The sequence below is a fragment of the Hetaerina americana genome, unplaced genomic scaffold, assembly GCF_022747635.1.
Source record: "Hetaerina americana unplaced genomic scaffold, ioHetAmer1.1.p SCAF_11, whole genome shotgun sequence".
NCBI classification, from domain to species: Eukaryota; Metazoa; Arthropoda; class Insecta; order Odonata; family Calopterygidae; genus Hetaerina; species Hetaerina americana.
The window spans coordinates 7,581,783-7,643,555 of NW_027286181.1; the positions used below are offsets into that span (position 1 = coordinate 7,581,783).

The following is a 61,773-nucleotide window of genomic DNA, read 5'->3' on the forward strand; positions in this document are numbered from 1 at the left end:
GGAGTTGCGTAGGAATGGAGGTTAGATTAAACTTATGAAAATTCAATGTCATACCATTGGAAATTAGAGGAAAGAAAAAAAGTCTGGAAAAAAAGAAGAAAAAAATGTGAGCCAGTTTCCAGTCGCGAGGTATCTATGGCAATGATTTAGTGGAAACTGTTTATAAATGGGATATGGTATCTTCAACAAGTTCCTTTAGTATTCCAGCGTAGATTTCTTCCGGAACTGGGACTTCATTTGTTTTTATATTAAAAAACACAGTAATTAGCCCGAAGGTTAGTTTGATAGGCGAGGATGGAGCTCACCATATACCAAGCGTTACACGGCATGTGAAATTCACACAGCGCGGTGGGGGGGGGGTAGTTTCAATTGTTTTAGTCCACCGCCTAATTTTTTAAATATCACGGAGACGTTTTTTCTATCTATTCCTGGGGCATTATAACAAATAACGACTTCTATAATATTAATATATAATTAATGTGTCACTCGTGTGCTCTTTAGTAAGGGTACTGCTAGTTTTGGGCTTGCTCATGCATCCTAATATTTTGCGTAAGTTCCCATAAAAAATGATTAGGATTTTGTCATTGTTTACGCAGTTCAACTTTTAACATGCTGCCTTTAAACAATGTACAGTTGGGTGTTTCCCTTGTAGTACCCTGAAGTAAGACCAAAATGTTTTAGGAACAGCGTGATTAATTCTCATAGTTTCCCAGGAGTGGAGGCGGATTCAGATGATACTTAAGCAATAACGAAGTGTAATGTCAGATTCAAAATGATAAGAGATGGAAGACGGTTCCAGGAATGGAATGTTGAAGCATGACCAGAATGGAGTAATAGTAGGCTCTGGAGATAATCATGAGTGAGGTAAGGGAGCTGGGCAATAGAGAGGAAAAACGGGAACATATGTATAGCTAAAGTAAACTTTAGGTTAAGTACAGAAAAGGAAAATGGAGGAATATAAACATAGAGTTAGGTAGAATTAAAGAATTACGAATTATTTTTACACTCTGAAATTGTTGCATTGAAATGAATATTAGCGGATGACTTCGTTAAAAGATACTGTTGCGGAATCTCTCGCAGTTTCTTGGAGTTAGGTAGAATGAAGTATAAAGAAGTGAATCATAAACTGAGGCGGGGAACAAATAGAGCGAAAGAAGTATGGTGGAAGCCGCAGTGCGAGGATATGAAAATTGTACAGAGGGAGGATGGAACAGATGCGCTTTACAGGGAGGTGACAGCAATGTCAGGAAGGAGAAAAAAATATATGCAAACAATTTAAGATAAGGCATGAAAGTTATTAATTGAATCATAGAAGATTTGAGAGAGATGGAAGAAATATATAGAGGGACTACTATATAAGGCAAAACGCTAGGAGCCTTAACAAAGTAGAAGAAAAATAAGCAGACTTTGTGGAATGTTCCGAATTCAGAAGGGAGAGAAAGCATGGGCAGATCTAAGGAAAGGGCCGGGAAATCCAAATGTTATAGGGAGATATGGCCACAAATTCAAGGTAAAATTCCGGGCACAAAAAACGAATTGAAAAATTTCATATCTTAATAAAACAAATTTTTATTGGAACACTTTACCTGCAAAACTATTCGCGCCCTTTCCAAACACGGTAAATACTTTTGAGAAAAGTTGAATTGTAATAATTTGATTGAATTGTCGAGTAAAGCTATATAAAACAGCTTAGTTTTGATTTTTTCTTGTTGATTGGGAAACTGATGTTAATGAAATGGAGATTTTCTTTTTTTTGTGCTAGAGATTATTGCATGGAAGTTTCCTTTGAGTGTATTTTTTTACTGAATAATTTTATTTCTTATATTTTGTGATATTGATTGGATTTGAGATGTCATGTTATTTTTCCAAGGCAAGTTTGATTGTAATACTTGGGACTTGTGTGCCTCCTGACATTGTCTATCTGCGCATATGAGTTTTAATAATAATAATAATAAAGACATTAGGCCGGCAAGCTCAGACATAGAAAGAGAATATAACGTAGATGAAGTTAGCCTAAGTCTAGACACTTGATGGCAAGATGGAAGGGCGTTAAAGGAATGGAAATCAAATACGGCCATATAGGTAGGTAATATTTTCACGGGAATAAGTAAGGGTTTAGGAAAATGCGGGGGGGAAGAGTTTCCATGGACTGATTCATAGCATTTGGTGGGAAGGCTTCGTCGGAATAGTGTTAGTTCCTATTCCAAAAAAGGGGAAGACAGTAGTATGTTAGGACTATAGATCAATATCGTACGCTGTTAAAGTAGTTCCCTTGATTATTAATAAGATGATGGAGATCAGAGAAAATGATTACGTTCAGTTTGAGTTCAGGGAGGGGAGAGGTATGCAAGATGACAGAATAGGAATGAGGTCAATAATAAAGAGGAACATGGAATGCAATCAGGATTTTTGAATCATAGATTTCGAAATGGTGTACGATAGAGTGAATTGAGTTGAGTTAGTGAATGTGTTCCAGAAAACTGGAGCGAATTGGAGTGATAGGAGACTTATCCGCGACCTATATGTATACGTCTCGGAATTTTCAGGTGAGAGTTAAGACAAGGGATTGCTGTGCTGGACCATGAGTTATCATGGAGAGTTCATATGGTCGGTGTTAGACAGAGGGGTAAGTCAGTGGTGCCCGGCAACACTCGTGCTTTTCATCATACAGGGTTCGTCCGGAAAATAAGTGTACTGATTTTTTCCCGCCGCTCCAGGCGCGCCCAGCACCGCTCTGACGGGCTGCGATTGGAGGGGGGTATGTTGGCAAGCGACGCTGAAAAAGACAGTCGGCTCTGAGCTGTGGTGAGGAGCTCTGTTAACGCGAACCTCCACGCTCGACCCACGTCACGGAACGCGATGCCGAAGTTTTTGGAGCAGCGTTATTCCATCAAATTTGCGGTAAAGCTTGGGAAATCGTCTACCGAAACTGTCGGTATGATTAACCAGGCTTACGGGGAGTCAGCCATGTCCAGAAACATGATCTTTCGGTGGCACAAGATGTTCGTGGAGGGCAGAGAAGAGGTCGACGACGAACCACGGCCTGGACGCCCATCAACGACACTCAACGACGAAAATGTGCGAAAAGTTCGCGATGTACTGAACTCTGATCGTCGTCTTAGTGTTCGGATGATAGCAGAGCAGTGTAATGTGCCAAAACAATAGTGCACGAGATTATTAGGGAGCAATTACAGATGCGAAAAATTTGTGCAAAGTTGGTGCCGAAAGTGCTCAGTGATGATCAAAGACTCAATCGTTTGGAAATCGCGACACAACTTGCGGATCACTGCAAAAATGATCCACATTTTTTAGAGAACGTTGTTTCGGGTGACGAGACGTGGATCTTTGAGTACGACCCGGAGTCGAAGAGACAAAGTGCGGAGTGGCACACCCCATCATCACCCCGTCAAAAGAAAGCTCGCATGAGCAAATCTCGGATCAAGGCGATGCTCATTGTCTTTTTTGACAAAAGGGGAGTCGTCCACTACGAATTTGTACCTGAACGACAAACTGTAAATGCTGCATTTTACGTCCAAGTGCTCGACAGGCTTCGAAAACGAGTCGCCCGCGTCCGGCCAGCGATCAAAAACATCTGGCGGCTGCATCACGACAATGCGCCGTCTCACACCGCGCTTGTCGTGTCGGACTGCTTGGCCAAGCACGGCGTGGCAACGCTGCCGCACCCGCCCTACAGCCCGGACTTGGCACCACCGGACTTCTTTCTGTTCCCGAAGATAAAGAGGAGTTTGAAAGGAACGCGATACGGGACTTTGGACGCCGTCAAAGAGGCCGTGACGACGTGTCTTCGAGAGGTTCCCGATGATGCCTTCGCGGGAGCGTTCCATGAATGGGAACGCCGCTGGAACAAGTGTATCGACTCACAAGGGTCCTATTTTGAGGAATATTAGCTTAAGATATGTAAAAGTGTAATACATTTTTTTTCCTGAGCTCAGTACACTTATTTTCCGGACGAACCCTGTATATGTGAAGGAAATGGTTTGAAGGGGCATAAAAAAAACTGGAAACGAGTAAATGTTGGAGGGCAATGCATTGAAGTAGTTAAGTTTGCTGATAATTAAGCTTTGGTTTGCCAGTCAGCACAAAGAGTTCCATTCATTGCTGAGCTCATTGGAAAGTCGGAGCGATAGGTATGGGATGAGAATAAATTTATGGGAAACAACGGTTAAATGGTTTTCTGAAGGAGTATACCTAAGTTGAATATTAAAATGGGAACTCATACACTTGAGTGGGTGGAACAGTACTTAGACCTATCTCGGAAGTGTCCTGGACTGAAATAGTCCCAGAGGTAGGGATATAAGAAGAAGGATTAAGTTAGGCAAAGAAGTCTTTAAAAGGAGGAAGGAATTAATGACTGGGGCGTTGAGAAAGGATATTCTGAAAAATATTAATGAAAACTGGAATATGAGGCGTGGTTTTTTTTGCTGCACAGAAACATGTACTTAGTCGTCGAGGCCAAATGATAGGCGTGGGTAGGCTTTTGATACATGGGTGTGAAGAAGGATGGACAAGGCGAAATGAAAGGAAAGAGAAACAAACGCGGATGTGCTAGGTATGGTGGGGAGAGAGAGGGGATTGTTGGGAGGAATCCAAAAGTGACAGGGAATGTAAATGGGGAGTCTTTTGATTATCAATGGAATGTTGAAGAAAATGCGGCAGAGGGGAAAACTTTAGTCGAACATGGAAGTAGGAAGAATAAGCATATTGGATGGAATGAAGGAAGGAAGGAAGTATGCGAAATTGAAATGGGACGTAATTTAGCGTCGGATGTCGGGTTGCGTGCTGTTAGGAGAGGCGATGAGAAGTATTGCTCTAGCGTTGTATACAGGAAAGTGTGCACCCTGTAGAAAGTGTGCACCCAAAACCTCCCTTAACCGATTTGAGTGGAACTATTGGCCACTAGGAGAAAATGCTACCCGAGAGTATAGAACAAAATATTGAATGGAGTCTGCTGTTTAAAAGTGCCTCCTTGGGGGACTCCACGTAACAGTTATTCCTTCTTCCATCAGCCAGTGATGTCATCGTCTTTAGGATCCGACGTCGCATGGCACAAGTCCGACAGCACGATACAATGAGCACTGGGCACGAATATTTGTAGTCTTGGCCGCGTATGCATCGTCTGGAAATTATGATTTAATAGCAAGTGTATCACAGTACAAGTAACATTCAACTTAACCTTATCTTGCTCCATGCTTGAATTGTCACATGACTTCACGCAACAGGTTCTCGTATTTCTGCTTATCCTTGTCAGTCTTGAGAATATCCTTAATCCAAAATCCCCAGTCGTACCCTTAATTGACGATATTAGGTGGATTGGTCAGTTAAAAAATTGGTTTATGAAATGTCCCTTTCAATACTCACAAAACTCTAATTCTTGTTAATTTCAAATGCGTTACATCAATGCGTAAGTCCATCCACCATTAATTAATTTATACCCTCAAACACTTTTTTATCTTTGCTTCTTGCGGTACTTAGACTTTAATAATTGTTAAAACTAAAAAATGGTGTCTCCGTGTAGTTTTCTGAACGATGATTATCCAAATCAAAGCCTAATAGCAATATGTGATAAATTACTTAAGTTTATTTTTCAATTCGCGTGAACTTCGACGTATCCATGAACAGATGATGACAATAATTCGACGCTACTATTAGTGTAAGTTAAAAAATTAAATTATCTCCTAAACTTAAAGTAAATGCATATTCTAACGCCTAGTATTTCATCTTAATTGCGGTCCGCCTGAATCTGTAGTCCATGTGGGTTTGCTTTTAATAATTACCCTAACCTCCCCTTACTTACTTGGCCGTAAAATAGGGGAAACTACGAACATTAGATAACAATTACTATTCTTTCTACTGATATCTCTAATAAACAGATGGATTTCAAAATAAAAATTTTAAAACCAGATATTTGTTGAAACACACCGGACGATAGTCATGCTTTATTAAATCTGAGGTAGCAATAAAAATATATTAGCGAAAACAGGTGATAAGTCAGTTTTATTCAATATACCCCTCTTTTTTGTCTCTTCAATAATATCACTTTATTACTACGAAATTAATTATTCAAGTCCACAAGTACTACTCGAAAATTCGTCTATTAGTCCTATTTTCTGAATTCAAATGTGTGTACATCAATCGTAATTATAATTTTTTCCTTCTACTTTCGACAGATTTGATAGTTCTGTGAAAAGCTCTCGGAAATTTGCTATCAGTAAAGTCAATTGGTGAGTGAGAAGAGGGAATTGTTTTTGGAGAGGGGAAGCTTGGAGAGGAAGGCAAACGTTCGTCCCAACTCGAGGAGGAGGGGGGGAAGGCAAGGGACTGGAAGGAAAAGGGTCATTCGAGTGTTCAACCTTCGCCCTCACTCTCTTTCCCCTGCAGTTATTCAAAATGGAATCACCTAGGCCCAGAAATCGAGTTGCTGCGCGCATACCAGGAACTTTCACCAAGACTATACACTTTCATATATCGTACCTTCCTAATAATGATTTTCTTTACGCGTTATCTTTAATCCTACCCGAATATCATCGGAGCTCGTTAATGCAGTTCTCGACTTTTGGTAATGATACAACATTACCCATTTACATCATTTTCGCCTTTTTAGGAGAGGATGAAGTGGAGCAGGAAGAGTGCATGTATTTGACAGTATTTTAGAAGAAAAAGGGCGTAGTTACGGATGCATTAGGAGAAGAATCGGGAATATAAATGAAGCGCGCACAAGAGGAAGGATTGGTGGCAGGTTCAATAAGTAAACATGCAAACAAAAGATTAGTGCAGCCTTTAGTATGTAACGGAGTGATTTTTAAATTAAAATCTGGCCTCAGGAGCCAGAGGATAAGCTCAGATTAGGTTATTTTTTAGATTTAGAAGAACTATTGATCGATATTAGCGTTCACTCATCTCGGAAGTGTTTCGGACGTAGATGGTGGAAGTAGTTAGAAGATTGAAAGAGCTGTGTTCGGCAAGCAAGCTTTTAAAGAGAGGACGGATCTGATGAAAACTATCATGGGTTACTTAAAGAATGGTGAAAACTTTGAATTCTGTCACGTCGTCATTCATTCACGAAAATTATCTTTCAATTAACCGATTGGTATTATCAAAATCTACTAAATTGAGGTAATCACATTTAGTGAAATTAAAAGTAGAAGTATTGGATAGATATATAAACAATATTTCGAAGTTAATTTGTAAAATTACCGCCACTTTGGTTACTTAAGATAACTATGGAACTCTACGCCTGGATTAACGATGAAAACTTTGAGGGTCTATGAATTAATCCATTGATATGCACGTAGATTACAAGCGGAGCAGAATCAAAACTTTAATATCCGCGCCTATGTAAATAGTAAATGTTATGTAAATTTACCATTTAATAAACATATAATCTAAATAATTCTGTAAACAAATACGAAATTACATACACTGACAATCTGTGTCTCATGGTCACTTTATATAGCGCCCAGAGAACCTTTCCCGGGAACCGAACCCGGGTACGCCTCGAGACATCTCCAACACTCAACCCGTGGACTATCATGTCCTCGCTGTCTAAAATTGAATGTGATTGGTAATCTACCGTTTAAGGTAGATTTTGGATGGAGAAAGGCTTTACATCTACATTTCTGAACCTCGCCTAGCAGGACAAAACTATACAATAACAACCCGACCAACTTCTGCCTATTTTTTATTGCCCAGCATTCCTTTCAAAATCTCGACTCTTTCCCTGCCCCTACCTTGCCCCCTTGACGTCCTCCCCTCTACAACAGTCTTCAACATTCCATCACTTATAAAATTTCTCTGAATCCAACTTTCCTGCATCCTTCATCCAGCATCCTGAGTTTCTTCCAACATTACTTTCTCCTCCCCCTACCAAGCGTAGTACTACTTCGTTCGATTGCCTTTCAACCGATAATATTTTTAAACCATTCTTCATAAAAATCATATCTTAGAAGTGACCAATATACGATTATCATCAGGCCTTAAGTATCAAGCTGCTACGCCGTACTAAACGGCGCTTTTTTGTCAATTTTATAATTAGTCTTATTTACATCTTTACTCAACAAACCTGTCGTAACTTCCTCTTCAAAACACACACACACAGGGTGTGGCGCTTAAATCCGGACAAATTTTAAGATGAATTTCCCACCATATCGTAGTTTCACTTGAGGTCCCGATTGGCGTTCTTGAAAGCTATAGGCATCTATTAAACAGTCATTAACTCAAAATTGCCGATATATTACGTACAAAGGCGGAGTACTATAGAAAGCCGCTATTGCCAAAAGTGTTCGCACTGGTCGTTATATTTCGAAGGAGTTCGATTCTTCTGGTACCCCAGATCAACTGTTTACGATATTGTGGCTTAGTATAATGCATCGGAGAAGTCTGTGGAAGGTTTCGCTAACTTGATGAGGAAACCTCATTCAATGAAACGCCTGCTTCTCCGGATTTAAGCGCCGCATCCTGTATATACGAGGGTGCTCTGAATGGTTTCCGATCTCATAAATTTCATACAAAACGTCTAGTATCTTTGTTAGGTCGGAAAATTTTCAGACCTCCCATGTGTATATATATATTTATTTATATGTATATATATATATTTATATGTATATATATATATTTATATGTATATATATATATATATTTATATGTATATATATATATATATATATATATATATATATATATATATATATATATATATATATATATGTATATTTATTTATTTATTTATATTTATATTTGCATCAATGTTTATTTCCCGTATGCTACTCACGAATTCGTTGTCTCACGTTGTTTTTCCACGTGATCACTTCTTCCTGCACGATCTTTCGCATTTCTTTTCTCTCTTCTGGACTCAACAAGCAGACGTCACATCTCACCTCTCTTTTCCAATTGGTATTCAGTCGTCTTCTAAGGCCCTGCGCCCAAGAAGCCTCCTCGCTTCTTTAGTCAGCACTTCCTACTTCTCGTCCAAATAGTACCGCACACAATGACTTCCATGTTTGTGACCGTGTACAATGCTACTAATAAGTATCAGATAGCGAGTGTAGAGAAAGAAACTTTGCACTTCCACATAAAGATTTATTACTTCACATGACCATGGTTTCGATGCTCGGTCACCATCAGGAGACATATATGAAAAATATTTCAACTTATATAGCCTAGCTCCATGAGCCAGGGCATGTAAGTTCAGATAACAATATGAAATTGAAAAATAGGAAGGAGGAGTAAGGGAGAGGGGGTAAGTCGAGTACTGATGCAGCAACCTATTAGTGGGCTAGGGTAGGGGGGATGTTTGTCCGCAATGGTTTGACCCCCATTAAGGGACGGTTGATGGTCATCACTGCCTTGATGGGGGTGGGGAATGATTTAGGAGTCTCATGAATTTTAGGAGGGGGGAACGGGAGAGGTATATTGTTTCGATGACCACCTCAAATCTCTCAGACTGAAGGGATTGCCAAATTTCATCTACTTAATACCCCGCAAGCCGCCGCAAGGGCGTGTGGCGGGGTATTAAGTTCCTACTCCTCCAAAGAAATCAAACCTGCGTGCTTTCTTTTCTGTGTGAAGAAAGTCCGGTGTGAAGTTACTGCTATGATTCTTTTCCAAGAGGTGTATGGCGTATTGAGATCTGTTGTCTTTCTTTCTGAAGTATCAACGGTGTTCTTTAATCCCAATATCAAATGAACTCCCTGTCTGTCCAATGTAGATAGCAGTCAGTGCAATTGAGTTAATTAACCCCGCTTTGTTGCATCATGCCAATTTTGTCTTTAGGCGAACCCATTGTGTTTTTTATAGTGTGCGTGTTGTAAAACGCTGCCTTGATTTTGTTATTGGAGAGTATTCGTTGTATCCTGAGTGAAATGTGGCCAAGAAATTGAATCCTTCGCCATCGCTGCTTTTCAAGTTTAGACGTGTGGTATAGACGAGTACCTTTTTGGGCTATATCTGTGTTTGTTTTCAGTTGTACATGTCGTCAATCATTTTTCCCTGTACCCATTGTTGACTGCAATTTGTTTTATAATACGGAGTTACCCTTGTTTGTTGTGTGGTGACATTAGGACATTGCATACCCAATGTAACATGGCATTAAAGGCTGCACGTTTTTGTGAATTGTGATGCTCGGATGTGGAGTGGATAATTTGGCTAGAGTAAAACTTTTTCTGTGTATGGAAAGGACGAACGTTTGATTAATCATTCCAAGGCACTGTCTGATTTCAACTCACTTATCAATTGTATTTATTCATCTAAAGAATTTAACAAAGTTAAAACATTGTCCAATTGTCTTATGGATCCAGTCCAAGCACAGAAGATGTCGTCAATGTATCGGAAATAAGATAACACATTTTTATTGTATGGGATAGTTTAAAGCAAATTACTATATTTCCTAATTGTCCATATAAATGTCCGCTAGGAAGGGAGAGAGGGGCGAGCCTATGGCAAGACCTAATTGTCTTTAATGTTTACCGTTGAAAACAAAACTACTTTGATTCACACATAATGCTAATAAGTCACCACCTCCTGTGATGAGTGAACACAGGAGGTGGTGTTTTAGCCTTTACGAGGGATAACTCAGCTAGTTTCAGGACTTCCTTCCTTGGGATGCTTGTGAACATGTTGGCAATATCGTAGGACAACATACATTTTGGCGGTATTACTATATCTGACAACCTACTCGCGAGCTCGTATGAGTTCTTGATACCGTATTTTGGGGGAAAATTAGCATGTTGTCTGAGTAGGTTCTTTAACTTATGAGCAAGTGGGTGGGCTGGTGTGGAGACAAGATATCACTGGTCGGATAGGGATATCACTTCAGTGTATTTTTGGGAGACCAAAGAATCTGGTTGATTTGGGAGTATCAAGAGGAGAAGTAGCAAATTCTATAGCATGATTAAGAAGTAATAAGGATTTAAACTATATTTCTGAAGAAGGCCCTTAAACTCTTGCTGAAATAAGGTAAATTACTACCAAGTTATGACTTATGGATACTAAAAATGTATGCAATATGAACTTAATAATATAAAGGAGACAGAGTCTTTCTGTCTTTTTGAAATGACTATAAATTGCGTTATCTACATGTTCAATGGTTTTTATCTACCAATACTTTGCAGTTATTTTTTATTTAATTAAGGGCTGTATAATCGTAAATGTACGTGATATGGTTAGCTTTAACCATATAAATTCTGGGGACCAATATCTAAAGGAATATCAAAGGACTTTATTGAATCGAATAATTTTCTTCGATTTACTTGTTTATAGAATTATTTATTTTCGTTGCCATATTCATTCATCTACTAAACTAGACGACCTTTAGTGTTCCATCTGTTAAGTGTCGTTTTTCCTTCATTTTGAAACTTTTTTATGCAATGCCATCTTGCCTGCTAAATGTTTGTCGTTTCAAAATCTCAAGTACTGATGTATGTGCTAGAATGAAAATGATAATAACTTAAAATTTTCAAGAATACTTAATAAATTCTCATCAATATTTGTGCAGAAAATATGGATCATGGCGGATATTATTTAAAATTCAAATCATCAATTTGGAGTAGGATCCATTTGTTTGCTTAATCAGTCTTTAAGCCTATTGATAAATCCACTAAAGAATTTCTCTAGGACCTGAACTCAGTAATGTTGACCAGAAAGATTTTGCGGGTACAACAGTAGTCACTAATGAGATACGTTTATTTTCAGAGGATGGTTTACCGTGATATCCGTAACCCTGAGCACAGCAGCTTTATCAGATGACCTTAATGCTATATAACGCTGGTGCGACACTTGGTAATCAGAATTAAATTTCAAAAAGTGCGTAGGGGTAAATTTTGGGAAAAAGAGCGATTCCCTCTCGAACGTGTTACTGCATCTAAAATACCGTAATGGAATGTTAAGACTCGATTAAATACTTAGGAATTACGCTCATTCACGACCTCTCCTGGATGAAACACATAGATAGATAGATAGACGTCTTTATTTCAGGGTAAGATTGAGACTATGGAGTCTCTTCCACCATACGGAGAATATGTGGACAAGCTAAGAAAAAAATAGGATTTATTGGGAGAGTACTAGGTAAATGTGATGAAAAGGTCAAAGAGAAGTGTTATCTTTCACTGGTTAGGCCTCGTTTAGAATATGCTGCAAGTATATGGGATCCTCACGAAGTTGTAATAATTGCCAAATTTGATCGTATGCAGCGTAGATGAGCTAGATATGTATAACGTGTTTATGGTAAACTTATTAGCGTATCCAAAATATTAGACCAGCTAGGCTGGGAATCACTCACAGAACGAAGGTTATATTACAGATTGAAGCTCTCGCATAAATTGGTAGGAGGTCTCTTTAGCAGTGATGTTGAAAATGTATTTTTACCTCCATCATACTACGGTAGGAGAGACCGTGTTAGTTAAGTTAGAGAGATTAAATGTAGAACAAATAGATTTGAGATATCATTTTTTCCACGAACGATATGGGATCAGGAAAACATTGTCCGACCGCGGTAGGGGTACAAATATACGGGTCAAAATTAGGTTGTGAGTAATCACCTCCTGTCACACACCCTAGCGGTACCTTTGTTGGTACTAAAATATCTAACACAGAAAGTAAAAAGGAATTGAACGAACATTGAGGGAGTAATGAGAGGACCGAAGAAGGATAGTGGAGTGAGCTGTGGAAGATGATGAGGAAGAGGAAGTCATGTATTCTACATCTACATCTACACTATACCCCGCAAGCCGCCGCAAGGGAGCGTGGCGGGGGGTGTTAGGACATCACCCGTAACTAAGAAAAGAAAAAAACCGCAGTCAAAAGCCACAAATTCATACAATCCACAAACAAAACACGGTGCACATTCACGCAAAAACCCTTACACCCCACACACATGCAAACACTCAAACTACCAACTAACATACACATGCACCTACAAATATACCTGATATCTGTGCAATGTTTAATATTGTTCCGACTTGTAAATTAAATGTTTTGAATATTTCTAAAGTGACTTCGCTTACTACTATGATTTCTGATTGTTCGGGGAAAGAATGAATATTTATATCTATCTGTACTGAAATCTATCCCCCTTATTTAATCTTTGTGGTCTGATCTTCCTAAGTACTGTGGGGCCATTGTCATTCCTTTAGTGTCATCGTTAAACTCGTTTGTTCCGATCCTTTCTAAAAGTATAATTCTCGCTTGTTCTCTTCGTATCTCAAGTGGCTCCTATATCCCCTAGATGCAGCCTATATCCCCTAAGAGACCTGTTACACTTGTGTTCTTACTATAACAATTTTTAACGAATCTGGCAGATTTTCTTTGGACTTTATCAAATTTTTTTCGCCATATTTTCTCCCAAGGATTCCAAATACTTTCTGCATATTCAAATGAGGTATAACTAGAACAAACACATTACCACAAACACAAACACATCTTTTTAACTTTCTCATTACATTTCCCCGCCACTCGTTTCATAAAACCAAGTTCTTTAAAGCGGATCCGCATATTGTCGAGATATATGCTTCCCATGAAAGTCGTGGTGTTAGAACTACCCCAAATACTTAACTTGATTTGCCGCAGTTAGTATTGAACCCTCTATGTCATAGTTTATGTCCTGTTTGCCACTTTATTTGTTCCAAAATTTCAAAACTACATATTTGTCAATATTATGTATTAAGCCCCATTCCTTGCACCAATCCGAGATTGTGTCTTTAGAGAGAAGCTCGCGATCTAGTTGTCTACTTATTTCCCTGTATACCACGATACATCGAGCAGAGATTGAATTCATCTAAAGATAATTGAAGGAAGAAAAGGAGAAGAAGAATGTCAATTAATATAAGGAAAGGTATGCACCAAAGTCAAATGAAGATAGAGACTCAAGATCCGCGTCCATACCCAACCGAAGTAGAGAGATTGATGGCTGAAACCTGTAAAAAGACATATCCACCAAATAAGAAGGAACTGCATCGACATATTATATGAATAAAATCAAAGGAAACAACCGAACTAAAAATAAACACATTAATGCAACCGTTTCAACTACTCTTCAAGGCAAAAATGATGTAAAACATAGATCTAGTTTCTTTCTGCATATTTAATGTTTTTTCTAAAAGACTTTGTTTCCATCATATCCTTTGCTTAATTTAATCGTTTATGAATCACAATATTTCTTCATAATTTACGCAAAAAGATAGCTGCTCTTATAGGCGCCTGTGAACACGTCCTATCATGATTGTATGGCCAATGATATGCCTATCGATAATGATTCATGCAGCCATAAAATGCTTCTGAGAATCAAATCATCGTTGTCAGAAGAGGGGAAAAAAGAACGATCGCATTCTGAGAACTTTGTAATATCGCTCGGTTGCCTGGAACCGCTTGGCTTTCGAGACAAGAATAGTTTTGCATGATTGACAATACACTCCCATTATCTTATTATTTCCTCGCTATTCATTATCAACCTTCACGCCGTATCCTTCCCTCTTGCACCGCTACGTGAAGACTGTCCGCGTTCCTACCCTACTGAACCGACTTCCTCTTTCTTCTTTCCCCCTCCACCTCCAGTCTTACAGGTAGCCGCCTCCCCCCCCCCTCCACCTCCACCCGTCCTCCTTCCTCCCCTTCCCCTCCTCTCCGCCCGATCCACTCTCTCACCTGGAGGAGGATAGACCGAGTGGAGAGAGGCGGGCACTTGCGGAAAGGCGCCCAAGACAGCAAGACGCGAGACAGCCATCCCCGCTGGACGCACTACCCGACTCTGCGAAGCACCGCCTTCCAGTAGCCCGGCAGTCAAGACGACCGATTGTGCAGCAGTCGACGAATACCCACAAAAGTCAACGAGATAGGGAGAGAGGTCGAACTTTGTGGACTGTGTTCGTGTGAATCCACCCCAGAGTCCGTCCTCCGAGACTGAAGAAAGCAGTTCGTCATTCGGCAAACCGATTCTGTTTCAATTTTTTTCATTCCAAGGGTTCGAGAGTGGTGGTCCTTGAAGGGTTTCAGCATGTCGGCCGTTCGGGGCATCTTCGTCCTCTCGGTTCTCCTGGTCGTCCTTCAAGGCGTCGCGTCGCAACATTATCCGGTGAGCATCTAGAGATTTGGGGTCTTGTGCCGGGGTCTCCACTTTGGGCGTGAGTGACCCCAGCACTCATTCTCCATTCTGGCCATCATAAGCAAAAGCGTCGTGCGCTCTCTTCGCGGGATCTTGCATAAAATGATGGTTCTTTCAAAAACACAATATTTTTTTACCTCATTAACGGGACCTGCATTGCTTTCTAGCTTTTAGTTTTAAGTTATTCCATTTCGACTATCGACAAGTTTTATTTTTGTAACACGACCGAAAGTCTACTTTGCCTAAATTACATTAAGTTTTGCTCATTGAAATGGTAATTTTCATTATTCGTCAACCCCTTTGATATTTCAAACATTTATCCTATGCGCCGTCAATTGATAAGTGTAATTTCAATGCTTTCCTAAATGAACGCGTATTAAATTAGTTAATTTTTAAACAAGGACCTTGGAGTTATGATGTTTTCGTTTCTGAGAGAATAAAAAAATAGAGACTATTAGAGGTTGATTTTGATTATTCTCAATAAAAATTGAGCATTAAAACATCTCCGTGCAATTCCTCTATTTATAAAATTACTAATTTATGGTTTCAGTGAATTTTCTATAAAACTAAATTCGTTGTATGAAAAACTAGAAGGTTGCTTATCATCTCAATTTTTCATTGCATTTACACGAATATGATTCTATTTCTGATTCCTCGGGTTCGATTCCAGCCTACGTGGGGTTTCCTCCACCTAGAGCTCTGGTGTTTGCAATTGTATTTGATGTATTTATGTACCAAGTAGGGGTTAGTTGCAATAAGTGATTAAAAAATCTCAAACTCGCCGAATCAAAGTCGTTTAATGAATAAATGATAGTAAATAGATTAGCCAGCCTCCTCATAGTCTCATAGACCGTTTTTCGAGTGTGGTTTAGAGAAAAGTTCCTAGGAATGCATCTCCACTATAATTTTCGCATCAGATATCAACTCTTATCCGCGATCAAATTTAATTTAGGAAACTGTGAATTCATTTAATAAATAAGTACTTCCATCACTATATTGCCATGCTAACTGCTGAACTAGCCATGCTTAGAATTACAATCAAGTAATTACCTAAATTAATTCTTATGAATCCATAAGTCTCTTGCTATCCATGGTGTGCGTTCTCTAAAACGTTCATCATATCAGCAACTTTTACTTTCTAATCTCTAAATGGTTTACAATTTCATCAGCTGGTCTAAAATGATACTAGATGGTATTCACTTCGGCATTAGCGTATATTTTGAAGGCTTCAACTCGAAGTGATAAGGAAAAGGAATGAGTGAAGCACTTCTGAGAGAAGGAGGTCATCCTAGATTAGGGAAATTCACTAATCCATGCGCTGAATTTCTCTTTTCATGAGGTAGTTGTTGTTTCATTGGAGACGTCCAATGCTAATATTTTCGATGCTAAGCATATCCGCATTAACTCCAGGTAAAATATTAATATTTGCATATTCCCTGAAAAATTTGACTTTTTTGACTCAGTAAATAATTACAAAAGAGGTAAAATCAACGAAGTCCGTTGTATTTTAGGACACTTCAGGTTTTCGAATGTATTGAAAAAAATGTGTTTCATTTGACAGAGAAAGCCAAAGTTTTTGGTAAATCGTAAATAACTCCCTTCGGAAAAAAACTGTTTTGCATTAGCTGCACTTCTGAATCTATACAAAGATTATTCATAGCCCTGGCAGTTGAAATAATTCATAAATTTTAAGTGATATCATTCTAAGAACATGATGTACAGGTATATCTGTGATTTCACTTCTGCACTAGTTTCCTCTTGAACCTACCAACAAATAATAAAAACCAACTGACTCTAATTTAGAGAATAATAATTGTTAAAAAATGCAAAATGCTTAAACAATGATAGAAAACGGAAACAAAAGGGGGTAGTTAATCTTATGTCACTAAGAATTTTGGCGTAAGTATGTTTAACTTATTTGGTGATATACTTTTGACGCCAATTTTTTAAATAATTATCCTAATCATAAAATTACCTGTGTAAGATATGTGTGGTATGTTAAAATTGATTAATTATTCAATTTTAATAACTTCCCTGGAATAGCGATCGCCGGACCCCGGAGCCATTATTTTATTTGTTTTGACGCCACTCGCCTTGGCATTAGACGTTGAGTAGGTTATGCTTCAATACTTGAGAAACGGATTTTAGGGTAGATATAATCATTACATACTGAGGTAACATTCCTAGTTAATGCTGTTTCAGCTGAATCAACAAAAATGAATTTATATTCATAAAAAAACAAGACAAAGCCCCTTTTGCCATAAAATAAATCCTAACGATATTTATTGAAAAAAAGTATTGACTTAAAGCGAGCAGTCAGGAAGGTTAAGCACGTCCATTTGAATTCAAAATTCGGGGCATTGAATTCTGCCTCATGAAAAGATTTCTGTGAAAAGAAAGTAATTTGGTTCTGAGGAAAACCTAGGAAATCAAGACTTAATTTTCTCAATAGTACAGGTTAAAACCAGAAGTAATTATCAGCTTATATTTTGTAATGATTTTGTCTATCGTTTGATGAAGGATTTCTTTTAGATCGCAGAATATTTCATGATGCTTTTTTTGTGTAAAAGGTTAGTGTAATGATCAATTTTCAATCACAATTACATATATTACGAGTGAATTTATTTAAAACGACAAATATATGAATCTGTTCATAACCATAAATGTATTATGGAAGATATTATTGTTGTCATTTCTTTGATGATACCATGGGAGAGAGGGGAGTAAATGGGCTTGGCCGGAGACTGGAAAAAAACGGAAAATATTATTTCTTTCCTTCCGATGCGTCATTACTTGGTATCTATGCACTTTCCCTTGAGTATTAGGGCGAGTTGACCCAACTTATACATATGTATATATAAATATATAATTATTATGGAGTAAGAGAGAAGTAGCTTCAATTTTCGTAGAGGCCCCCTTCCCCCGATGTGTATTTTTGCGCTTAAGACTTCTCCTTCGCCCCTGGCATCTTCAAAATTCAGCGCAGGTCTCAAACTCGACCTTGGGCCAAGCCACCACGCAGTCTGCATCGTGGTCTTTCAAGGCTGCTGAGGACCTTCGTAATTTGGTTACACATTCCCCTCATGCATATCAGAAGCACGAGAGGCCACTTTCACGGGTATCATTCACATAGTCCACTCACTGACTAGTAATTTTCCCAAATTATCCCACGTAGGTAATTTGCTATTTAATTTATTTCTAAATTGCATTCAACCAACTTTCCTCCATCCCCCCCCCTCCCCAAGGGAAACCCATATAAGTTCATATCGTCTGTCTGGAGTTGAAAAATATAGAAACGTTTTCCAATGAGGATTTTGGAATATGGACAGAGGGATATGAAAAATATATTCTTATTTACCGCATGCCTATTTGCTTAACTTAATAGGAATTTGTATTCCGGTGACCTATGCTGGCACATTTAATCTCGATTTCGCTCTTTTTATTTAAGTTAGCGTAAGGTAAACAGACATTTAAATCTTTCTACTTATTCTGAATCATTTATCATGCATGGACGCTGTCTAACAATATTAGTTTTAATCCACTTGTGACTTAAAGTGTTGCATCTTGCATCGCTGAACGTATTTTAGTATTAAGAAAGATTTCCGGCCTAGGTTACATTGTTGACTTTGTGTACCTATTATTTTATGGAATATGTTGATTCTAAGATCATTGGACTTCATCTTCTAGGATAGAGCCATTAAATTATAAAACATATTCGTTTATAAAAATATAATTAATCGCTATCCCACTTTTATTACCTATGCTGGACAATATGTTTGCCTATAAATAAAGTGCTAAGCACATCGATTTACATATGAATAGGGTGTTGATTAGTAGTCATCATTATATCTGTAAATGCCGTAAATTTACTTTCACAGCGTTAAGCGCGATTTACTAGGTAGAAGAAATCCTACGTGTATGGCCAATCACCATCGCTCATGGATGAAGTAATATCCAAAACGTAATAAATTATATTTAATCCAAGTTTTCAAAGAAAGCTTTGGAAAGTATTTTCAGCAGCTGTTTTAAATTATAAAAAAGGTATAATGCTAGATGCGTAATTTTTAAGGTGACAGGGTCAATGGAAGAATAGTAATTATAGCACGTAAGGAAAAACTTTCATTTTTGGGGAAAAACTATCTTAAAAATTCCAGATTTTGAGGACAGTTTTTTTTACCAGCGACACACATGTACTTTTTGGTTTTACTAAAGGAGATTTGCATTTAGACTAATCAACTTGAATAGTACCTACCTGAACTTGGCTGACAAATAACGTTGATGGAAATCAGAAATTGGTACTGTCTACCCCTAAAAGAAAACATCCAATATTTTCTAATAAATATACATACCCATTCAACAGAGTGAGCGCGAGAAACATATCTAAATTGAATCCTCCGTGAATAAAAGGAGTAGCTAGTTACTCATGGTTTAAAATATTTTACTAGCTAAGTTTCAAGATTAGTATCTGTGGAAAACAGTATTGTAATTATTCCTGGGGCCCAGTCCATCATAGCAGTAGTGCTCGCTGAATAGAATGCAAATTCGGAGAGGTGACGTCAACAAACGCCCCCCCCTCGGGAGAAAACAAATGCCGACCGACCAGTCGACCAATCGGTTGGCGGTACTGTGACCCGCTAAGCCGAAGGCTATTATTCCTCATGCGGGCCGGAACCTTGTGACCGTGAAGTGAAGGTAGGGCGAAGGTTTGACCCTAGGCGTCGGAGGAGAAAAATATCGCAGCTAATGATATTCGCTGCCTGTGCTTGCGAACTTGGATGGGATGGAGAATCCCTTCGGCGATTTTCCACGGATGCCTTCGAACATGCATATTCATCCGCACATCCATTAAATCCACCGCCAGGATACGATGAGTGGCGACGATTAAATGCCTTCGGCGCTGTGGCGGGTTGAGGTGGCCGGCCGGCTTCCTCGGCGGCCGGCGTCTCTTCCGCCCTACCTCCCCGCCCCCCCTGGGATCCGACGTCATTTGCGAGATGGAATCGCTCGTATCCTGCGAAGGCGTATCGGGACGGCGGATTGATGTGGCTCCGAGGGGAGGAAAATGGCGTGACCGAACGAATCTCAATTCTCTTGCTGTTTCCCTCCAGCCCTCTCGTCCTCTCCGACAATCAAGCGTTCTAAGATGTTTTTTGTCTTGAATTTAAGGAACTATTCATCTCAGAGCGTTAGTTTCTGTATGTGGTGTTCCATGACCTCCAAACGGAGCCAATTATTTCAAGAAGGAAGCGCTGGAATTGCATAAGGTTAAATGGGCAAGGACTCCAATGAGCTGGCATATATGCCAGCAAGCTTTCGAAGCCCTTTAGAAATAAGGACTAAAATATCATAAAATGAATTCTTCAAGCCACGCGGTTGAGGGTATGATTTCGATTTACGGGGAATGGGTGATAATATCTCGGTATCCGAAGTACTCACACTGCCTTGTTTGCAACAGAAAAAAGTTTTTTATATCTAGTTTATATCTGTATCACTAGCGCCTCGAGTTATTTTCCTTCAATTAATTTCGAAAGCTGTTCCCTATATGAGATAAAAATCACTAAAAAAAGAACATGCGTGGAGAAGGTATTTGATAATTTAGTTCAGTAGCATGAAGTGATAAAAAAGGATTAGTTTGGGTGGTATTTTTCGGTTTGCTTAAAGGTTTCATGAGATTTATGAAAAGGTGTTCATAAAGTCCTTTCCTTTATTTATATCAATTTAAATGCATGGAGTGGCATGGCTTCTTAGCCATCCCCGAGAAACTTTATAACGATATGATTATCGAGGTATTATTATGAACATATTATACTTGTTTTTGCACTTATCAGGCGAGTAATTTAATTCTTTGGGTATTTATCTAGGTTGAAAAGTCTCTACCCTATCGCCTACCGAACAACTACATAGACCCGGCAAAAATGTAGTAATTGGAATGGTTAGGCAAATATCCGCGTGGGCCATACATCATAGGCCAGCTCAAATGGACACAAAAGGCTTTCTATACTCACTCTTAAATTTGGGAATGTATTAGAGGAAACAAGGAGTGCAGAGAAAGGTATTTCAAAAGAAAATTGTTCCAATGTTTCATGTAATGGAGTTCTCACTTCTGAAAGATATGCGACGCATTATGAAGATGATGCTTTGGAATTGAAACGAGTGTTGATGGCTGATGATACGGGCGTGAATTGAGTTTTGAATGGGGAGCGGGGTAACTGTGATTCTGTATTAAGAGGCGCGTGACCGTGTTTCCAGGAAGAGGTCATGAGGCAAGTAGAAACGAAGAAAACAACTAATGCAAGAAATGTACCAAAATGTGTATGAGAGAGCTAAGATACAGCTGAAGACGCCTGATAGTAATGCCTATTTCCGAGAAAAAAAGCGATTTTAAAAAACAAATTAGATGAAAATAATGTGTTAAGTCTTGTCTAGAAAATGCTGTACTCTAAGTGCCAATATCATCCAAGAGAAAACGGAGTAATTGAAGAAATGTGAGCCGAGAAAATATAAACGTTTACGGACCAAGCTATGGGTTATCCCAACACATATCTCTTCAATCTAAATGAAACAAGATAACACAATGCGATTTTTTATTGTGCAAATAGCAGCTTGAAGGAAAACCTAGGACATAAAAGTACATGAAAATTGCAGAATCTTTGACTGGTAGAAAAAAATTTATTTGAAATTAAAAGTACACGATTGCTGGTACATTTTACTCCTTTTTATTCCACTCGGGTTTCATTTAGAAAATAATTGCATCGAATAAGAGCCAGGAAATGTTACAGCCGCATTCAATTTAGTTGAATCATGAAAAAAATAGTTAGATTTTTAATCTATATAATGGGGACAACGACTTAAGCGATGGACAGATCAGTTTTTTCCATCTCAATGCACAGAAAATCCATCTTAAATTAAGGAGAATGGCTGTAATACATGATAACATTTTCTAGTATAACCCCTTCTGAGAAATCGTTCGTTTAAATCGCATCGTGATGACGTTAATTAGAAACTAAAGAATTCGCTCAAGTCTGGAGGTGTATGGGGATCGGGATTGTTGCGATGGCTATCGTACTGGATTCCCACCCAGAGGGCTCGGGTTCAAATACCGGCGGTTTTGAATATTTTTCAGAGGTATCTCGATCCCTACTTGAGGTGCTTTGTGGAGGGCACTTCGAGTGAGTACGCCGTCCGTCGCATGGGACGTTAAGCTGCGGACCCCTTGGTGCCTTTCGTTAAGAGTAGGCTAAAGCCGACGACGGGTTTCTCTCCCCCCTTCATCCCTTCCTGTCCATTCCCTATGGCGCAAATGACCTCAGCTCTCGCTCACCTCCCCTGAATACTACTACCACTACCGGAGGTGTATGCTCTCTCGCCTTCACTTCACTAGGAAACTTTATCCCTAGAGAATAGTAGACCTATTTAAAAGACACGCTACATAGATATCCAGGCTTGAGCTTTCCTTTTCTCTCTGTTTCTTAATAACTTATCATTAAACTCCGTTTAATTGCCTCCGAATAAAAAAAAGTTTTTTTTACGAGAACCTTGTTGCGCAAGGATCGGTTATGCGTCAGCTTACTATGTACATGTTTTCAATTCGAGTTTAGATGGTGTTCCTGTTTACGGATGGCGGGAGAGGCAAAGGGAGGGGACTAGCCGGTTGCTTTCGAAGGGATTCGAAAGGAAACCGGCTTCTCCGTCCAGGGAAACCCGGAAATGAATGCGGGTGGAAACAATCGCCTTCAGCCAATTAGATGGCTCGAGGATAAAGTTCTTGCTGTGGTTGGATTCCATATAAAAAGGGACGGTGCAAACCTTTTAGCCCTTGTCAACACTACCACATTCTAATCAGTCATGAAATCAACATGACCTATCGATCAGGTGAAGTCTCCGGAGTGACCCTTCGCCCTGAGAGTCAATGAGGGGGCGTCCATTAGTTTCTCCACAGCTGACTACGGACTGATCGGCTGATTTTTCAACGTAATATTCCCGTGTCTTCCCCAGAAAAAAAATTAAGACTTCCTAAACGCGAAGCAATTGGGCTGGACGCTTGTGTAAAAGTGAGCTTACTCATGAACCGGTTCTATGAAACCGGTTACGTCGTGCCAAACAAAGTTGGAACCATTTTAAGCGCCTACCAACATGGTGGGGTCAAGGAGACAAGGTAGAAATGATGCGTTCCTGCTTCGTTGAATCGATAAATATAGTAGGATAATACTGATACCATATTCTCAAAATGTATAAATCTACTATATATCTAAGTAAAATCCAACAAACCATCGGCTAGAAACGCACACACTAGGAATGCGTAGTACACGAAGTGTTGTGGTTATGAGCCGTAAATGAAAGACGGGAAGCTGCCACAAAAGATTTCTGTCATATGAGGCAATGAAAATTTATGGGTGTCGAATCGAATCTCGAAGGAGAGAGTATCTCCAATAGCAGAGAAACGATAAAAGCAAAGAAAAAGTGGCTATAAGTAAATATTTAGAGACGAGCGGAAACTGCGTCAGGAGAAAAAAAAGAAAATACTTTCAAACTTCGAAAGCAAGTTAATAGGTTAGCTGACACTTTGACGCATTTAGTAAACTGATATTGTCCATAGCTATGCAAGAGAAGAAACGGAAGTAAATATATTAGTCTGTGCAACTTAATGATAATATTTATTCCTTCGCTAATGTGGGTCACAACTGTTCAATTTTCTGATTGTTCTCTGAAATAACACCTGAAACCTATTCGTGATGCAATTCATTTCTCTGTTGTTCTTGTATGCATGGCCATTTCTTCCATAGCGAAATGGAATTTCAAAAAAAAGGGGCGGAGGTACATGTAAAATTGAAAAAATGGATTTAGTGCTGGAGTCATACGGAATTACTGTTCAGTGAATTTGAAGAAGTATGTATGCTCAGATCCTTGCAGGAAATGTGCATAAGAGATTCTGTAAATAGAAACTATTCCAGTTTACGGCGAAAAATACACATTTAGAAATTAACTTCAACTCTTTCATGCCCTGGGGGATATGTATGTGTGTGTTTTTCGGCCAGAATTCTTCCGCATGATTTGAATCTGGAGTAATCGAGGTTATCACCGTTAGGTGCGTAACTCTGAGCGTATTTATGTCACACAAAAAAGTCGAATAGAAATGTTAGAGTTGCGCTTAGGGAAAGGAGGAAGAAGTGAGAGAAACCAAGCGTCTCTATGAGAGTCAATTCTCTGAAAAAACACTCACTGTAATAACCGTGCTTCAAGCCGACAGGCAATGTAATGCACTCATTGGCACGAAGCTCACTGAGAATGGATCGGAGCAAGATCGCGTCCCCCCCCATTAGTTGAAAACGCGTAAAATTTGACGTATCGTGAAGATTTCATTTAAGTTGCGTTTGCGTAAAGATATTTTCTCTTTCAACATTATACTTATATATACACACACACACATATATGCATATGTATATATATACACACAGATATATATATGTATATATATGTATATATATATATATACACACACATATATGCATATGTATATATATATATACACACATATATATGTGTATATATATATATATATATATATATATATATATATATATATAATCTCTTTCTGTGTGATTTAATTACAGGAAAATAATTTTGTCAATTCTTTGAGTCATAACGTCTCATTAATATATTTAGTGATAGGATCGCATTTTGACCACTTGAAAATTACCCCGTTTGTATTTAAATTCTTGTAAAGTTGTATAACTTACCACTTCAAATTTTTTGCAGAGTTTTCGTCTCCATATCTTCACTTTGCTCCTTTTTTGTGGTCAATGCGATCTTTCTAAATTACTTAGCGAACAGCATTGCTATTAATTATATTATTTGAAGCAATTTTTTATATTTCTATGACTACTCACACTTCTCCTTGTGTTAAAACGCCATGCACTTTGATTTATAAGTATTTCATTCAATCCTTCCTGGTTCTCGAGGAAGGGCAAATTATACATTTGACTATTGTACGCCGCTTTTGTATTTCTTGGTCACCAGGATCTCAGTATTTTCATCTTTTCTCTTTAAGACCCATACTTGCTCTGCTGACCGTAGCTTCCCAGTCACTTATACCCTTCTTCCCAATTTTTCTTCTACAACTTTCTGTGTACCGTTACTTCACTTTCCCTAAGCCTTCAAATGATAATTTATCCATATTATAGTCTAAAGCTACATAAATATTCATTTTATCTTAATTATTTTTAACGTGTGTGCAACATCATCTTGCTATGTCAACGCAATTATTTTATGTTAATTTCAAATTGTTAGCAAAGATTATTTTCCAATTAGTATTACGAACAGTAGAAAAACTTAAAACAAACATCTACAGTATGCTTATTGCGTGTTTTAATGGCTCAAACGTCTCCGTCTAAAACTTTAAATTCCCATTATATCATTGAATCCATGAACGCTTGGATCAATTCCTACTGCGAAAGGTAAATTGGCGACAGAACATCGAAGAGGAACAGCGAAAACCGGATAAATATTGGTGATCCAGAGCACCGAAAAATAATTATATTAAAATATTTGACCCTCTTTCGACAAATTTACCAAATAAAATCCGTAGGACATTTAAAATTTGGCCGGAATTACATGCACATTTGGCTGAGAAACTCCATGGAGAGAAAAAAGGGCGTTTCACAAGTAAGATCGTTCTGGGCAAAACTATCCTCAATTACCTGGAATGTCCCATCCTCTCACATTTGGGAATCAATTATTTCGTACTAGGATTTCGCATTAGAACAACACATTTACTATTTACAAAAGATAAATTGGACTTCAATTTCCATGCTAAATTTTGTAAACCACAAAATGGAGACAAATTAGATTCACCGCGTTTGTGGGCTATGCTGTAAATTCATACGATGTAAACTCATATGTAAATTCTCGAATTGTTTTTTCATTTGTAAAGTAATACTTTCAATGGATAAAAAGAGACGTTTCAGGCGTGATATGGTGGAATATCATGATTAATTAAAAATAGCAATTTTCCACAAAAATAATATATATATATTTAGTATATTTGTGGAAAATTGCTATTTTTAATTAACTTTCAATGGAGACACAATGTGTTGTAAAATTTCCGATGATCTTACTTTTATTTATCTATAATTTATAAATCAGTCTGTACAGACTTGGTTATCTCAAAGGAGAGCTGAAGATCTCCCACTACACTACGAGTCAACCTAATTACTTTACTTTCTTGAGGATTACGAGGATTACGAACGCCTTATGAAGGCAAAGCATTATTTAACATACAATCACTTTGGTTATTGCGTGTCCAGTTTTCCAATGATCTTACTCAGCGCATCTCTCGATGGATATTAGTAGAAGTATTTAGGGGAGGCGACCGACAGCTGGGTTCATTTGCGTCATTAGGGATGGATAGAAAAGGATGAAGGGTGGAGAGAAACCCGGCGTCGGTATTAGCCTTCTCTTAACGAAAGGCGCCAAGGGGTCCGCTGCTTAACATCCCATCTGACGGACGGTTTACTCACTCAAAGTGCCCTCCACAAAGCACCTTAAGTAGGAATCGGGATACCAGTGGAAAATATTCGACGCCACCGGGATTCAAACCCACGCCCTCAGGGGGAGAAGCCAGTGCGATAGCCACCGCACATTCTCTATCCCCCTCCATGGATATTCCGCTATTTTAAAGAGTCCTCAATGTCCTTGAGAAGGTAAACAAAACATTGCACAACCTCAAAAAAAATGAGCTGAGAAGTGCTATTATAATGCGAGATGATACGTGAAAAAAACATGATTTCAACATTTATGAGATCACTCAGAGACGGCATTCGATTTCGCAACCGTTAAACATGAAGGAACTCCGTAGTGAAAGACAATGCTTGCGAGTAGGAAATAGTTCATGCGGCGAAACCTGTAATTTATCCAGGCACAGCCGATCTCTCCAGAATCTGATGGCGTGTTACTTTAAGGGAATAAATCCCTCCAAAAGGTTCCAAAGATTTCTACTTGATAAAATATCTAAGCATCTAATTTCAAATCTCGGATCGCGGAAGAAGTATTTTGATAGGACTGTATTGGAAAATGAAGCACTTATTCGTCGATAATGATGGACGAAATGTTTACTCTTCATAGTTCACATCTAACGTTTCAATCTAATTTGAAGCAATATTATATTGTTCAATAAAATGCTGTACTAGAATAAAACAGTGTTCTTACAAGGCTGAACAACTTTCATTTTTGCCTTTAATCATTAAAAATTACTTTATTCGGTCCATTAATGTGTAATAACATAGTAAATAATTAAGGATTTGGGCAATAAAGATAAAAATATATAAGAGAGTTTCGATTTCCACATATTATTTTCATGTTTAATATATTTAGTCATTCTATATCATCTCTTCCTGGACATAACCATTACTTTGGCAAAAAATAGCGCCTTAACTATTCGGATTGCAGCCATAATACACATTTCCCCTTCCTCTTGCATTAACGGAAAGAGTTGAGACACGTTGGTTGAAAATTTCTAGGCCATATCATTTCAGTATTTATGCCATCGCTAAGGATTGGTTCTATTTTCTCAACGGCAAAAATTAAGCATTCACGCTGATGAGGTCTCCCGCGCCTTTTCCATTCCGTCAAGAGTTTGCGATGCACATTAACACCTGGAATCAATGTCAGAACGTTATTCGGGAATATTGTTTAGCAATGTTCCATCAATGAACCATAAAAAATGCAGCCTTAAATCTATTTGAGTTTCCTCCTCTCAACTCCTTTATCGAGTGTATTCTCGTAAAATATCTTGAAAAAAATTTACGAGTGTTTTTGAATGCATTACGAAAGTAGGACTCCTACAAAAAGCGAATAAATTTAACGGTGGCTTTCGTAATATTTTGCGCGGCGGTTTTCTTTACACGATGAAAATGAATGAAAAGGTATCCTCAGGGAATTTTGCGGATTACTCGGAAAACATTGCGCTAAACATACTCTTTTTGTTATGAAAAATGAAAGAACAAGTTAGCACTGACTATATGTGCGGGCTTTTCTGTTGTGATTACCGTTAAATTACCGTGGAAAACTAATGAATATTCCAGCACCTGGTATAAAAAAATCAGACTCCTGGGATGACGTAAAAAAACCGAAAAAAAGACAGCGGCTCACCAAGCGCCAGTGGGGGGTAGTGCATGCCCACCGGTCGTCGCGTACGCCAGCTAGGAGTTGCGAAACTCGTGAGCGAGGTAATTAATATCCACCGGAACACTTATCGATAAATCCAGATCCATTGCCTATGGGCGTATTCTCGTGAGATCGACCTGGTGACGCGCACCGCAAGGGTAGTCGACCTATATTTCGGTCATGCGCCTCCCTCCGATGCTACCAAGCACGTCTCCCGAGGCCGGGAAGGACGAAGAAAGCGGCCCATAACGTCCCTCTCCACTTTTCCAAGGGGACGCCCGTCTTCGTTACGCATCGGCTCTATCCGGGCGCGAAGGCTGAATAAGCCGCGGAAGCAAGCGACTCGACAGACGGGAAGGGCATCGTGCGACGATCCGTGCAATTCAAACGAGTTAAGGGGACTCCCGCGCACAGAAATCACTTCAATTGTTACTTCTAGTGCTGTCTCTTCCTAAAATACACGTGTGAAGTCAACGTTCGGTCGTTTTCAATCGGTGGCACATAAATTTGTATTAAGTTCTCGAGCAATTACCTTTCATTTACACCTCGCCGTGGTGTTTATGGATTTCTTCAGCTTATGCAACGCACCTAAGGTCACAAAATTATGCAATTTCAACGGGTTATCACTTCCGTCCCATCTGTTTCAATGGTAAAATCACTCTACTGTTACTTGATAGGAGAACACAAGTACATGCATTTCCTTGGGTGGATTCTAATTCGAATCAAGAAAAAATTCCCCAGATTAATTATGTTTTCCTAAACTTGTTCGGAGAATAAGTGAAAGATGAACCGTTCTTACTATTACTAAAACTACCAGTATCCCATTTGGGAAAAGTCTAAGATTTAAGCAGATACCTATCACGTATTTTTGATTTATTCGCAAATTCCTCAAAAGTTATGAGAAAATGCAGTTTGATACAGTTAAGTGTAATGACGAAAGCTTTTTATGCAGTTTGAGGAAATTAATTTCAAATGACTAAAATTATTTCTAAATTAACATATTTACACAAAAATGTACCTGATGACGACTTTATAAGCCGAAACCTGGGTCGTGCTTAATACAATATATGTGGAATAACTAAGTATTTATTTTCTGAAAATGTATCTTATTTCAGCATATATAACCGGGAAAAACTATTAAAATTCCGAAACTCTATGCATAAAATGTTAAAAAAAAGTGCGAATATCAAGTACTATGATTTCGCATAAAAGAGGAATTCGGTACATTGATCAGCTCATAGATTGTAATGGCAGAGATTTGAGTCAGAAGAAGCAAGAAATTGCCCAAAATTTGGGAAACCATCGCTGTAAAGTAGATTTTCCATTTCCTTTCCCGAATTGAAAGATATTTGAATGACATAACATTTTCATTCAAGAAGGAAACTTTCTAAATAATTGTGTAAATTTGAGATGTATTTCCATTTGTAAAATCATTTTAACTTATACAGTAAAATGCGTTTTTGATTAATTATTCTCTGAAAAAAAACGAATCCAAATACCATGACTAAGCCCAACTGGCAGAGTGACACTCTATTTTTTATTGACCGGTTGTGAAAAAATATCGAGGGCATTTCAGCAACGGTCGCTAAATTGAAACATGACACGAAATTGCACGCTTCGTTTAAAAGACAGAACCAGTTTGATTGGAATGGACTTGGAATCATAAATACGTAGGGATTGCTTGTTTCGTTTCACTGAACTAACATCCCCATCAATCGAATGCGAAAAACAGGCAATGTAGCTTCATTCAATTCAACTTTAAAAAATAAACGCTCTTACACTTGCCTATGATGCTTTGGTCAACTAAAAAATTCAAAGCCATGTAAAACTTAAATATTAGATTATTTTAATTGGATTAATTTTCGAATGAAATCATGCAGCACACGATTCAGCATGAATACGTACTTACATATAATGAATGAAATGAGAATGAATAAAATGTAAAAGTTGAATTTAGATCACCATGTGAAATTACATTTTAAAAAATAAGATAATTTAAATCTTCAACTATAAAAATTTGACCAGAGATATTACTTTTATTTCACGCAAAAATTTCAAAATAAAGTGAAATTTTTTGAAAATAAATACTTAGGACGGGAAGGAGGGGGTGAAAATTCCGCCGGAAATGCTCTAGTTTGTATATTGGACACGAAATCGAGAAACTTCTCAATCTACTGGTCCAACTAGAACCTTGCATGGAAAATGCATTTCGTGGGATGACGCTTGGACCACCGTGAATGGTGCTTGGAAAAGGACGATGGTCGAAAGAGTAATGCCCATTCAGAGAATAATGAGTTGTAAATTGGTATTAAAGAGTGTCTATTTTTCACAATTCCGAACCAAAATGAAATATGTTTGCTTGATGCTTTCAGCTGGGGTGAAAGGCCAATTGACAGATCTGTCACATGCAGAGTCGGTGGTCTCTGGTTCTTCTAGGTGATTGTATCGATTCGTTCTTTGCCCAAGTATTGTTGTACAAAACAAGTGCCAATATCCAGGTGACAAATTTAATAGGAATACCAAAATGGTACCAAGGACTGCTATCTTTAATACATGAATTTCACTCCCTGCTTCCCCAAGAGCCATTGGATTGATAGAAATTGGCATGATTTATTTCTATTATTTCCTAAAAATTACTTCCAGTTTTGCAACTCCCAAATTAAATTGACAATCTCTCGATCGCTGATTAAAAAATGTATTGAAATAAAATATATATTTGCAGAAGGGAGATCAAGTAAACGGTGATTGGAGAATTAAGACAACAAACAATTTTATGAGGAAATATTGTCACAGAAACGTTAGAAAGAGTTTGAAGCCTTTCGTGGGAGACTAAAGAAAATGCAGACAATCCCAAGTGTACAGATACTTTTTTCTAATAGATGATATTATTAATAAATATTTACACCTTGTGATTTATGGTTATACGATTATTTTTCCGGAAGTAGGTTGTCTACACTCTCTCAATTAAAAAATAAGTACATCCCACAAGTCAGCATGAAATGCGTCAATGATGAGGGGTTAAGGGTAAGGGTTCGTGGTAGGTGAGTAGGCCGTACGGTTCTTGACCGGAGGCCCGCGTTCAAATCAGGGTGCTCCATCAGGATTTCCACCATCTGCTTATCCAAGCTGTGTGATTTATCGGGTACCTGATATTTCTGGGAAACCCCTGGCGGCACAGGGAGAGGAACTATTCCCCCTCCCCTTCCCGTTTCCCCGATGCGCACATCTCACATGGGGCACCGTCTTGGGGTTAGTGAGAGGTTGACTCTTATCAGCATATCTGAAGCCAACCCGCGGGCGTCCTTAGCTAAAATAAAATGTTGGTGTTATTTCAACACTAGTATTTATGTTAGAGGTGTAATCAAATTTTATCAAAAAATAAAAATGCCAGATTGCGACTTAAGCGAAATGCCCTGCAAATGCTGGCATTGATATTATGCCGAAGTAACTAAACCTCAAACCAGCACGAGAGGCTAAGGGTGTTCTCCCATTTTCGAGGACTGCGGTTTATTCAATAAATGCACCAAAGCACGTCGAGTAGCCCCTCATTTTTTGTAATACGTAAAATTAAGCCAGTGTGTGTGCAGTTTCAATGAGCGAATCGAGTGTAACTTATGCGCTACAATACCATTTCCCGTGCAATTGTGCAAATGATATGCGAAAGAAATACGTTTACTCATCTAACGGATTAATTTACGAGAGAAAATTTGGATATTGTTCCACGGCCTACGTGGTTAAAATTCAAAACGTAATTTACGAAATAATCGGTGGTTATATTCATGGAGTTCAGTACGCTCAGATATCTTTGGAGTCAAGCACCTATGAACTGCGCTCAATCTGAGAACTGACATAAGTCGAATTAATCCACGTGCGAGCGGAATGATCTAACCAATGATAACGACATCAAGTCCGCGTTCCCCCTTCAGAAACTCCAAGTCCCACCCCGGGGATAGTTATGCACGGGTGGCAAGGACATGGAGAGAGAGCACATAACGCGGTGGCATTCGCTTTCCCTCTCCTGCCCTCGCCGCTTTCACTGGCGGCGCGAGGCAAACCCATCGGCCGACCACGACCTGAGCGGAGAGAGGGGGGAGGGATTACTATGTGCCAAGGGGGGAGGGGGTGTCTGAGTGCGAGAGGGGTCAGGGGGCCGAGGTAGAGGGGGGGAAGTTATCGCAAGAGCAAAACGCAGTTCAATATTTCCCTTGATGTTAATTTAGAAAGGCGCTATCATTCAGAAATTTTCGAAACGCATGCTTTGGATACATATTAGAGACGATTGAGGAATAAAAAAATGGTTCTAAAAGACGAAGAAAAGACTCAATCGGTAGGAAAATAGATGGAGAGGGTGAAAGCATTAAGGAGCACGAAAAAGAAATCATGACACCAATGGGTTGAAAAATTTTTCTCTACCCCGATGAGCTCTCACTCATCCTTCACTGGCGTCTCAAAAGAAGATGCAGCGTGACTGAAAGGCGGTTGCATGATCCAAATTTTGGATGTTGAAACCAATTGGAAGGTAGAGAGTTACTAACGAATGAATTCTGCCAAAAGTAATTTTAAACAAAAGGGCTATGGAAAATACTTTATTAGTAAGAACGGCTGATATGTTTTAATGAACATTGGCTTATATATGATAATATTATGAAATGTGAAATGGACGTGAGTGACAAATGAAAGATTCAAGAGGGTGAGGGAATTGGCATATTAAACGTCAGGTGCGGGAAGGGAGAAGTATGGAGGCATGACCAGTGGATAAATTGTGTGCGTAAGGAGTGTGCGTCCAAACAAACCACGGATTGATTAATGGCTATTGGCCGGTAGTGAAGTTATGAAATGCATTGAAAACGCATACCACTTCTTGTCCGTCTATCATGTGAGTTGTTTCGCTCCGGCAGTCTTTACTTTCGCAGCAATCCAATCAATCGTATGGTTCCATTTGCTCCCAACCTTCCTTGAATTGATCACAGTATTCAGCGGGAGAGGTAATTACGATAGTTAGTGAAATGGTCAAGAAAGTTGTCCGAAAGAAACGCAGTTAACGCGCCACTTTGCCCTCGAATTAGAAATTTGCTCTTCACCATTTGAGTGGGCCTATTTGACGTGTCATGACGAGGGAGAAAGTGAAAACAAGAACGAAAGAATAGGGAGAAATATTGAATATCTACAATATTTTAGCTAAAAGAATTGGGCATAGAAAATGTGAATGTTCGGAAGAAATTACGAGCAGAGCAAGAAAGAATGGTTGCCCATAGAGGCAGCAACTATCCACACGTAAATACTTCAATAGTCAACAATTTCAGGGTATAAAAATCATTCGCATTGAGCGGGATTTTTACACGAGAATGATTTTTATTCTCTGAAATTTTTACATTCACATTTAGCGGATGACACAGTTAAAAGTAAGTATTGTTGCGGAATCTCCCGCAATTTCTTGGCACTTCAATAGTCTTTTAATTATGTGTTACATTGAAATTAGATGCATAAAAATCATTTGTTTCATCAGATTCGAATTTAATCAGATAGAAATTATCATAATAACTCCTCTGTTTTTGAAAATAGGTCTTAAATGACCTAATAGAGAGCATTGACAGATTCTACATCCCTCCTTCCTGGCTCACCCTTGTAACCTCTTTACTATCAGCGCCAGGCATTCCACATTGAAATAGTTTTTAGATGATTTCGTATGAATTCCTGTCTACGATAATGTTTAAGCATTTTCATGTTAAATACCTTGGGGCAGTTTTTCCAGCACGTCTCTGCGTACGATTCTCTCTCATGACGCAACAATGAGCGCGCCGAACTCCGCCGTCGCTTCCGAAGGTACGACTCGTAAATAACCCCTCTCCTCTTCGTCGCCAACACCCTGGGGCTGCCACACAGCACGGCCCAATCGTTATATCTTCCGGATATTTCCTCATAAACTCGTCATTAACGGTGGATATCACTTCCGTGAAATAGTTGGATGGGATTTTGGAAGCTCCTCGGGTTTTTAGGAGCTTCGATGACTTTCATTTCATGATTTCCTTTCTGAAGAGTTTTCATTTCCACCAAATTTCAAGATAAAATTCTTTGAACAGTATTTGAAGTGAAGGGATACAGACAAGGTGTCTATAGAATATTATACTTACTATTTTATTTATTATTTTTGTACTATTATTATTTTATTATTAGTTTACTTATTATTGTACTTACTTTTTAACTCTATTGCGTGTTATTGATTATGAAGATCGATTACGAGCTCCACAACGCAACCTTGGAAAATACTTTACATCTTCGTCTCAACAAAAAGTAAGCAACGGCAAGCAATGAGACAAAGCAAAGCAGTCTCATTTGCCCCGGACACACATTTGTTATTTCACTGTCAATAATGCATGGTGATATTGATGTATTCGCAGTCCTTGGCACAGTTTCAAGTTTCATCTGCCCTGTGAAGGTTCCTGATTGTGTTTGTTGATTATCACAGCTATGCATGAGAGCTGCAAAAGTACAGTACACGTTAGGAGTTCATAAAAATCTAGAAAATCATCAATAAACCCTTTGGAAAATGAGTTTTGCAGCATGGAAAATGTTAATGGACTCATGTGTATGTAGTGGCTTGCTTGCCCCAATCGCTTGCATTTAACAAGTACTTAGGTGACACTCGTGAGTCATTTGAGCTCCTTTACTTCCTTGCATCCCCTGAATCTTGCCACACCTTTACAATTCCCAATTCTGTGGAAATTCCAACTCAAAGTAGGATTTGAATTCAAATCCATTTTATCGTAAACATTTGACTTTAAATAAGAAGTGTTTTTTGGGACGTTATTGCGAAAATAGTTCATGTGGAATACGAACAATTCGTGCAATTGCAACGTGTAAGTTGAGTTAACAGAACAACTGAAAATAAGAAACCATGCCTTCCGCTAGCATTTGAGAAAATAGATTGCACTTGAAAAACCCGATTGCACTTTTGATGAAATATCCTATTTATGGAGTAAATGTCAGAGGAAATAAATGAAAATTTCTTTCTTTTCGCGCTCGATGAAGACATACTTTTTGTAGCAAAGAGCGAAACCGTGTTTCGAAGCAGGTTTTGAAAGATTCAAATTCCACCTTTCTTCTTAAAGCCAAAATAATATGTCAGTACCTAAAAGGATATTTGTGCAAGAGTAAAATAATTTCAAATCCTCGTTTTCTCGACCAATCATGGACTATTTAAATGGTGGGTAAATCAACTTTTAAGTGAAAAACTTCAGAAGATTGTATTATTAATTAAACGCGAGAATCAGCGGTTTAATATAATTAATCCGGAAATTAAATTTTTTCGGCGAACCCTAAAGTACTTATTTTCACTGCTACCTTTAATTTTTTGCATGAAATGTTATTTATTTTAAGGTTTTATTGCTAAGGATTCCAATTTTCAGAGGCAAAGGGGATTCAGCATGATATTCACTTTTTCAAATTCTACCTTAGAGTGAAACGCAATTCACCAAGACCTCTGGGTGGCGTCAAGTGTATGCATGTATGCAGTGAAAAAGGAGAAAAATAAGCTAAACATGAGTGCTAATGTCACAGTATGTGCTAATAAACAAAGATAACGGCTTACGTCGAAACTTGATGACGGTGCTCATTTCATTTAAGTAACATGTTCACTTTAGATACGTAGATAAGATGTTGTAAGGATCAAATGGAATATTCGCCTTTAATGCTAAATTTGATTACTTTCCTTTTTGTGCGCCGCTTTGAGAAGCAAGGATAGGTTGAGCACGAAAAGTTAAAAAAGACTTTTTTGTATTTAAGGTAGCCTTCATGAATAAACATAGGAAAGTTTCAATTCCGCAGTTTACAACTCACGCATATGCAAAAAAAATCTCATCGTCATCTATATCAAATCAAAAGTTTTCTCTTTGGATTATATTGACTTGTAAAAGTCAAAACTGGGCTAACATTCATGACTACGGATATGTATTTACCATCTTACTTTAAATGTTTTCCACGAGAGATAAAAATAATTTGTTAGAGTTAACCTCCATGCTGTCACCAAGTTATCAATTGAAAATGATATAAGTAATAGGACTCATTAGTGGGATAATGTTGTTAAATTCGTCCTCATGGGAGATATTTTCTCCGCTGAAAAAAATCTATTTCTATACCAGTTCCTATTTATTTATTCCTCTTTCCCTGAACAGTAAGAATTTACGGCTATTTCATCAAGTAATAGTAAGTTCGCTATTAACATTAAACTTAGAATATTAAAAAATATCTGAATAACCATTCCTCTTTGCAGTTTCAACAATTTACTATGAAAAAAATATACTGTTAACGATATTGAAATCAATATTTAATACTGAGCTCACTAATATTGAATAAATTATATTTTATTAATTAATTCAGTTCTCTTAAAACCTCGACCAACAATTTTTCTCAAATAGGAGAGGCACTGGTAACATCAACTGTCATTCAATGATTAACTGTCGTGAAGCGAAGAGGGAAAACGCCAATTTCACGGCTATCGAAATACTCCTTTGAATTTCCACGGAGACCAATGAAGCTGTCTAATTTATCGCTCCCACTGAATCCTTGACTGGACGAGGATATACATATCTTTATTGCAAAACTCCATAGACAGCATAAACGAACGATTCTCGATGTTCTCGCAAGAACAAAAGATAATAACACTTAAAGAAATCTCTCGTGCGTAGAGCTCACTCTTCTCTCTTGGGGGGGAGAGTGCAGAGTGAGAAGTGAATCCCATTCATAGGGGAGACGGGCTAGGACGGGGCTAGGTGGCGGAGTAGGGGGAGGGCAGATCAGGAGTTCGGGACAAGGGAGCTTCAAAAGTGAAAGCTAACCCCCACCGCAGCATGCACCGTGACCGTAAGTGGATATGGCTGGAGGGGCAGGAGCGGGAGACGGGGGGGAGGTTGAGGACGTCGGAGAAAGATCGGAAGGGAGACGGTGGTGGGCGATAGGACGTCATCCACGTCGCAGGGCTCGCCGTGAAAGTGACAGAGCGTGCCTGGTCTGACGGAGGGGCGTAAATAAAAAAACGCGTGTACACATTTTCTAGTCCGCTTCCTCCACGTCCAGGGGGTGGGTGGGTGTCAAGTTCGCCTTCTTTGACGCACGAGGAGAGAGAGCTCGAGTGAAGGTGCGGAAGGAGGGATGGGGTGGGGTGGCCTCCCGTCTTACGCAATCCCTTTATGAACCTGGTGCCTCTAGGAAGGGTCTCTGGGTGTTAACCTTTTCCCATGACGAAGGTGTGGCTTACTGCTCTGATTAGCTAATTGCGTTTTGTGTGCGTCGTCACAATGCTGCAGATTTCCCCCTCCCAATCGATGAACGCTTTCACCTGGCGTCCTTCACGATTAATGCTTTTTGCGAAAAAAATGTGCTGTGCCAAATTTTAAATGATGACTAATCAAATTATCAGACAGCATTTTGATTGGGTTATTTTTTTTATTATTCTCTCAATGATATAGTAGAAAAATCAGGTAGTTAAATAACATAACAGATAGGGTTAAAATGTCGTTTTTTCCTCGTACCATTGGAGATCAAAATAGATATGACTGCAGTTGCGAAAAAGATAATTAGTATTGGTAGTGCATATATTTTGGCGATTCTCTGCATTATTTTTAAATAGACCCATCTTTATGGCATCGTTCCCGCTTGGTTGGAATATTGAATATTATTGCATTCAAATACATTCTTCGCAGTGAGATACTAGGGCATAGGCATTATCTAGGGCATGATCGAACTGATATTTGCGTAGAGGTGCTATGAATGTGATTTAACATGCATGGCTGGTGACCTAACACCCCCCGCCAAACACCCTTGCGGAGACTTGCGGAGTATTATGAAGATATATAGGTACAAAAATGAAAGCCAATGTAATGTGTTCTTCCGTGTAGGAAAATAGAGAGTTTAATAATATTTTACAATAAGCTTAATTAGTTTTTTGTCTAAATTGCCAAATAATGTCAAATTCTATTTTTCACATATTAAAACAATACAACTGGTGAAAACTATTTGTGCATTTGTTTGAAAATTCCTACAACATCTGCAAACGGAAATCAAGCACCACACATTACCAGACAATGTTTTCTACAGTAATTGAGCAAAATAGGATTCATACGTTTTTGGGCGTATTGAGTAATCTCAAAATGCACTAAACATCAAGCGCCTATCAAATCTATGAGTTAATAAAAAAATAGGTCTTCGTCATTGAATGAAGAAAAACTTGCGCCTTGCCGTTTTAACTGTGAAAAACGTTTCGTGGCGATCATTTCGCGTGAATGAATAATTACATATACGAGATTAATTAGGATGTTGGCACTATCACGAATTTTAACTCTCCTATTCGTCTAGTGATAGCCACAATTCAGGATAGAACGGTAGATAATCAGATCTATGGACTAATGGCATATTGATTATTGTTAATAACACACTTTGAATGCTCCAATTAGCGTTTCAGAAAGTATGAAAATGAAGAACTTCTAATTTCCACTTTCTCCGAAGTTAGGAGTGATGATCGGAGAGATCACGCAATCAAAACTGGCGATTTAGCGAGTTCCTGTTGTCGTCCAAATTTTAGCGAGATTTTAATTGAAGGAATACGTGTAATTCATAAAAAAATAAGGGAGTGTATTTTTTTACTAAATTAGTCACTAAGATAATTTAGAGAGTACTTTCAAAATATGCTCTTAGCTACTACGTTCACCCAATGAACGGTATTAATTCTAATACAAAGTGTCACATCAATTGCTATACTCGTGTGTTAAGATAATGTCAATTTTTTCAACTGCAGACCATTCCAGGGTTTTCTTTACCAGTCGATATAGGAAATGTCTTCATACTCTGTTTAGGATCCTGGAATCATTAAATCAGGATATCTGAACGTTTATTGATAACTTAAGCTAAAAGGAAATTTAAAGCGCCCACCACAATACTTATTTATTTATTCTTGTGATTCTAAAACAGACCTTTTTTAAACTATATCACTGGGCAAAAGATATATAGTTAAATGTAACATTTTTAGCATTTAAAGTGTTAAAAAAGTTAAAGTAAAAAAATAAAATTGTGGTAAATGACTACAAGACAGAGACATCGTTTTGAAAATTTAAAATCAGAATGAGGCTTCTGATAATTCTAATTTTAAAAATATTGATTAAGTTTTGAGTAAATGAATAATCTTCATGATTGCAAGAACAAGTACCTATTCATGACCTCTGATTCCGGTTTATTTTAGTCGATACATGTACCTACTTCTAAATGCGGCCGAAGAAATTCCTCATGCAGTGAAAATTATTCCTTAGTTCATTTCTGCTATAGCTAATACCGGCATGTTATTTCATAAAATACTTTTAAAAATGTTTAGAAAAATGCTTCTTGGCTATAATTTCCAACAGGCTCTTCAATATGATTGGGTTAAGCATTCTTATAATTAATCTCTGCTCTCCCTGCTAATAACTTTCTTCATAAATGCGTATTTTTCAGGAGCAGCAACATCAAGATCTGGGTCATACAAATCAGAGGTGCGCGCAGAATCCCTCCTCGTCGCAGAAACTGGAAAAGGTGATCGACGAGTGCCAAGATGAGATCAAGTTGGCGATTCTGCAAGGTAAGCAAACGACCGAATGCATCAACTAATTATCAGGAGCTGGACTCCATAGCAAGAAGTAATACCTTTCCATCGTCCTGACACCGTCTGGCGAGACACATTCTAACGGAGAATGGCGATAAAAGGGGGTGGAAACAACGTTTTGTCTGAGTGAAAGAAAACATAATTATAGGACCTAAGAGAAAAGTTAAAACTAAGCGGTCATCGAATAATCAATATGGGACAATATCAAATTGAGTAGCTTCATGCGTGATGTGGTGGAAGTCGAACATAATGAATAACTGATCGAAGACTGACGAATAACTGAATGAATAAGTGACGGATCGAACTTTTCCACTTGATAACATTTTTTAATTTTACGAACGGGTTTCGATGTATTAAAATGACTATGTAATACATCGAAACCCGGCCGTAAAATAAAAAAAATATCAAGTGGAAAAGTGCTTTGATCGGTTATTCATTATGGGACAATATAACCACAGTGCAAAGTTCACCAGTGATAAGAAGGGAAAAAGATTGGTTTGGGTTTTTGAGGAAATATAAACAAGAGGAAAAATATTGAGCTTTGATGAAGTTGTATTTTAAAATAATTAAAATATATATAGAGAGCTTATGAGACATGGAAAGGGCCATTGAAGTGGTATTCAAACGGATTTGGGCTCGGTGGGGGTAAATATTATGAGCAACTGTACTTTTCAAAAATGGAAAGACCGTTGTTAGGTGAATCCGGGTCGTTTTCTCGCGAGAATTAATCATTGAAAGCAGCTCGTATAGTGGCAAGGTATGAGATATACGAATGAAATTTTGAAAGAGATTAATCACAACCAATGATTAAGCTAATACGTGAGTAACGGAGCAGAAAACTATATACGTTACAAGCATTGGTGTAGATGATTGATAGCCTACCATTTAAGGAAAGTTTTGGATGAACAGAGATGCCCAGATGATCGCTACACTTTTTAAATTCGTTCCAAAAGACACAACCTGACACTGCATTAAACTCTACTTCAATTCCACATACATTCTGTCTCCCATCATTCCATCCGAAATGTCAATCCTTTCCATCGCCATATCTCGTGTGCCTAACATCCTCCCATCTTTCACAGCCTTTAGCACTTCAATGCCAATCAAAATACTCTACAATCGTTTTCCCTGCCTCCTTTGGATTTTCCCATAATCCATTTTCCTCCCCCACCATGCCTATCACGTCCTCATTTTTTTCCCTTTCTGTTCGCTTAACCTTTTCCATCCTTCTCCCCGTACCCGCAAATCAAAAGCTCCTAACCTACGCCTATCATATTGCTTCAACGACCGTGCCTCCGTACCGCACAAATCCACGCTCTAAATCAAAGTTTTCACTAATATTTCCTTAACATCCTTACTCAACGTCCCTATCATCAACTTCCTCCTCCTCGTGAAAGCAGAGACTGCTAAACGCAAATCTTCTTCAGTTGTCCGTGCTACTTTGATAATATTGTTTCAAAACACTGCCAAGATCGGAACACTGTTCCAACTGCTCAAAGTTTTGCCCTCCTATTTTAATGGCCACTTTAATCTTCCTCAAATTCCAAAGAAACTGCGGGAGATGCCCCAACAGTAACTTTTAACGGAGTCATCCGCTAATATGCATTTCGATGCAACAATTTCAGAGTGTAAAAATCAATCGCCTTGATCGGGATCCCAGTCAAGGCGAATGAGTTTTACACTCTGATATTTGTTGAACTCTGATTTGTTGATTTTTACACTCTGAAAGATGTTGCATTAATCTTCCTCCTTCTCGAAAACCTCATAACATATGATTTGTTCACTTTTGTCTTCATCCCATGTGTATCACGCCGATTTTCTGGGGCGCGCTGCAATACTAGTAACCTTATTGGCTAAATAAAACTTGATAATCCACAATCTTTACTAATTTTATGAATTTTCCACCGACTTTCATTCCTAACTCCAGTTCTTCTCATTCATCTTTTATTGTTTTCTCCATACAAACGTTAAAAAAGCACGGTGATAATGGGCACACGTCCTACTACTCTTATAGGCAGGTGATTTCATATTAATTTGGCTGGTACAAACACTTCAATAAACTGGATTTAGCGCTGTTTTTCATTTAATATTATCTTAGTTGTCAACAATTGAGATTCGTAAAAAATTAGATTTCGTTCACTGCCCTGAATAAATTTCTATCACTGTATATGACATGCGTGTTGACTACTACCCAGAATAGAGAAGATATCATCGGTATCGTTCAGCAGTGATGAATGCACGGATTCCTCCTTGGAGTCCATGGCCGTTGTCACAGTTTCTCCTAGGAAATGAAAATGATCTAACCAAAGAGAGACGACGATATCGCAAACGGGATATTTTTCATGGGCGAGGGAGCACCATGGAGCGGAGCAGAGGAAGAAGCACGAGACCACCCCCTCGTGGGCGCGCCATGGTCTCTGCTCTTCTTAATTATGTCCATTCTGACGCCAACTCTGGCCATCGCTTTCACCTGTTCTCCCGTGTAGACTCGCGCATGTCGAATTCCAAATTAGGTACTCACCTGAAAAATAGATGACACTTGCATCGCTGCGCACAATGGAAATTGTGTCTTTGCCGTATGAATACTGGAAGAATCGCAATGTTCCCAATCCCTTTTTGAGGTTTTTAACACGATATTACTTCGATGAACAGGAAATGAAAATAATTCGGCACCCTGATTCAAGTTATGCTTCCTTTAAATTTTCCTTCCTGCTCAGCTTCCAAGGAAGCAAACGTGTAGACTGCGTTCTCTTTTCCGGGTCCCGGAGTGTATCTCCCCTCTCCCCTTTCTTGTTTAATACTTTCTCGTCCTACGAAACTCAATTGCAAAGTGTGATTCCGTGTTTCCTCTGCCCGGTATGATACAATACATATTGAGGGTTAGGCAGACGTTTATTTAAGCGAATCATGAGTCCTTTGAGGGTGCATGCGTGGTGAGGTAATTTAAATTCCTGTATCGATGCGACAGATGCGCTTTGCTGGCAGTAAATTCAACCCCTCACAATTCAGACGACACCATTACCACTGTTTGTGTCAATGGCCCATCGGTGTACGAAGCCTTGACAGGTTCGCCCTTTCTTATCTTACCCGGTCCAACTGGTTAGCTTTCTACCCACTTTTTTGAAACGGGTGGAAGTCGCGCGTCGAATTTCGATGGTTCTCCTGCACTGGAATGCTCTTGTCGTTATTGCAATTTATTGTGAGCTGGGTCACATTTACGTGAGTCGGAATCCAAACTAGTTGCCCCACACATCCGACCTTGTTCTTTCTCCCTCAGCTCGATCAAGAGACGACGAATCCGAATGGTTTAACCGTTAGATCCTCCCGGTCACCATTTCAGCGCCATGGTTGGCTGAATGGCGTCGAGCAATTCAATAAACCCAACCTCCTTCCAATTGCTCATTCCCGCCCTTTTATCTTAATAGGTCAGGGCAGACATTGTTAACTCTTCATTTAAGGATTTTACTGAGAACTCTGCTTTTCGATGTATTTCGCTGCATTTCATTGCTTTTCTCACATTTCCCGAAGTTTTTTTTGTTTTGTCTCCTATTGCCTTGAGATGCTAAAACTTTCTGATTTATCTTTTAATCCCGATTGATGTTCAGGGGTCATTTTCGAGCACACTCTTCTCGCACTTAATTAATCATGCCATATTCGTTCTACTGTCCCTTTCTCGATGTTGCCCCAAGTAACAACTATTAACAAGATTCGGAAGCTAAGAAATCGATCTTTTGATGCGATTTAAAATGAGCATCTCAATGCGTTCATCGAATGTGGACGTAACAGATCGTTATGAGGTCCGTTTGTAACAGCTTCACACCTAGTGGTGAGTCATTTTAGGCAGAATATACCAAACTCATTTGATGACGATAAGTAGTACACTCACTGCCTATCACATGTTTACGTTTATATACTATATGTACGTGAATTATGGTAAGTAGGCGTTGCTTTTTGACTTTCCGTTACGTTGTGATATCTACAGTGGGTAATGGAGAACTTTCTACCGTGTCACACTACTTATAACCAACCAGTTGATTTCAACATCTATAATGCGTCATTCTCATGGAAATAGTTGGTAATAATTGTTATATTGAAATTGTCACAGTGAAATCGATAAAATTGGATTGTTGGTAATTATTGTGGTTGAACTATATTTTTATATTCTTACCATGGGGAAAATTTAAATGTATCTAACATACAACAGATTTCAAAGAACTTGTGAATAAGATTGTAGCTTTGAGAGACGGGTCTTAGGGTGTTCGTCGTTTCCTAGCTCCTCCTTCTTCGTGCAACAGAAATTCACGTATGCGTCATAATACTAGGTTAAGTCAATAAATAACTGGCAAGAGGCAATTATAATCAAATGTAACTTGCTGAAATTCATTTAAATTTTTTACATATTCACCCTGTAAATTTTGACATTCATCCTATCTCTTTACAAGTCCTTGTGAACCGGTAGCACAGAAGTCTTTTGTTTGCTGTCGCAGCTAACGAGTAACCTCTGCTGCCTACGACATCATCATTTTCAAAACGTCTGCCAACCAAATGATTTTTTAGGGATCCGAGCCGATCAAAAACACTGAGAGCTAAGTCAGGACTGTACGTTGGATACTCTAAGCATTTCAAATGAAGTGTTTGTTAGAGCTCCTGTGTCTGTCTTGCTGACGTTTGCGACTAATTTATTGACCTACCCTAGTATATTATTCCTACACTTTCCTCTTCAGAACTTCACTTCTCCGTTTCAAAAATATTTAAATTAAACGAGAAATCTCAGATAAAAGCGATAATTTATTATTTAGAACAAATGTGGCTCCCGGAAAGTTAACACGGTAACTTCCACTTCGATAAATGCCGAAGCGCAGAGTGAAAAGGTCACGTCGACAGAGCCGTTTGATTCTTCCAGATCAATGGCTCTCCCAGGTGATCGCGGTGACGGAGGTTTTTTCGTACTGGTGCACACAGTCCAGTTAGTCACAACTCGCTGCCCGTAGCCATGCCACCCATTTTCCTGAAAATAATACTGTAGTAACATGCGCTCGATCTTATTTATGCCATCCAAGAGCTCGCCTTTCTGTGGCTAGCATTGCCAGCAAAGTTCTGAGCCGAACTGCTAATACCAGAGAAAACTCCACCGGTTCAATCCATACCCTTATCAATAAAAACACATCAATACATTTCATGAAACCGATCGATATAGAATATCAGCCGAGGGGCAAATAAAAGTAGCCCTAAGGTAATATTTCTATACAACAATATCAAAAATAAACCCTTAATTAAATTAAAGGCTGATGAATTTTGTTAAATTGAGGATGGACGTAGATGTAAATGAGAGATGAATTGTGGAAAAATACGATGTAAAAATTTAGAGTTTGGCGATGCTATAGAGTAAAAGAGGTGAGTTGACCTGTGGAAACAGTGTGGAATACATGGGTAGAAGGAAAGGGTGGAGAATAATATCAGATGGCCATGAAAGGAAAGAAAAAACGAGATAAAGCAAGTACTCTGAACGAATACCAATGGAAGAAGAGAGCATTAGGTTAAATTAGAATGAGGATAGGAGCTTTCAAGAATAAAGATCGCAATGTGTCTCCATATGTTTAAAACATAACCAAAGCTCAAGTAGCATAAATTCTATTATTTCTCATAAGATCAAGAGTCAATGTCACAGCAATTTGTGAAACTCTCCCTCATTTTTTTGCGCGAAAGGAAGCGATCTTAAAATTTTTTCAAGAGACGTGGTTGTTGCGTAATACGCACATCTCGATCTCACGTCACGACCAACAGAGTGCATTGCATGGTCACACATAAGTTACAAAACTGCGTCCTGAACAAGATTACAGGGCAACCAGGTGCTGCTTGACGAATGAACGTACTACTTTAAGAATTGTACATATGATACCATATAAATGAAAATGCAATATGTAATAATTGGCGTGGGACAAATGGGATAATAATCGCTAAAACAGGTTATCAATCTGATGAATGCAGCATATCTTCAAACTATCGTGTTCCCTGCCCATTTCTTCATGTCCTCATTGCTCCGCACACCAATTATTGTTCACCAATTGCTTCCCTTAGTCCTTCCTTTGGCCTTCCTCTGGGATTCTGCTTCCCCAAGGTTCCCCCTTCAATTGTGGTCTTCGGACAAAATGATGCAACGGAAACATTTTTACCAACGCTCTCACGCGTATGGTTTCACTGAGGGCGAGAAAATTGCGTCATACTGATTGGGGTCACGTGGGAACGTAGTTGACAAAATTAGACCCACACTAATCCCAATTCCCACTAAAATTGATTATAATTTTTTAATGAAAACTAGATAGCCGAGACCATATACTTGACTGGCATTAGGTTTGTAAAGGGGGGGAGGAAGGTAAAACGAAGTTACAAGTAAGGGGAAAGATATGGAACGAACATTAGGTCACTTGGATGTGTTTGGGAAACAGTGGCCCACGTATACCTCAATCACACACAAAAAAGGCAAAGTTACTATTAAAAATAAAACCAACTTACAACCACTCGGTCACTAGGGGGTGATAAGGAATAACATTCACTCTCGTGAAACGCATTCACACACACAGACACTCAGGGTTTACATGGAATCCTCCTATGCCAGTGACCCGTCAATCACACAGATGAATGCAAAATTATAACACGGGAACCAGGTGTTTCAATTTTCAGCCAATCTAGCCTACGGTCTCAGCTATCTAGATTTCATTGCTTCACGACCGTAGGTACGTTCATTATTTTTAATATAATTTTGAAATTATAACTGAGCACTAATAATACAATTAGTTTAACTCAAAATTTTACCATTTTTATTGTTGCATTTTTAGCGCATTTGTCATGATGAGATTTTAATTTAGTATCTGTAAAGTTTTCGAAACCCAAGTTGTTTTTATTTCAAGCAAAGATTCATTGATCTGACCATATTCCGGGTATCTGCCAGTAGTATTTTAGTATATCCTGGCACTCATCCTGGTTTTCGTCCTCGAGAGGATATAATACGGTGCATTTGCACTCCTAATGTCATCTGCAACACTTTATTGAATGAAACCTCCCATGGCATCGTTGATTTCAATCTGTATTTTATGGGTTATTTGGTTAATATTTATGCGACATAAGAATAAACTACAAATGTTTTATCTCCTTATAAAATGCATTAAGAAACTTTCACGAAAAGAAGTTCAATGGACCCCGCTGGAAATTAGTTCATTTACCTCTACAACTTAACGGTTCATTTTACGTATTTAATGTAATGTAGATGCTATTCCAACACATTTTCATTAACCATAGTCGAAACAGATGCACGAATAAACACTTATCTCCGTCTCTCTCTCTCTCTCTCTCTCTCTCTCTCTCTCTCTCTCTCTCTCTCTCTCTCTTAATACATTGCTGTGGCTTGAATATGGGCATTACTTTAACTTACATGTTTGGAAACCCATGGTTAAAGTGGAGCATTCTTCTAATTACGGAAATCATTGTCTGTGCTAAATTCAGTTCCAAAAGTGGCTTCCCTCTCCAAGAGACCAAGATTGAATCCCAGGGGTGCTATGATTTTTCAGTGGTATCGCGATCCCTGATTGAGGGGCAATGTGTAGAACACTTCGAGTGAAGTACGCTGTTCGTCGCATTGGACGTTAAGCTGTGGACCCCTTGGCACCTATCTTGGCACTCTTCATTAAGATTTAGCAAATGCCGACGCCGAGATTCTCTCTACCCTTCCTTCTTTTCCTGACCCCGGCAAAAATATTCGCATATTCATAATGGCGCAGATGACCTCCGCTATCGATCGCCTCTCCCAATAACTACTACTACTACCACTTGGGGTCATCATCCAAAGAATGAAGAAGGGGGCTTATTCTAATTGGGCTTGGAAAAAAATGTCGAAATTTTTCGCACGATTATCAGGATTGCCCGCGAATATTGAAATTTTCCCACGATTTTTGCGAATAGTTTTCACTTTTTCGTCTAATCCACGTAAAAAAACGATGCATTTAAAACAAATTTAAAAGAATGCCGTCGGAATTGTCAGTAAAAGTTGTAAAAGAATCGTCGTACGGATTAAAAAATAATTTCAATGTTAAGAAAACGCAATAAATCGTGGGTAAATAAAAAAACGCCATAAAATCGTGAAATATATGGAATTCAAAATATCTTACCGATGCGTGAGAGGACTAGCATCCGTCAGACGCAAGCACGCACACTTTCTCCTTTCTTACCGGAGGCGGTGAGCAAGCCGTTAAGAAGCCCCCTTCAGCTGGGTTAAGACGACTCTCTCGAAGTGGTGGGTGAGCAGCGGGCACACATTGGGTCAGTCGACAGACGGACACAAGCACCTGGATTCACCCGAGAAAACACCGCGATGAAAGCAAGCTAAAGTCAAATGTGCCTCGGCCTATCGCCTGGACACTGAAGCACGTAGCGCCGGCTAACTCATACACGCGCCATTCGGGAGAGTATTTTGAGGGGAGGTTTAGAAGGGGAGAGTACTTACATTGCAAATAGTTGCTCTACATTTGAAAGAGATTTTCGTGAAGGAAGAGTTAAAATTGGAAGTCGTAAACTAGAGCAGGTTGAGAAGCTTATCTATCTTGGAAAGTTTTTGGCAAGGATAGGTAAAATAGAAGGACCAGTAGAAAAAGACTTGCGTCACATAAGGAAGCTTTGATAGGGAGATAGGGGGTCAAGTCAAGTACGTTGAGTGATGGCACTGCGAATAGATGGGCAAAAACTTTGATTTGAAATGTAGTTCTACAGGGCGAGGATATGTGACCTTTGATTGATGGCTTGTTATATTGAAGGCTTCTGACATGTGGGTGTGGAGAGGGGTGGAGAAGGGACAATGGACCGAAAGGAAAACAAATAAAGTACGTGCACTGTGTATGCTAGGGGAGGAAAGAGAGCTGTTGAGAGAAATCCAAGGAAGACAATAAAAGTGAATGCGGGGCATTTTGAATGGCGGCTAAATGTTTAAGCCTGTTAGAGGGGGAACTTTAGCCAAGCATGGATAGGTCGACAGAGGTCTTTATTTGGGCGAAATTGTGACCAAATGGCCCCTTCTTCCATATATGTATATATGGATATATGTACATCCATATACTTAATTTATACATATGCATATATAAATTAAGTATACGCCTAAACATACACACATACGCAAAGCAAACTACAGTGAAGAAAGAAAACAATAAACGAGGGAAAGCCTAAGCAAAGAATGAGGTTTGAGAGAAAAGCTAGAGAGAGCGTGGCGTTGCTCACCTAGTAAAAACCCACTCAGGAAAACACCCATGAGCAATTGAAGAAATCTGTTGCAAAACTCTTAGTTTAATTATTACATATGCTGTGTGGAGTAAAGGTTGCTTCATTATGGGTATTAATTCTTCAGCAGGAGAGAGGAGTATTAATAATATTAAGGAAAGGTATTCCTTACTCCAAATTATCAAAAAGCTATTTTATGTACCAAAAAATTAGCATGTAGGATGGGACCTGAATAACACGAGTTAAGGCTTAAACAACCATATACAAGTAAAAGGAAGTGAATGGAATGCAGTAATGAGTATATAAACTGAAATGGGAATTTCTGTTACGTGAAAATAATCCATAACCTCATCATCATCATCATTGGTCGTTCAATCCTAAGATTAGTTGATTTCAGCCCTCCATCCTACCCTATCAGATGCTAATTGTCTTACTTCCTGGAATTTTTTGCAATGTACTTTCTTCTTTATTTGCCCCATGCATTTATCCCTTGACCTTCCTCCCGGGACTATTTCCTCTAATTTTCCCTCTATTATATTCTTCACAAATCCATTTTGCCTCAGGGTGTGGCCAATCCATATGGTTCTTCTTTTGTTTATGGTGTTCCACAAGGTCCGATCTTTGTCTATTCTTCTGTATACTTCTTCATTTCTCATTTTATCCGTCCATTTGATTTTAAGTACCCTCCTCCAGCACCAGGTTTCCAAGGCTACTAGTCTTTTCTAATCTACTTTTCCAATGGTCCACGCTTCTGATCCATAGAGTACCACGCTCCATATGAATGTTTTCACGTGTTGTTTCCTTGTCTGTTGTTCTATCCTCTATGAACACAGTATTCGTCTTTCCATTTTGAATGCTCTCTTAGCTTGAGCTATTCTTCACTTGCATAAACTCATGCATAATGCATAAACCTCATGCATTGAAAGGCAAAACATGCAGGAACTATTATCTCATTTTCATGGTTATAGATAGCATATTTTGGAATCTTGTAGACTTGATTCCATCCACCCGCATTGATAGAATAAGCCCTAAATTTCAAATAATATGGCAAAAGAAAAATTACTAAACGAAACCCACTGAAGTTAAAACCAAGCTAATTTAGTGAATTTTTAATATATTAAACCAAAACAAGTTGTTTCAGATGAATCAATTAAGATAATTTATACTAAGGTATGGGTAAGGAATTTTGAAAAAGACTCAAATGTTTTATACATCTCTTCTTCATTTCAGAGGCCCTAGAGAGTTTGCAAGAGTCGTCTCCAGCAGCCTTGAAGAGGAGAGAACGTCGGGCGATTGACTTCTCCAGTGATGAGAAAACTATTGCAGGGGTAAACTTAATGCATGAAAAGATAGAAAACAATTTCCAGTTGTGCATATTTATTTACAAAAACTTATACAAACTCATTTATGGAAAAGTGATTTATAAATTATGATCTCTAAAATAATGCTGCTCTCAAAACATGAGTATAAAATAATGCAAAAATTTTATAAATATAAACATTGTCACCTATTTTATATTTTGTAAATTAACTTACAGATTCTAATTCATGTTAATCACCTAAATAATCAATAAATTAATAACTTATCAGGTAGTTAATGAACCAAAATTTAATTTTTTTCAAATACTATGTGTAGAAATTATTCATCGATAATTTAAGTTTTTTAAATTTCTATGCACTATTAAATCTGTGTTACAAGATGTAAAAAATCAATTGTGAATAGGTATTTGGGAGTTTTTTTCACCAATCCAAGCCGAAAGGCAAGCTTTGGAAATGTCATCAATTTATTTTCATCAGTATGAAAACTAGCTTAGACACACTATAAAAATATGCCTAGACAAATGCATTTAAGCACATTTAAAACAAGTTTCAAAGACATACTAACTATTTTGTGTATAGTTCTGATGTGAATGTAACCCTAATGTCATGCCTAAGCTTATTCTTTTACTATACCTGGAGTAGCATCTACTTAACTCATATTTCCATATCTATTTGATTCTGAAAAAATTTTTGATGTAAGATTAAAACTAATACAGCTTTTTTTCTTTTCTGCAGTGCCTCCTACAGTGTGTGTACAGGAAAGTTGGAGCAGTAAGTATCATATTTTAGCCAAAAGTTTTCTGCAATTAATACAAGTATTAGACACCTAATTTTCTGCAATGCTATATTTTATTTTTCAAGTGGTCCATTGATGGGTTTCCTTATAATTTGTATGAATTATATCACTGTATACTTTTGATATTTAATCATTATGAAGGCATTTGGGATTTAGGAACGTCATTAGTTGGCTCTATTGCACTCATCCAAATATTTTGCTTTTTTATAATTATTTTAGTGACTTAATAAAAATAATTTACCATTAAAATTTTTCCAAATATTCATGATAAAAAAACTGCACACTAATTCCACTTCTTATCACAATGCTTTATTCTAGAGCAAATTTGAAATGCATAGTCTGGGCAAAATTGATAATTTCAAAACTTCTTCTTTTGGTTTCATTCTTATTAAGGATTTAAAAACACCATTGCCAGTTCATCTTTGTTTGTTCCTCCATTATTCCAGATAATTCTTCTTAGACCTCTACTCCACTCCCCTTCTATTTTGTCATGCATGATTTTCCTAAGTAATGGGTATTTTATGCCTCTTGTTAATGTGACTAAAATAATGAAGCTTCCTGATTTATATAGCTCTAATTTTTAATTTGTTCATCAAAATTTTTCTGTAAAGCTTATCCCCAAATTAATCTTACATACTCATTCAAACATATAAATATTGCACTTCCCCCGGTAATATTTTACTAAAGTATCTATTTTCATATTTGTATGGTTGTTAGGCCAATTCCTCTTAGTACTGTCATATTCTTGTTATTCTCTCAACAGCACACATACAGTGCATATTGTCCAACACCCCAACTACTGATTTTTATATATTATCTGAAAATGATTTATTCTTAATGATATTTGTCTATCACTTTGAAGAAATACGATGTACTTGTAGGATGGTGTAAGTACCTGTAGATGTGACAGAGGGACCACAGTTTTATACTTATTGTTCATTAGCTCTTCTTTTTGTGATCCTTTATATCACTTGGTTTTTGTGAATCATATATTTTTCCACAAATAATTTGTGTTAGATATCCTTTTGAGACAAGATAGACTGAAGGAAATATCTAAAATTACATGGTAATGCATTCATATGAATAAGTTAACTACATGAAAAAAATTGCTACCTACATTTCTGCACTGGGTCTGGCCAGCCTTACTTGGTGCAAACACTCAAAGAAATGTCCTCTGTGAAGAGATGTCTCAACTGAACAGTGCATACCCTCAGTAGGAATTGGGATTGATATGGCATAAGATGTCCCTGAAACAGTAATCTACAGGCCTCTATTTTAAGGAGTAATTCAACCAAAAAATTGTGGTGAGTCCATTGGACCCATGGTTGACCATCCAAGTATCCATGAAATTTCATCAATTATATATCTAATTTCTTCAATGCTTTGTAGAGTATTCTAAATACCAGAAATAAAATTTTCATATTGATTTTAGACACATTTATAAACTGGTTGGAATTCTTTTCAACAATTGAAAATTAATTTTTGTTTCTTCCTATATAATATTAAAATTGGAAATAAGTATGCAATGATAATGAGTAGAAATGTTGACTTTGATTAACTTAGGAGTAGATATTTGCATAAAAAATATTCATATAAAAATACATATTTTCTCATTGTTTATTCATGTAAAAAATGTGATTGGAAGCATGGGAAGACTTGGATATAGGAATGAAATTAAGTGGGAAATTCATAAAATTAGTTAGCTTTGTAGGTGATCAGACCTTATTTAGGTAGTCATACAAGGGGTTTCAACCATTGCTGATAGAAAATTACAGAACCAGTGTAATAGGTATGGGATGAGGATCAACATAAGCAAAATAAGTTAATGAGGTTTTCAAGATAGAGGAAGGCTAGGTTAATCATTAAAATATGAGGGCAAAAATTAGAGCAGGTAGAACAGCATTTAGACCAAAACGGTCTATTCTGATAGTGTTTTCGATCACAAGGGTCAAAGTAGCAGGGGTGTGAGAGGAATATTATGCTTGCGTCAGGCAAAGAAGCTTTTACTTCGTGGAGTGGGATCATGACAAGGATGTTGAGGAAGTTGCAAGAAAAAGTTTTGTAAAAACTTTGATATATGAGTATTTTTTTTTAAGTATGGAAACATAGTCATTGGAGGAAGATGAAAGGCATATATTGGAGCCTTTTGAGTCATGGGTGTGGAATAGGATGGAAAGGTAAAACAGATGGAAAGGAACATAAACCAAGAAGTGGGCATGGCAAGCAGAGGAGGGAGGATTATTGAGTGAAATCCAAAGAAGGCAGGTAAGGTTGATGGAGGGTATTTTGAATGGCAATGGGATGTTGGAGACTGTAATAAAGTATAGAATGTTAGGCAAGTGAGTTACAGAGAGGAGAAGGATAAGATATATAACGGTGGAACTAAATGAAGAGAGATAGTAATTATTTGGAGTTGAAGGAAAGTGTACTGCAGTGTGGGGTTACAGGTTGTGTATGTATCATTATAAATCTAATAAATATATACTGAGCAATATGTATCCATCCAAAACCTGCCGTAAATGTTAGACAACCAATAACTAACAATAATATGATTTCAAAGTTTATACCTTAAGGTGAGATAAAGGGGAAGAAAGCATCAATGTTCTCTAGAGGTAATGAGTAAAATGTGTAAATATCAAGGTAATTCTTCAAAATATAAACATTATATTGGTTTAAATTAATTTTGTGTAAATTATTTACTCGGATGAAAACTTTTTAACCAAATTCATATTTTTTACAGGCAGATGCATCTGGGTTCCCTGACCCTGAAGGCCTTGTGAAATTCTACGTAGATGGCGTGGAGGACCGTGGATACCTTGGGGCAACTAAAATTGCTGTTCACCTTTGCACCCGACAAGCAAGCCTCAAGCGCTCCTTTACAGTCTCAGGAGAGGATGATGAGAAAACTGACAGACAGCGCAGGAGACTGGATGCTGCAGTTATATCGGCAGCTGGGATTAGACAGCCAATTCCTCAAGATCAGGCGGAAGGTTAATCAAAAATTTTTTTAACCTTAGCTCTTTGCAGTTAATTTTTGCTGAATTAATCTGGGCTTACAGTGAAACAATGACAAGTTCCTAAAGATTAGTTTCTCATAGTTACTGAAGCAAGTTTACTCACTGGATATACTTGTTGTCTTGTTAAATAACATTCATAATCTTTACACTGAGCATTTTCAGATGCTGACACACTAGTAGATTTTAGTGTCATTTGTAATTCTTCCTTTAAATTTTAATAGCATTCTTTTAGCTGCTAGTAAAGAAATCATGTATGTAAATATAAATAGATCATTCCAAATTAACTTATTTATTTAGTCAAACAAATAAAAAAAGTACACTTACCACAGCCGGAGCTGCACTTTTGCAATCACACACACACATAAGCCCTAGGTGGTGTAAGAAAACCCAATTAAGTGGAAATTGACCCCATGACCTCTGGAATAGTAGATGAGGCCATCATCCAGCCGCCACCATGGCTGAAAATTATAGTAATGCTTCTTAATAAACAAGCAACTGTGACAAACAGAAAACAAAATTCTAGGTAGAGGAAAATCTACTTCATTAAATGAAGAATACAGTGTATCTTTCCACTATTCTTTATTTACGTACAACTAGTTTCAATGCTTAAGCGTCATCATTAGGTACACTTAAGCGTTGAAAATAGTTGTACTTAAATAAAGAACAGTGGAAAGATTCATTGTGTTCTTCATTTAATGAACATGAACTTCCACAAAGTTGAGCCGGAAACAATTGAATACTGAAAATCTACTTAATGGCATCAAACTGTTGACCTAAAGATTAATAGGCAGGAGTAAGATCCAAGTTCAAATGGGCAGATAAAATGAAAATTTGAAAAATGTACAAGGGAGGAAAAAGCTTATGATGTTGCTATATGGAAGGAGAGGAGCAGTTAGTTTTAGTTTATCTAAAGACCGAAGGGTTTTAATGGGAATATAAATTATGGTAAATAGGAGGCAAGGCTCCATGATGAGAGGCAAGGGAAAAGTTCATTTCCTTAATTAAGAAGGGTATGAACCAGGGGAGCATTCAAAAGGCAAAAGAATTAATTGGTAATTTAGAGTTGAGTCTTAAGCCATGAAAATTTAGCATTGATTGATAATGATGACTGAAAAAAAGTAAAGGAACAAAACTTAATTTTTTAAAACATATGTTCACTTTAAAATGGTACTGTGCTCATAAGGATCTTATAAGTGCAGTGCCTTTGTGGTAGTCGGTATCTTATAAGGAAGTGAGTTTTAATCTCATATCCTATTCACCTCAGTTGTATCATGACTGACTGACTCTCTTTGAGTGATTTTGATGACTTCATTGTTTTGCCATCTCATGTTGAAAGGCTCTGGTTTTTTTCAGAAATTACCTGGGATGATCTAGGAAAAATAATGTGTTAATCAGAAACTTCACTGCTTCATAGAGAGCAATGTATTGCTGTTGTATTGAGTCCAGATTCCACCCTAAAATTATTTTATGGAATGCTGTGACTCATTCAGCCTCAGGGTAATGTTCATTAGAATAATTTACTCAAAATTTCAATTTAGGAACCACAAAATTATTAAGATACCTAAACATTGAACTATTAAAATATCACAACCCTTGAGGTACTTCACAGTGCCAACAAATAGTTTAGAAAAAATATAACTTGCCTATAAATATCAAACTACATGAATCATATAAGGGAAATAGGATTAAAGGGTTAATAAGAGTCACTTTACTTTTATCTATTTATGCAACATATTTCTATATTTTGATTATTTGCTTATTCCCTGACTATTTCCATTCTTGATTGGCAAAAAAATTGATATTACATTAGCGATCCTGTCAAATAAGATATTTAAATATGTCACCTAGGCTAAAACATATCTGTATTATTTACTATGAAGAATATGCAATGATAGCACTCTTTGTGTAAATTTGGTACATGTCAACAATGATCATAGCACTATGATCCATTACCAACTCTCCTTTCTCAAAATTCATTATCAAAGTTTTGATGAAAATCAGTTTTGCTGAAAATTTTAGCACTGGCTGGCTCTAAATCAATAAACTGGCCTCTGGCAAAAATATTTATGCATTTATCTCTGGGTATCCACAAGAACACTACTAATTAATCACCATTAATCATAAAATATTTTCTCAATTATAGGTCTTGGAGCTCAAGCCTGTGAAGAAGCATTTAATGTCTTCCAGTGTGTTACCGAGAGACTTGCTGCTGTAAGTTATTCAATATGGAAGAGTCTTAAAATCTATTCTTTTAGCATGCCCAAAAAATCAAACATAAACATGAAATATAAAATATTATAATGGTTACATGAAGTGATAATGAAGAATTAATTTAAATTTGAGCAGAATAACTTCTGAAGGATAGTGTGGTAGTTAAGTTTGTGCGGACCACTCACCTGATGACTATGTAGGGTCCTGGGTACTATTCCAGGGTATGCCTCTGAGCACAACTGAGTGAAGTCCAAAAGCTTAGTTATTTTCTTAGTACCTACCAGAGCTTTCATTGGAACAGTGGGTGGCAAAGGGGATGGAAATTTTATTCCACAGATTCTTTGGAGAACTGGGATAAATTACCCCACATGAGTTTGAAATGAAAATACGAAGGGGTAAGGAAAATGTTGGTGGTTGGTGGGGGAGACCTAAGCAGTACAAACTCTAATTGTTCCATTTTACAATGAACCCATGGCATTAAAATGCTATGGGACTTTTCATAGGACTTGAAGTGTACTCTACTCTAGCTGGCAAAGGCAACCATAAAATTAAATACTGTGGCATATGGTCTAATGCAAGTGGAATACTTCATTTACTTAGGCAGCAGCATAACACGGGATGGAAGAAGTTAGACCGACATCAAGCAAAGAATAGCCCAAGCTAAGAATGCATTGATGAAGAAGAGGCAATTACTATGTTCAAAGAACCTATGGCTGAAAACAAGGTAGCAATTCGCCAAGACTTTCATGCCGAGCATGCTCTTTATGGTTCTGAGACTTGGAACATTAGAGAAGTGGACCAGAGAAGAATAGAAGCCTTTGAAACATGGTGCTGGAGGAGAATGCTGAATATTAAATGGACAAAAAAGTAAGGAATGAGGAATTATATTGAAGAGCAGAAGAGGATAGGAGCATATGGAGAACTCTACGGCGAAGAAGAAATAGATGGATTGGACACACTTTGAGGTACAATGTAGTGATGAGGAGTATAATAGAAGGAAAAATAGAAGGGAAGATTCCACAAGGAAGAACAAGAAACATATGCAAAGAAAAAATTAAGAAGGAAGTAAAACAGAGACGGTATCAAGGATTAAGAGAATTTACATTAAATAGAGTAGAATGGAGGGCTGCAGTTAACCAATCCTAGGATTGAAATACTGATGATGGTCTAATGAGAAATTGTTAAGAATCTAATGACTGCAAAATATTAGCTATCATAACTAAGAAGATTTTAACTAAGAAGGCGCATGGTAGAAAGTCACCTATCAAGTGATGAAAAACCTCAAATAAATGCAGTGACTCCACCAGGTTGTAGATGATGGATTGGCCTTCAGATTTATACATAGAATAGATTGGATATATAAAGATGGAATCAATGAAATACTAGTTATTTACAATAAGCAATCTTGGGGGATTAAGAAGAGTAGGTAAGATGGACCTCAAATTTTACAAAATCCAGTGATGGTACCATAAGTTGGCTATTATCTTCAGACAATAACCTTTAGGTGAGGGGAGCAACTCTCTACTTAAGGCAAGTTAAGGTGGAGTCATCAGTTGTTAGCATAAAGACACTCATTTCAGCATAATACATTCAACTCCAGAAACATCAGATCCTCAATTCTGCCACCAACATTATCATGCAGGCATCATTTTCATTCATCATATCATTTTTCAATTTAATTGTCAATCAATTTTCTTGATATATAATAGTCCCCTACCCTAGTTATATCTCTTAATGGGGTCAAATTGTTGAAACATGAGATCAATTGATTACAGATGACTGGACATGGCTACTGCAAAATCAAAAGTTGCAGAGTAAACTGCTAGGCTGGTCAAAAATGTAACAAAAAACCATAAATAAATGATTAAATTCTGGCCTTAGAAGAAGAGAGAGAACAAGAATTGAAGAATGAGAATATTTTACTTAAGGTTTTTAATAAAATCAGCCACAAGAAAAGATAGAGCAGAATGGATTTAGAATGTTCTGTAAGAATGTGCAACATAGCATGTGACAAGGAAAAAAATTAAATGGCTAAGCAAGATATGAAACATCATTTCATTGAATAGAATACAAATTTCAAAATCATTCAGCATGACCAAAAACCAACAAGCCATCAAATTGAATGTTGGTTTAATAGTTATGAGTTGATGGAATTCATAATGAGGAAAAGTAGCCAGGTCCTTTCCTGGTGGCGAATTCAGTATCTCAGAAAGCCTTGATGGCTGAAAAATCATATAACTTGTGTGAAGCCAGGAGGACCCAGAATCAAACCGGGACAGTAATTCAGCACTGGACAGCAGTTCAACTGGACTACCATGCCCTTATGAAGGTTATACAAATGTTAATTTCTATTAAAAGATGAAACAAATAGAAGAGAAGAGTATTTTAGATCAGCTGTATGATGGCAAAGAAATCCATACCACAATACTTGAAGAGGAAAGTTTGGTTGATAGAATTCTGCAGAAATATTTTAATGTAGCTCTGGAAACAACCTAATATGTGATATTATGAGTAGAGAAATCTAAAGAAAACACGAAATTAATCTTCATTGAACAAGCAGAGTAAAAAGAAAAGAAATTTGAAAACTTTTAGCATAGACCACTACCCCATGTAATTACAATGAAAAGTACAATTTATCAAATATGAAGAGAATTGAAAACTGCACCAAATTTAAAGAAATAGAAGAAAAACAGAAATTAGCCTGGCTATCGGACTTATCAATGAGAAAAATATGAAAAGGATCAGTTGATCTTTATTAAAACTGGTGGGAGGTGGTCCATGAAACTGGGCAAAGCTTTTGAAAATGCTGGTAGGAAGAAAAAACCCGAAAAGAAATTGGAATGATGCATGATCAAAATAAGACTGATGTTTGACCTGTAAAGAGAGCAGCTAGTTAGGATTACATGTAGTGAAAGCTAAGAAACTAAGATAATGCTGAGGTAGAGTTGTTCAATACTACTTTTGATTTTTTTTGTGTGCATTAAGATGGTAAACAATGACATCGAGGTAAAGATAAAATTTGTGAAGGATGAATGGGGAGAGAATAAGTATTATGATGGTACAGTCATATTAGCAGTGAAGAAAGTTCTGATGAGGATATGATTCTACATGAGAATGAATTGAAATACATATGCAGTTGAACCTGTTAGTTAGATATTTTCAAATGTTAAGACTTGCTTGAAGACTTTTAGTAAATTAGCCATTTAGGTAGTAGCTCACCAGCAGTGGAAAAAGCAAGGGGAAACAATAAAATGGTATCTTTGAAGAAGGTTTTTTATCAGAATAGACAGCTTCTTTCAGCTAGTTTAAGAAATATACCATCCTGAGAATAAGTAACCTCTGCATAGGAAGATTTATATGGATTTACATTTCAGTAGCTGTGAGATATAGGTAGTGACAGAGGATGCAAGAATGCATGGTAAAAGAAAAAGTAGTGTGGTGCTGCAGCTGAATGAAATGGTCAGACCAAATAACAATTGAAGAAGGACATCATAGAGTAGTTGGAGAGAAGAGCCATTGGAAGGGACTTAGAAGAAATATTTGGGAACTAGTTGGTTACATTTCAAGAGTAAATATTTTCTTATTACTAAAAGCCAACCATTGTAACCATAGTGCCTAGAATATGACAGGTGCATTAAAGTATTCAACTCACAACTGAAATTAACCTATTACTCGTCGTTTTAAATGTGACAAATATGATTTACTCAAAGACTTTAGTGCATGATTAAATTGGGCTGCTTAATTTCATTTGGCATTAAATTCATCTAATATTTAAAAGATGCATTATTTTGAAAAAACAAAATCAATTCAATGCTACAAATATACATTTTTGGAATAAAATTGATGAATAAGGATAGAAAATGAAATGGCTATTTGGAATATAATGAAATGAACTAAATTTTCTCCTTTACAGTACTGTGAAAGCTGAGATTGCTGTACTAATCAGCTGTGGAAGAAGTCACATTTCATCTTCAGTAGTTATGTTGAACTCAAGTTTTATCTGAATCAATCTGGTGCATTATGGAGTGCATTTTCTCAATATGAACAAAGTATTGCAGACTCCTTATGTTTTAATGTAGCTACCGCATCCTTTGATCATATGAATTTTGTAGGACACATTTTATAGTGTCACCTAGCTTCATTATTTAAGCATAAAAATCCTATGGAAGAAACTGTTTTTATTTTATATGAGATAGTATTTTTTAATAAATGCATCTTTATTTTTGATGTCTTGGTACATTTTTTGAAAGAGTATGTCAATTTAATTCACAACCCAGAATTAGGATAGCTCTTCAGTGAAAGAAAATGCCTGCTTTCCTACCTTTGGTAATAGTCTCTGTGTTCAACAGTAATACCCGTGGGCATCGCAGCTGAGTTGCAATCCTGATATACCCCAAAGGCCCCAAAAATGAAACACTTGAGCATGCTCATCAAAGAAGAACGCAATTTCAAGGACTTCTCAGTTGACAAATAAGATAATTTCTTAAAATGTTATGGTATCAAAAAAATTGCAATATTAAACAAAACATCCAATGCTTTGCCATGAACAAAGGATGTCTAATGTCAATAAAGTCATGAGAATGAATGAAGATTCCGAATGAATACTCTTAAGAACATTTTTTCTGGCAATTCCAAAAAAAATAGTCACATTTGCTAAATGCGCAAAATATTTCTGGACTTCACTTTATCTTGAACATATCTCAGCCATGGTCAAACATCACTAAATTTATGAACAATTTTTGGACTTAAACTATTGGGGGTACAATATGTAAGGGGGCCCATCCTGAAAAGGGGAATTAAAGAACCTATTTGTTAATGGTATCTATTTTCACATTGGAAACCTATTCGCAATATTCCACAATGGATAGTGTGTCATGTCTATATCATGCCTGAGTATATAGCTGTTGATAGAAGTCACCTCTCTTTATCTTGAGAATCAGTTGATCAGTTAATTCCATCTCAGCATGATGTGACAACCATATCATGAGAGCTTACTTATTGCAAGTTATTTGAGCATCCTATACTGATCATGGTGATTTCCACAATATTCCACCAAAATGTAACTCCTAGGAAATCATTTTTACCATTTTTGAAGAACTTTAATGGCTATGAATGTCAGTTTTTTGCCTCTCTGTTTCATATTGTGTGGATTTTACTTTGTGTTCACATTAATATGGCCATTACCATTTGCTATTAAAAAATATCAAGAGTGAATATTGGAAATTTTGACCTAAGTAAAATAATGAGTATGAAATAAAATTTTAAGCATTTAT

General features: G+C 37.6%; 1 protein-coding gene across 1 annotated transcript; it reads left to right on the plus strand.

Moving 5' to 3' along the window:
* Positions 1-14,682: 14,682 nt before the first annotated feature.
* On the plus strand, positions 14,683-60,727 carry Obp73a (Odorant-binding protein 73a). Its single transcript, XM_071599205.1, has 7 exons — positions 14,683-15,079; positions 39,749-39,872; positions 50,388-50,485; positions 51,212-51,247; positions 54,013-54,262; positions 56,433-56,500; positions 60,414-60,727. Exons 1-7 carry the CDS (start codon positions 15,002-15,004, stop codon positions 60,426-60,428), a joined length of 669 nt encoding a protein of 222 aa, XP_071455306.1. The 5' UTR covers positions 14,683-15,001; the 3' UTR covers positions 60,429-60,727.
* Positions 60,728-61,773: the final 1,046 nt, after the last annotated feature.

Excerpts from the sequence above, each read along its gene's own strand:
- Obp73a (XM_071599205.1), top strand. The coding sequence starts at position 15,002 with ATGTCGGCCGTTCGGGGCATCTTCGTCCTCTCGGTTCTCCTGGTCGTC. Across the intron at positions 15,080-39,748 it reads TCGCGTCGCAACATTATCCG|GAGCAGCAACATCAAGATCT; the intron begins GTGAGCATCTAG and ends CGTATTTTTCAG. Across the intron at positions 50,486-51,211 it reads ATGAGAAAACTATTGCAGGG|TGCCTCCTACAGTGTGTGTA; the intron begins GTAAACTTAATG and ends TCTTTTCTGCAG.